Genomic DNA, 72089 nt, shown 5'->3' on the forward strand with positions numbered 1-72089 from the left:
CTGAGCTCAGGGGCCACTTGGTGCTGCTGCAAAACAATTCTGGGATTTTGCTGTGGCAAGATCATCCAGAGGGTGAGTGCAAAGGATTGCTGTTATGTCATGCTCAGGGCACAGCTTGCTTGGTAAGCCAATAGTAAAAAGAGAGGGGTGGTCTTGGCATGGGGACCCTGACACTTGGGAGTGGGGGGAGGGAAAGGTTGGAAGCCCTGGAGGCAGCTGGCATCTGGAGGAGTGGGAGAGCATAGACAGAGGGAGATTTCCAGGCAAATGTAGAAAAAAAGGTCAACAACAGAGGGTATAGATTAGTAGTGGGCTGCATAATCAGGGACCTAGTTGGGAAGGAGCCCTACCATGGGCCAGTGTCTTCTCTGACACCTGCAATAATTGGCATCGTTCTGGGAAGCAAAGCACAGTGGAAAAGGTGAATCCATGGGGCAAGCTTCCTAAAGTAGTGGCAGAAAGTGCCTAAAAGGGAGAGCTTAGAATGGATATATTGAAAGTTTTGACTGTATGAAGAATACAAAGAAAAGAGAGAAACCAGATAATTATATAGGACAAGAATCAGAGAATGGAGATCTAGAATACACAGACAGAAAAAATGGATAATGAAACAAATGAGAAAAATTCTTTTTGGAAAAGGGTACAAAAAATAAAATTAAAAAATTAAATTACAGGACTAGCTGAAGGAGAGGAGAAGAAGGAGGAATATCCAATGGCAAGAAGGGATCAGGAAAGAGGAGAAGAAAGCTGGAGGAACAGGGCCACCTTAAAAAAATATTTAAGTAAACTAACTGAAGGAACATAATATTATGTTTATAGCAGAAGAAGGAATCTAAAACTGAAAAGCTCCTGCCCAGACAACATTAATGCATCTAGGATAAGAAGAGAAGTAGTTGAATGGAGAAAAAAAATCTTTCATATTTCTCTGATAAGGGTTTCGTATTCAAGATATATAAACAATTAATAAATATATATGACTAATAGCCATTTCCCCAATACATAAATGGTCAATGGATATGAACAAACAGTTCTCAAAATAACTGCAAAGTATTCACAGCCACATAAAAAAAATGCTCCACATCATTAATAAGAGAAATGCTAATAAAACAATGATGCACCCTGCAAATTGGCAAAAATGATCAAAAAAATGACAAGTCAATGTTGGAGGGGTTGTGGAAAGACAAACACAATGATACATTGTTTGTGAAGCTATGAATTGGTACAAATACTTTGTAAAACAATTTGGAATTATGGAAATAAAGTGACTAAAATTCCCATATCCTTTGAACCAAAGACTCCATTACTGAGCTTATAACCTATGAAAGTCATCGATAAGAAAAATTCCTCATATATTCCAAAATATTTACAAAAGCACTTTTTGTGATAATTAAGAATTGGAAACAAAGTAGATGCCCATTCACTGGGGGATAGCTAAACAAATTGTGGTACATGAATGTAATGAAATATTACTGTGCAATAAGAAATGATGTGTATTATGAATACATAGAATGCAAAGATCTATATGAGCTGGTGCAGACTAAAGTAAGCAGAGTCAAGAAAACAATGTATACAATAACTACATCAATGTAAATGGAAAGAACTACAAAAAAAGTAAGCATAACAAAATTATAAAGATCAACTTGTACTAAAATTAAGAGATATGAGAAAATATCCTTAATTTACCCCTTCATGGAGGTAGGAAATCCCCGGGAATTACACACTGCACATGTTTTCTGACTCTTTCAATGTATTGATCGCTTGGGCTGACCTAAATTTTTTCCTTTTTCTTCTACAAAAAATACTGTTGGTCATATGGAATGGTTTTCAGGGGTGGGGGGAGGAATGGATAGATAAGATACTATCATGAAGTGGTGTAAGAAACAGAAACTATCAATAAAAACTTATTTAAAAAAAAAGTCAAGCTACAGAAAGGAAAGATACAAGGAGGGAAAGGACTCTGAAGCCTGGCAATACTGGAGGAGTGAATTGCCTTGACCATGTGCTCCCTATAAGTCTTGTTGATAGTGTGCAGTTTATTCCCACTCTTCTCACAAATACTGAATATATTTATGGGAAAGTGCATATCCTCGCTTTATGGGAGAGATGTTTTTATAGATACTGTTTTTAGTATTCCATTTTAGTAAATGTTGTTATTAAGAGCTAACTGTATCTACTGGTTGTCTGTTAAGGGGAAGAACACTTATAAGCTAAAGTAGGAGTACAGCTCCGCAGGGTAGTTTTAAACCCAAGGGAGCAGCCATCAGTGTGAAAATAAGTGGGGGGAAATCGGAAAATGTATTTCTCATTCTTTCCAATCTGCTTTCCCTTACAACGAACTACCTCTCAGTCACTGTCTAACTACTAGCTAGATTACTATGTAAAACTCAACTAGAGATCAGCAGTGATTCAGAAAATAATCCATGACATTTTATGAGAACCTACACATAGTCATTGGAGACTATGTCTCATTCACTTACTATCTCTAGATTCTTTGGGAGGTAAGGAAGGAGACCCGGAGTTCCAGAATTCCACTAGGATCACTAAGCAAGGGTATAGCAGAACTAGGATCATGGCCAGTCCCATAGAAAATAGTGAAATAGAAGAAGCTTATCTTTTTCCAAATTAAATTTTTTTATTATGAAATTAACAAATATATACTTAAACATATCAATAGATTAAGAAAGAAAATAAGATTGTATATCATACCATGAATCTTTACTATATGCAGCTTATTATTTTAAAGGGTAGAGTATCTTAATAGGGTGTCTAGGTTTTGCCGTGGATAGGGCACCAGGCCTGGAGTCAGGAAGACTCATCTTCCTGGGCTCAAATCCGACCTCAGACACTTACTAGCTGTGTGACCCCAGGAAAGTCACTTCACCCTGTTTGCTTCAGTTTCCTCATCTGTAAAATGAGCTGGAAAAGGAAATGGCAAACCATTCTGGTATTTTTGCCAAGAAAACCCCAAATGGGATCACAAAGGGTTGGACATGACTGAAAAATGACTGAATAAACAATATATGCCAGACACTGTACTAAGTGTTGGGGATACAAAGACCAAAAAAAAAAAAGCCCCTGCCCCCAAGAAACTTACATTCTATTGGACACTTTGAAGTGGTTTTGATCATGGTTCAGAGATCAAACTCGCTCTGGATTTAGGTGGGTTGGATGGGCCTTTGACTAGGCCATATCACAACAAGTGCTGAGGAGATGTTACTGCTACTACCATATAAGTTGGCCTCAGGTTCATGCCTAGGATTCCTGACACTTTTGAGATAGTTTCCCTCTCTTTAATATAAAACTAGGGTAGGATGACCAAGGCTATGACCTTCCCAAGTGGTAGATCTAGAAAGGGCACAAATCCTGATCCCTGCCCTTGTGAAACAGTTAAACAGTTGCTCTGTCTTTGATATACAAGTAGGGTAGGGCAACCCAATCTTTGTCTCTCGTATGTGGCCTGGAAAAAGAATATATCCTGATCCCTATAAGACAGCTGTTCTCTCTTTGATATATAACTCGGGGAGGGCAATCAGGGCTTTGTTCCAGGGCATCAGATTTGAAGGATGCTGACAGCACTGGCAATCCTTCCACAACATAGAAACAATATAACTTTAGCAGTTAGAAAAGTTACTTACAATAGTCTGGCACACTGGGGTAAGTTTCTCCCCTAACTTGCACTACCCTGCTCCTCCCTGGCCACTTGGTAGCTCCTCTAGCAGTGGCTTCCTTCACTCCAGATTTTCAGGGTCTCTGTCTCCAGTACAGAAGTATTCCAGCCTCCTCCTCTCCTGAGGATGCCTTACTTTCAGCTTACTCAGTTTGTGGTACCTGCACTAGGCACAAAAATGCCTCCTTATAGTTCTTCCCAGTCTTCTAGGCTCTGACTCCGTTATTTGATCAATAAAGGTCTGCACCAATCTCTTCTTTATTGTCCTTATATCCCTGAATAGTCCTTTGATCCCTGAATTCTGACCTCTATACCCAAGTTCTCAGCTCCTGTTGCTCATTATGCTTTACTTAGTGCTACAATGATTTACATATCTACTGGACACAGAACATGGTGCTAGGCCTGGTAGAAACACAAACTTGAGATGAGGCAAGTGCCTGACTCTGTTAAATCTTATGGAGCAAGTAAAGGGATTTGACACATACCTTAACCCTGTGTTAGAGGCTCCCTTCTGACATTAAGGGCCTAAGTACACTTTTTTTATTAATTTATTTTGATTTATCAATAATCACTTCCTTGTGCTTTTGAGTTTAAAATTTTGAGTTTAAAATTTTTCTCCCCCTTCCTCCCCACTACCTCCCCCAAGACACAATATCACAATCTGATATAGGCTATACATTTATATTCATATTAAACATATTTTCACATTAGTGATGTTGTAAATAAAAATTAAAATCAATAGGAGGAACCGTCAGAAAGAGGAAACAAAACTCAACAGAAGAGAAAAAAAAATTAGCAATTCAACTTCCATAGTTCTTTCTTTGGATGTGGATAGCATGTTCCATCACAAGGCCTCTGGAGATGTCTTAGATCCTTGTACTGCTGAGAAGGGTTAAGTCTATCAATATTAGTCATCACCCAACATGGCTGTTATTGTGTACAATGTTCTCTTGGTTCTGCTCCCTTCACTCAGCATCAGACTATACAAGTCTTTCCAGGTTTTTCTGAAGCCTGTTCATCATTTCTTATAGCACAACAGTATTCCATCACATTCATATACCACAACTTGCTCAGCCATTCCCCAATTGATGGGCATCTTCTCAATTTCCAATTCTTTGCCAAGGAGCCCAAGTATACTTTAAGGGACTTGTTATTTCTCTAGCTTATTGCCACCACCCAGATAATATAGAAATTTTTAGTCTCTCCCATAATTCCTAGGTGGTCACAAAACTCTCCTTTCTTAACCAGGGATCTGTGAATAGATTTTAGGAGACTCATAAACTTGGATGGGGGAAAAACACATCTATTTTAAATTATCTCTAACTGAAATTTGGCATTCCCTTCAATTATAAACATAGGCAACAATACTGTTTATACTCATTACTTCTAAATTACTTTAGTTATTACAAAGCGAACTATGGAAGCTTTAATTCCATTTCTAACACATAACATCTCTCTCATCCATCCCCTTTGCTCTGCTCATAGAACTACCATCTTAGTTTAGGCCCTCATCACTTCTTGCCTAGACTATAGCAACAGTCAAGACCTATTGATCTCCCTGCCTCAAGTCACTCCCCAGTTCAATCTCTCTTCCACACTGCTGCAAAAATGCATTTTCTTGGGTGCAGATCTACACTATGTCACTCACCTACACAATAAACTCTACTGGCTTCCTATTGATTTTAGGGAACTCTTTTATTTAGGTTTTATAAAGCTCTTCTAAACCTGGCGCCAACCTATCTTTGTAGCCTTATTAGATATTACCTCCTCCTCCCACACTCTACCCCCAGCCAAACTGGTCTGGCCCCCTCCTGCCTCAGTGCCTTTGCACTGCCTCCCCCCCCCCCCCCCAAGAATGCATTCCCTTCTCATTTTTCCTTTTTTTTCTTTTTAGGCAATTGGGGTTAAGTGACTTGCCCTGGGTCACACAGCTAGTTAAGTGTCAAGTGTTTGGTCTGAGGTCGGATTTGAACTCAGGTCCTCCTGACTTCAAGGAGTGAGGTGCTCTATCCACCTAGCTCACCCTCCCTTCTCACTTTGGACTAATAGAATCCCTCTCTTCCTTCAGGGTCCTTCTCAATCAATACCTTCTACATGAAGCCTTCTCTAAACTCCTCAGCTGCTTGTGCCCACCCTCTCACATTATCTTGGACTTAACTACTTTGTATTTATTCTCTTTATATTTATTCCATATAAACTTCTATATGTATTTGTATTTTGTCTTAGAAGGTAAGCTCCTTCTAAGTAGGGATTGATTCGTTAATTGTAATAATAATAGCTGGCATTTATATAGTGCTTTAAGGTTTGTAAAATGCTTTACAAATATTACTTCATTTTATCTTCACAATAACCCTGGGAGGTAGGTGCTATTATTGTCTCTATTTTACAGGTGAGGAAACTGAGGCAGACAGAATACAAGAGACTTACTCAGGGTCACATAGCTAAGAAGTGTCTGAGGTAGGATTTGTGCTCAGATCTTCCTGACCCCCAAGTCTGGAGCTTTACCCACTGTACCATCTCATTATCTCACAGACTGTATTTGTTTCTCCAGCACCTAGCCCAACGCTTGGCACATAGGCAGCACTTAAAAAATATTTGTTGACTGACTGACTGACCCTCTTCTTCTACCACCCCTACCTCTAACCCAAAAGAGCAACTGCTAAGAAGACTAAGGCCCAGCACTCCTACCCAAGGTCCCGAAACACTACCGCGTGGAGCCCATGAACAACAATTAATCTCACACTTAAAGGGCAGCTAGGTGGTGCAGTGAATAGAACTCTGGCCTTGGAGTCAGGAAGACCTGAGTTCAAATCCAGCCTCAGACACTCACTAGCTGTGTGACCCTGGGCAAGTCACTTAACCCTGATTGCCTCATCAAAAAAAGAGGAAAAAAAAAAAGAGTTAAGCAGGGCAAAGTAAAAGGTTTTAGAGGAGCCCAAATCCCTCCTATACACCCCATTAAATAGCCAAACACAGGGAAGTAATAGGGAAGGAAACTGAAAAGGATCCTTTTCAGGTAGGCACCTCTACTCCATCTAGAATTGCATAAACACCATGTAGAAATACAATGGATTAAGAGGAATCCAAGAGGTAAACTCCACAATTGGGGTACCATTCTAACATCTAAGAAAAAAATGGCTTGACTTGAATTCAGACAAAAATCCTTCTGGGGAACTTCCTGTACTGTGGCAAGAACCTTTTAAATGGAGTCAGAGTTCTGGGTTCAAATAAAACGTTGCTCTGCCACTCACTACCTCTATCATCTTAGGTAAGTCACTCAACCTTCCTGGGCCTCAGTTTCCTCATCTATGAAATAAGGATGATGGATTAGATGACTTCTGTGGTTCCTTTAAGCTCTTGATTTATGTATGATACTATGATCCTGACCCACAGCCACGAGAACTAGAGCTGGGCTAGTCTATCACTTGGCTCTTTGGTACCCTTGCTGATGAGAAACAGAGGAAACAAAAAGTGTGTAGTTATCTTGGATAACTTTAGAATTCACATTAGGCTGCAGAGTCTGCGTTTTTCAGCACATCTGGCAGGTTTGAGTTAGTAAATGGAGGTACTTTTCCCAGTGTAACTTCTGGTCACAGAATTTCTAATGATGCTGTCATTAGCAGAAGAGCAGGGATCTCTTTTTCACTGACAGTGATGTTTATACCATACAGGTGAAGGTATAAGTGAAATGTGCACTGTCCTTTAGCACGTCTGTCAGTTTAGATGACACCTCTGTCTTTGGAGAGTCTGACAGGGAGGGAGGCTGAGAAGAGCTGTATGGACTAAAGCTAAGTGGGGGGTTGGGGGTGGCGATGCCGTCCAGGCAGTTGGTGTAGGGACACCTCTGACCCATTCAGTTAATGAGGCTGCTAACCAAAGTCAGAGAAAAGTGCTGGTGGAAACAGTCAGCAGAAATGGCCCAAAGAAGGCTCCGAGGAGAAATGTCATTCTGGCAGGGATTAGTCACAGGAAAGAAAACGCTTTGTGTAAGGGAGAAAATATTACTAGACCATAGATGCTAGGGCCTGTAATGGCATACAAGAAACTGGACCATGATGAATTGTGTCTGCAAAGAACTTCATGTCACCTAAGTCACCATGAAAAATGTCAACTTGGCCTTTGTTTCAATGGTTGGCTCTACCTGTAAACAGATTTTCCTTACATCAAAAAAAGCTTACATCAAAGGCCATTTATGTTCCCGACTGACCAAAAGCAAACTAGGAGGAAGTGGGGGTAGCAGGAAAAGTATCAGATTGGAGGTTTCGTCCCTGCTCGACCACTTAGCAGCCCTGTGACCTTAGCATGTCACATGACTTCTGAGGCAATTCCCTTATCTGTAATTCTTAAACTGGGTGGGGTGGGGGAAGAGGGAGAAGGAGAAGGAATGGGGAAAGTAGGATCAAATGATAAGCACAAATAAAGCATTTTGAAAACTTTAACAACATGTAAAATGTATTTTTCATTATTAACATGATGCTGAGTTCAATCAGTAATGAGGTTAATGTCTGAAAAATGAGTAAAAAATATGATGGTAGAAGCTCTGCTAAATATTTATCTTATGGAATAAAGTAGATGAATTGAATGTTCCATTTATATTGCTAATCATTACATTAGTTCCAAAGAGTTACGAGTACCATCAAGTTTTACACTTCTAGCCACATAAGGAGGCATCTGATGCCAGCTCTATGCTGACCATTTGAAATGTTCTTGCCTGACTAGGCATGTCTCTGACCCTTTGCCCAAAAGATGAGGAAAGTTTTAAAAACTATCACCTCAGTGCTTTTACCTATCACTTCCAATGGAATATATTACCATTCTAAAAGTACACAAAGCCAAGCCTCTATCAGTTGATCATAAATCTTAATTAAGAGTTCTCACAATCCTTAAAACAAGAAAAGTAATGAAAAGAAAGTCCCTCCACCCCACTTCTACCACTTAAGTCTTTTCTAGTCCCAGGTTCCATTGGTAGCCATAAAATGAATTGGAGAGAGGCAGGGATAGGACTTCAGTCTCTGAAAAGAGTGGAGGAGGCACATTAATACTGAAGAAAATGGGATACCAGGTAGTCACCCAGGCAGGGGGAGGTGGGGGACTTGGGAGGGTGGGGGAGAGAGCGAAAGCAGGACCCATTTCCTATATAGTTTGATATTAACAGAACACCACAGTAGCTAAGTTATTGAAGTCAAGGTATGGCTAGCAAGGCTAACTTGATGCTTTGCTAGTGAATTACTGGTCTGTGGCTCTTTACAAATTCCCTATAAGATTAAGTCTAGGAAATTATGCTAGATAACCATTTTGGGGCCAAATTCCTATGAGAAAATACTGGGATCCTCACTCCATGCATGACTTCTTCCCATGTCAATATGGAGACTGCCAAAACAGAAAATTCCCTAAGATTAATTTACGCTTAATTTGTAGCCACTGTCCCACTCTGGGGTCTGGGAAGCTTCCTCTGAGAATGAAGGGTAGGAAGAGAACAAGAAAAGTACAATCCTTACTTTGCAGATCAGAAAGCTGGGGCTTAGAAAGGCTAAATGATATGTCTAGGGTCACATAGCTAGTTAAGTGTCTGATCTGGGTTTCAAACCCAGGTCTCTTGACTCTAAGGCCATTAGTTTTTTCCCTACACCATGTTGTCCCTCTCCACAATAAGATAACTAGTAGGTTAAAAGAAGCATGTATAAGTTATCAGGAGGTACCCCAGCTCTAGATGTCAAGGGAATAGTGAATCATTCCCTCAGAAGGTATCATTCAAGATGCAGCTATCTCTGACCTTGTCACAACAGTATCATCATTGCCCTTGGGTCTTTTGCTTACTTTGTAAGAATTCAGACAGTTTTCCACACAGGCCAGTGCACAAGAATTTCCCCAGAGACTCAAATACAAACATATAAGGAAACCAGACTTCCTCTCTGCCTTGCCACAAGACCTCATTTAGATCTCTTGGCCTCTTTCCTATTTTTAAAAATCTGTCTTATTAACTAAAAAAATCATCAACAAACATAAACATTTGCATATACAAAAAGCCAGGAAAATAGTATTTATATGACAATGCCAATCTATTACATATAGCTTGGTTTTTAGAAATGTGTATTAAATTTAACATGGTAGCTGTTACTGTCCTGCTTGTCCTTGACTCCTTCTAAATTTCCTTCTGCTCCCTTTTGTGTATTTTTAAATTATTTCATTGACCCTCTTTTAAAATTTTTCATTTGAATCACTATTATTAACCTTCCATTTCTATCCTAACTCAGATAAAAGCTCTCTCTTACAACAAATAAGAATTGTGGGGCAGCTAGGTGGCGCAGTGGATATAGCTCTGGCCTTGGAGTCAGGAGGACCTGAGTTCAAATTCGACCTTAGGTACTTGACACTAGCTGTGTGACCCTGGGTAAGTCACTTAACCCCAACTGCCTCACCAAAAAACAAAAACAAAAACAAACCCGAGAACAAATAAGAATTGTTAAGTCAAACAAAATTTTAGTTGGGTATAACTGAATATTCTTCAAGTACATTCTGAACCTATAAACCACCATCTCCTCCATCAAGGAGATGAAATTCCAATTATCTAAATTGGAAAAAAAGACATAAAGAATAACACAATAATAGCAGAAGACTAATGTTCCTTTCTCAGAAAAACTCTGACAAAGAAAAACAAAAGGAAAAATTTCCCCAACATTTTGCTGGAGAAATTAGAGCTAAAAAATTTATTGTACCTTCTGAATAGGACCAGTAAAGAATATACATATTTTTTAGCAGCAAAGGGCAATTTTATAAAAATTGACCATATGTGAGGGTGCAGAGAAATTGCAAATAAATATAAAAGTGCAGAAATATTAAATATATCCTTTACAGACCATAAGGCAATAAAATAATAATCAGTTCTGGTGAACGCAAACAAAAGACACAGACCTTAAGTGAAACAATAATGAAATTCTAAATAAGTGGGTCAGAGAACAAATCACAGAAACAATTCATGATTGTAAGACAAAATAGCTAAATTTCTGGTATTCAGTAAAGCAGTTCTCAGAGAAATAATTATATTCCTAGGAATGTACATTAACAAAATATATGAGGATTAATTGAATATGGATTAAAACTTAGCCAACAGACATAAAAGAGGAAATCTTGCAAATTACAGGAGAAATGGTTAAATTGGAAACCAAAAAGACTACAGAACTGACAAGCAGAAGTTAAAACTGGCTGTTTGAAAAGACTAACAAAATTGATAAAACTTAGAAAGACGGCAAAAAAAAATCAAATCAAATAAGTAAAAGAATAAACAAGGAGAATTATCAGCTCATATACTTCGACCATTTATATATTGAGGAATGTCCCTTACTCTTATATGTTTGTATCAATTCCCTTGTATCTTTGAGTATCAGATGTTTATTTCCTGCAAAGATTTTTTTTCCAGTTAACCGTTTCCCTTCTAATTGTAACTACTGATTTTGTTTGTGCAAAACCTTCTCAATTTTGTATAATAAAACTGTCCATTTAATCTCCTGTGCTTCTCTTAATCCCTGCCCCATTTCATTCTATGAAATAGTTCCACCACCAACAGTATATTATCAACCTAAACATCAGCCTAGAAGCCCAGGCTCTCCCTACTTTAATCTACTAAGGCCCACAGGCAACCTCAGAATGAGAAAGAGGCTGATGTCCCATACTTCCAACTATTGACAAAAGCTACTCCAAGGCAGTGATTTCTTTTACACTACTGTTATAAGGAAAGTGCTTAGTAATCCTTAGTACACTATATAATACAGGTAATTTATTTTTGTTGCTAATATTTTGTGGGTTTATCCTCCTAATTTAATACTTAAAGATATATTTGTGCACTGGAATACTGCTGCAATATGGAACACTTGCTGTAGAATACTGATGCTACCAAATTAAAGAAGTTGTAATTGGAAGAGAAATTTCCCACCACACCCCAAGAAACATAGGTAGGAGGTATTAAAAGACAAAGTCCCAATGACAGCTAATTAGTCCTTGAGAAAAAGCCAGTATAGCTTTATTTAACATATTCTTCATGTGTGAGATTTTTAAAGGGTTTATTGATGCCCCCCCCACCTCCATCACTTCCCAATCCCTGCTTCTCTCCCATTCCAATCTTCTCTTAAAACAAAGAAAAGCAGGGAAGTGATATATTAATATGACACAGTAGAATGAATACTGACTCTGGAGTCCACTAACCTTAGTACAAATCTAGCTTCTGATGTTTATTCTGTGTGTGACCTTGAGCAAGTCCCTGAACTTCTCTGGGCCTCAGTTTCCTCATCAGTAAAAATGAGGAAATAGGATTAGATCTAAGGCAGCTCTGAATTCATGATCCTATTGAGTTAAGCAAAATAAACAGACCTCTCCTCAGCAGGATTATTGGGTCAAAGGGTATGAATAACTTTTTCTTGAGTAATTTCAAATCAGTTTCCAGGGCTGTTGGACCAACTTTCAGTATATTCATGATATTGACTTCCCACAACACATTTTTTACCTTTGCTAATTTGATGGGTGTAAGATAAGACTTCAGTTGTCAATTTGTATTTCTTGTTATGATTTGGGGCATTTTTGCAAATTGTTACCAGTACTTCGTATTTTATCTTCCGAAAATTATTCCTGTCTTTCGTTCACATACCTGCTGCAGCATGGTTCTTCATATTATATATTTATATCAATTCTCTACATATCTTGGACATCAATCAAAAATGTTTGCAAAATTTTTTCCTTATCATTGATCATTTTAAGTGTCTTAAAAAGAAGCTTGGCTCTTTATGAGGCTGGATTATAAAATGAAGGACCCATCCACCAGGTGGGATCCACTCTGAGCAGGGGAGTGAGTAGAGCAGGTAGATAACATGTAGAAAACACAGGACAATTATGGTTACCACCATTGTGAGTCAGGCCAGAGGCCTGTGATAAGAGTATGCAGAAGCCGGTTCCTAATAATAGACATGGCAGAGAAACTGAAAGTTAGCAATGCTTTGTAACACGAGGAGGTGTTCAGTGAAAATTGTCACAAAAGCCTTCGACAAACAAGTTTCCTTTGGTGAAGTTGGCTTGGGTTTTTGGTGGGCTGTGTACTCAATATGAGTTAACTAGGCTAGGGCAGCAAGAATGTTCCTGTAATTTTAGGTTACTTTAAGAGAGAAAGAGTTTTCAGGATCATAGAGGTGATAGTCCTCTCATATACTCTGCCCCAGTCAGATCATATCTCAAGTATTGTATTCAATTCCAGATGCCACATTTTAGGAAGGACATTGATAAGCTTGATGGATAACAGGACCATAAAGGGCCACAAGAGGGTGCTCAGATGAAGAAATATTTGCATGGAAAAAATAAGATTAAGGGGAGTACTCTTCAAATAATTGAAGAGTTTTCATGAGGAAAAGGGATTGATCTATTTGACTCTGGGCAATGAGTAGAAGTTGTAGAAGGGTTCTTTTAGTTTGATATAAAAAATACTTCTGAATAATTAGAGATATCCAAGAGTGGAATGGGCACCCTCCCATTAGACACTTTTGAGTAAAGGCTGAATAACTTGTCAGGAAGGTTATAGAAGAGTTAGAGAGGCTTCTCAAGGTCCTTATTATGTTATGATTCTCCCAATTAACTTATCTCTTAAGACATGGAACTAAGAGGCCTGAAAAAGTCCTGTGACAGTTCCAGAACTGGAGCTAGATAAAGGTAGGATTTTTTAAACTACATTTTTATTACTATATTGCTTTTACATCATCTACATTTCCCATTATATTCCCTCCTTCTCCACTGCCCAAAGAAGGGGGAAAAAAAGTTTAGCAAAACTAATGTATACAGCCAGACATTATATAGTCCCCTCCCGGAAGTGAAAAGCTGTAATTTTTAAAGGAACTTGCTGTATATGCCTGGCACATAGTAAGCACTTGATAAATGCTTTTATCTATATACCCCTATGTTTGCATTCTTTCTGCACCTTGCTCTAACTGAAATATATAAAATTCAACCCATCCTGGGGGTACTTGTTGTGTCTTCCACAACAGTGTGGAGAGATGAGCTTTAGACTTAGCAGTCAGGAAACCAGAGTTTAAGTCGTGGTTACTACTCAATAGCTGTGTGACTTTGGGTAAGTCAGTCTTTTTTGAGCCTCAGTTTCCTCAACTATAAAATATGAGTAGCTGTGAAGATCAAGTGAGCAAAAATGTGTGAAATAGCTTTGTAAACTGCAAAACACATTATTGGAGAGAAAGGATCATACAGTCAAAAGGGTCAATTCCAGGTCCTGACACTTAGGACAAGTGTCAAACAAGCAAGTCAAACTCTCTGAGCTTCGGTTTCCGTATCTGAAAAATAAGAATAGTACTGGTACTCCCCGTAACTTGTCAGGGCTATAAGGAAGCACTCTTAACTATATGCTAGTCATAACTGTTCTTGACTATGAAGACGAAATTTTTTTTACATTTTAAAACATGATTTAATCAGAGTTCCCCATGCAACTAGATTGTTGTATTGTATATATTTGTTTGAGATGCCTCCCTCCCTTCTTCCTCACTGAAATAGTTTCTGGCTGCCTAGTATTTTATGGAGACTTGAGCCTTTTGAGCCATCATCTCAGAATCTTATCAAGCCTATCATTTCTCTGAACTTTTTGAAATCTGCTTCCCTAAAGTCTAAGGTAGGCGTTCTTAATCTAGAGTCAATGAAATTTAAAAAAAATTTAACTATTTCAATATCATTGGTTTCCATTGTAATTCTATGTATTTAAAAAGGTTCTGGGAAGGTCTCACCACACAGTGAAAAGGATCCATGACATAAAAAAAAGTTAACTACTGGTGTAACGTATGGGCATGACAATGCTCAGCCTTCCAACAAAACTTTTCTAAGATGACACTAATTTTGAAGTTCTATAATTATACTGTTAATTTTCCCAAAGGTTCCTATATCACCAACCAGTTCTTCTTTTTCAGAATTTAGCCCATTTACTTCCTCAGTCTTCTATAAGTGAGCTATGTATACCAGGAATTTAACACATCCTATTTGTTTTTTCAGCAGACTAAGATTTCCTGCAGGTGTCTAGATAGCTGAAGGCCTCCCAGGGTTCCAATAGCTTGCCCTCTGTAACAGTTTTGTGATTTATACTGGAATAACTCCTCTACTTCTCTTGGCAAAAATGGATAAAATAGAGGGAGACATTTCAGAACTTCACACGCCTTAAAGATGGCTTTATAATATATTGATACACAAGTCATCATGGGGACAGGAGAGGACTAGGGAATCTTATTAAAGTTTATTCTTTAAAGAATAACACTTAATAGAGCTTTCCTCCCACAATATATCTGAGATGTCTTTCCCTTCTCATAGCCAATTAATAAGTACTGTCATTCTTCCTTGGCAATGTCTCACAAATCTTCCAATTCCTTTTGTTTAAGCCTGTATCACCTCACACAGGGACAAATGAAATAGCTTCATAGAGTTTTCCTGCTTATAGTCCTTTCCCCCTGTAATCTACCAGGAATACTATCAGCAGTTTTATTTTCCTGAAAAATTGACTTCATCACTTCACTCCCAGTATCTACCAAATAAAATCCTAACTCCTGAACTTCCATCTCAAGCTATCTTCTAGCTTAAAAAAAAAATCCTCATGTTCCCATAAATCTTTGCTCCAAACTAGTTTCTTACAGCCCTAGGAATATGCCATGCCCTTGTCCTTCCTAAAATACTGTTCCCCATCCCCATCTCAATCCTACTTCCTCTCTGACACTTTTCCGGGAGCGGGCCCTCCTGCCCTTCTTCATCCTTTTAACAACTATAGCCCTTAGTGTCTGTATCACTTTAGCATATCTCTACTTGGCAAGAGAAGCTGCACTAGATTCATCTTATTATTCTTTCCCCAGCATCTAGTATAATTCTTTATCTATTATTGGTGCTCAATAAACATGTTAATTACTTTCTTAGCCATCTTTAGGTTCCCTCCAGAGACTTGATATTCTGGTCCAAAAATGCAAACTCCAAATGCTGTTTTGAGGTCATGTGGGCTTTTCTACACAAGCTTGCTTTTTCAGTCATGTGAGATATTTTATAGTATTATGGCCCTAGTTGGTGACATTTTCAGGCTGTCTTGACACTTAGCATTGGAGTCAGAAGACCAAGGTTCAAAAATTGTGGTTGTTACTATGTAACTTTGGATAAGTCACTTAACCTTTCTGGGTACCAGTTTACTCATCCTTTAAATGAGGTGTTTGGACCAGATCTTTCTCCAAAATCCATGCCAGCTCTAAGTTCTATGAGATCTCGGGATCTTCAGGGTTCAGTACAAGCTCTACCCCTTAAACTGATCTTCCTTGATGAAATATTAAGATGACTAAATTTTAAATTTCCTCGGAGGAAAAAAATAACCTACATTTGGAAAATTAACCATCTCCCACTACTTGCACTGAAAATTATAGTTGAAAATTCTCTAAAGGAGATCCATCTAAATAAGCTAAAGTAGTACAAATACCTCAGGTTAGAACCCAAACAGTCCTAGAAGCTAATGCTGATTATTTCCTTCCTTTTACTTAGTACTTGGCACAAAATGGCATTACTTGTTTGTAATCCAGTTCTTAGCCTTGCTGTATTACACAGCGCCTTAAGATCAAGAAACCTCACTATCAGATTCCTTCAGCTAATACATGCCTCAGAAGTATGCTCACTTCAGTCAGTCCCTCAACTAGCTAGCATTTATTAACTGCCTATTATTTGGAGGCACTTCAGGAAGCGCTGGGATACAAAAGGCAGGCCAAAAAACTAAAAAACAAACCAAAAACCCACTCCAAATCCAACCACTAGTCCCAGCTCTCATGGAATTCATTACACTAACAGCACTATGAAATTCAAGACAACGGTTTCTCCCCAGTCCTTCAACCAAGGGATTTAAACCATTAGTTAGCTGTCAAACTAGTTTGCCCTGGGGGCAGGTAACTCGCATCACTGTTGCTACTCACTCCTCCAGTTGGCTGAAAAAAAGAAAAAAATTCTTCATAGTAAATAAGCCTAGTGAAACAAAATTGGCCCCAGGGTCCCTTTAAACCACGTGGGCTTGGCCATTTCAGAAATCCTCTTTCTTCTCCGCTCCACGTTCACCTCTATGCATCCTTCCTCCTGCCCAGGAACAGCCCTCTCCCCTCCACCACTGTGCAAGGCATGCCCACTTTGTGACACTGAGGCCGCTGTAATGGTCCCCCGCGCCCGCCTCTAGGTGTCAGTTATCTGGCCAGCTGCCCCGAGCCCGAGCGCGGGAAGGACCGTGATCAGCGTATCCTGGAGCAGGGACACGCGTTACTCGGGCATAGGGTACGGCCTCGGGCGGGAAGGCCCCGCGAGGCGGCAGCCCGGCCCCCAGCCCTTCCTCCTAGCCCGGCCAATGGCCACCCGAGGAGTAGCCCAGTCCCGCACGGCCCGGGGCAAGCGGAAGCAACCGCCGTTGCCGCTGTCGTCGCCGTCACCCCACCCCCAGCGCCCCGACTCCCGCTTTGTTCTCTCCCCGAATCCTCCTCGCGGACTCTCGGAGAGAACCGAGTGGCAGCCGCTGATTGGTAGCCACCAGGCAGCCAATCAGAAAGAGGCACCTCAGAACAGACTCGGGGCTTTTAAATGCCCTCGTTCAGCCCCGGGATAGAGACGAGGGGCGGGACTAGTGCAAAACAGGAAAAGGAGGTGGGCCCGAGGGGCGGGGAGAGGAAAGGAGGACAGAAACCCCGAAGGCGTCTCTTTAAAGTGGTGGCGCAAGTGCTGATCAAGCGGATTCGTGGAGTTGCGGGGTTGGCTCCTGCGAGTGGCTGAACTGAAGGGAGGGGAGAAAGGTGGGCGTGGACCTTTTAAAAGAACTCCGCCACGCGCTGTTTCAACGGACGCCTGACTGGGATTGGCTGAGCTGCCCGAGCTTCCTTTCCCTGCTGGCCAATCCCCAAGGAGAACTTCCTGGAGGCTTTTTCTCTTTCTCCTCCACGCTTTTCTCTCTCCAGTAGGGCAGGGGAGAGGCGGGGGCGCGGCTGAGCCCAAGGATCCGGAGCCAGAAGCTGCAGAGCCAGGAAGAGAGCGAGAAGGAGGAGCAGTCGGGAGAAGTGACCGCACCTGGGCTGGTTGGCAGCAGCTTCCCCAATGAGGCTTCGCAAACCCTGCCTGCTGGTCCTCCTCTTGGGACTGGCCCAGCTGCTGGTGCTGGCGAGCGCCCACGAAGCGGGCGAGGGTGAGTTTGCGGAGGGGCCCCGAGGCCTGCCAGCCCTGTTGCGTGGGACGGGGCCTCGTCCAGGGGGGCGGGTTGGAACCCAGGTGAGCGACGGTTCCTCGGAGTCGATTCCGAGCTGCGTCTAGCTTGGTGCTGAGGGGAAGGGAGCAGTTTGTCGGGAGCTGCAGCCTCCTTTCTTTTCCGACCGTGGCCTCTGACCCCACCTTTCCACGTCTGTGGATCCTGGGGCGGACCGGGGAAGGGGAAGGCATCCTAGGGCTTTCAGGCATCTTATTTCTTGAAGACGGAGTAACTAACTGATCCCTTAAGAGGCTAGGAGGGGAAAGATTCGGACATTTTCCTTCCCTCATGAGCTGCTGCCTTCCCCTGCAGCAGGCATAGGGGACATGAAACTTGGAGGAAATTTCCGTCCCTTGTTCTTCTCACCTGCTCTGTACCTGTCAGTGCCCCTCCGGAGCCTCAGAGAAGCTGACTTAAGATTTCTTTTGCAGGGAGAGGGAGGGGATCGCTGTTTAAAAAAAAAAAAAAAGCCAGGGTTTTAAAGAGGATGAGCAAGGGAAAGCGGGACAAATGAAGCAGGAATTACAGGAGAAAGATGAACAGAAAAGAAATGAGAATTATTTGTCTGTTAGAGATGCGAATGATTAAGCCATTAAAGTGAGAATTGGGGACTTTTTTTTTTGAAAGGAAGGAAGGTAACCAGAGATCTGTTAATTGAATAAGACAGACATGTGGAAGTACTTTTTCAAATAAAAGCATTGTATAAATGTAAGAACACAAGTATTGCTTGCAATAATAATTGTTAGGTAAAATCAAAGTCTTTACCAGCACTCTTTCCAAAACCTTTTCCATCTAGACGCTTAGTTTATTCGCAGTGGAGGTTGCTGCAGTACAAATAAAAATCCTAGCATTCTACTCACTGTTAGCTGTATAGTGGAATTGTGTACTTCACTCTCTTTCAAACAGTTACCTTGATCACAAACTCAAGGTAGTCTTTGTCTAAATTGAAAATGATCTTAAAATGGACTTTTTAAGCGTGAAATTACATAGTACTTTTTTAAGCTTAAGAGATGTATCATCTTTGTGAGATTCTAAGTTGCATTTTTGGGGAAAAGTTAACTTAGCCCCAGATGGACCGACCATCTTACAGTCCGATGGGCCTGCTGGCTACTGGGTTATGCAAATAATACAGATGGTTTGAGTATGGCTGACCACCTGCTTGGGTTTAGTGAGAGAATCGAAATAATTTGTCGAATGAAAAAAAAGTAAATTAAAATAAATGTCCAAACACCAGAAACAGTTCTTATCTGGCTTTGCAGAAATCAGGGTCATACAACATACAGTATCTCTGAGAAACAGGTAACCCAGATTACTCTACTTTAACCTAATCCTTGTGATCTAAATTTTAGTAGAGGAAATTAATGGAATTAACATCTTTTGGGTAGCTCTCAAGATGAGTGTTCACTCTAGACTAGAGCAAGGGTTCTTAACTTTTTGTGTTAAAGACTCCTCTGATGTCCAGGTGACAGGTGAAGCCTGTGGACCCCATCTCAGAATAAGGTTTTTAAGTACACAGAATGACAAAGGAAGCCAGTTATGTTGGAAGAGTGATCCAAAAATTTTTTTAAGTTCACAGACCCCAGGGTAAGAATCGCTGTTCAGTGTTAGCTTAGTCTCTTACTACTTATCATGAATTCACTCCATTTCAGAAAGTAATGCTGCTCTTTGTTTTTCAAACTCCAGTCTCAGGGAATTTAAGTTTTTTTCCAAATGCTTTGTTTCCCCTAGACCTCCTTTCCCCCGGCCAGGGTGGAGCAAAGTGTTTATTTTCCCCATTAATCTTTTTTTAATTTTTAAGCCTAATGTATCTTGAGGTCCAGATAATCTAAATGCCTCCAAAGTATAATCACCAAATTTCTGCTTTATGCTCTGCTAACAGTTACATATTAAATGTCTTAGGTTAGAAGATAACTGTCACTTAGTACTTTTTTTCATTCTGCAAGACCAATAGAAAAGGGGGGGAAAAACCCAAGCCCTTGTTAAAGTTGGACAGATACTTTGTTTTATTTGGTATTTAATTTGTTCTTAAAAGTACAGAGATCTTGAAAATGCCAAGAGAACATTAAATGCTTTTTTTCCCTTGAAGTGGTACCTTTAGTAGCCAAAAAAAGTGGATGTCCAAGCATATACAACAAATAAGGTACCTACTATTTATTTGAAAGGAGCTGCTAGGAATGGAGGATACAGAAACAAAAGCATAACATTCTTCCTTGACCTTAAAATAGGTAATATTCTACATGAAACTGAACTTTTAATGGTTATGAGTAATATCTGATTTGCATTTGGCCTAAGAATGAACTAGAGAATATTCAGCTTTACCAAGTCAAAAGTTTTTCCTTTCATGTGTTTGAATTTAAATTTTCAGGCATTGCTGTAAGAAAGGACAACATTGCAATCATCTCACAAATGGATATATAATCTGGGAAATAGATTCAAATTATTTAGATTCATTTTTGAGAACTGACTCTAGAATGATTATCTATTCCAAAAATACCCCTTCCCAGCCCCTGAAGGCTGAGTAGTATAGGTGGAAGAACCCTGCACCTACGATTGTAAAGACCTGGATGCTTAACCTTTTCTGAACCCGAGTCTCTTCACTTGTCTAATGGGGATAATATCACACCACCTATCTCAGGGTTGTTGTGAAGACAGTGCTTTTTAAAGCTGAAAGGGCTTTATATCTAAATATGTAAGTTAATTCTAAACAGGTTTACATTCTAAAAAGAGCTACAATGGTTGGTTGGGTTGATAGATGAGCGATCAAAGGAGAGAGAAAGTACAGTGTTTGGGAAAACAGTGTAGAATTCAACAAGTTGCTTCCTTGGGCCCTGTATGCCCTCCGTTAAAGTATAAGAAACAGTTTTTAACATCAGGGAGTTTACTGTCTCTTTAGTGAATATTGCTTACCTCTTTGTTTTATAAGCTCCCTATTTCCTAGCTATGCCCCCTTCTGTGTGCTACCTCCTTCTTGCTGGAACACCCCATGGAAACTTTTATACTTATAATTTTCTGGAATATAAACTTCTAGTTTTCAATATGATTGGTATTCTTCCTGCCTGTGACCTCAGGGGTTGGAAACCAAAAAGACTTATCTTTGTTTTTTTGTTTTTTTGGTTTTTTTTGCTTAGGCAGTTGGGGTTAAATGACTTGCCCAGGGTCACACAGCTAGTAAGTGTCAAGTGTTTGGTCTGAGGCCAGATTTGAACTCAGGTCCTCCTGACTTCAGAGCCAGTGCCCTATCCACTGTGCCACCTAGTTGCCCCCAAAAAGACTTATCTTACTGCAGGACCTTTCACCATCCTGGAGTTGATCTAACAGTGGAAATGCCAGCTTCCCTGACTCCTCAGGAAATTGCCTGAGTTCCTCTGAAGCATGGACTGTAGCCCATTCTGCTGTGGTCTGAAGACCACTTTGCTGTTGGGTCCTTGACAGTGTCCCTATTGGTCTCCCTTCCCTTTACCTTCCCAGTCCCACTTGGGAGGTCCTCTTTGTTGGGAGGCACCATTGTCAGCCATGGTGAGGGAGTTGATGGACAACCCTTAAATCTGAGTTGTAAGTTCTGGCTCCAGTTCGGCACTTTTTTGGGGATCTTCCTTTAAATACAAAAATAAAAAGCACCTATTCCTTTTTAACTTTTATTGGTTTAACTAATTCTTCTGCAAAGCTCTTTTAGTCCCAGCACTATATTATGATATGGAGTTAAGATATACTTGTCCTGAGTTCAAATGTGACCTCAGACACTTGACACTTACTAGCTGTGTGACCCTGGGCAAGTCACTCAACTCCGATTGCCTCACCAAAAAAAACCAAACAAACAATATGAATTGGAGATTTGCCATTTCATATAAAATCCTCTTGGGGCAGCTAGGTGGCACAGTGGATAGAGCACCGGCTCTGGATTCAGGTGGACCTGACTTCAAATTCAGCCTCAGACACATAACACTCACTAGCTGTGTGACCCTGGGCAAGTCACTTAACCCCATTGCCTAGCCAAAAAAAAAAAAAAAAGACGTACTTGTGTCGTCTTCCAAGCTCTGTGTGTACTGTGGGAAGGGTACACAAACAATATATTCTTGTGTTGTTATTATCAAACTGTGGTTTAGATGGTAGGTGCTGTATTCCAGTGGAAGAACAGAGCCACCAAGAGCTGGAGTAATGAGAGAAGGAAGAAAAGAATTAGGACTTGAACTGTGTCCTAAAGAATTGCTCAAACTTAGAAAAGAAAATAACCTAAGTTTTTTTTTTTTAAGAGGGAATGGACTTTGGTATGTTTGGAAGGAAAAGAATAGATAAATATAGACGTATACATATATATAAATATACACACACATATATATACACAGATATTATATATATATAAAACATTATATTTATGTATGGTTTGTAGTAGTTAACTTAATAATGATAGCTAACATTACTAGAGTACCTACTATGTGCCAGATACTATGCTAGGCACTTTACAAATGTTATCTCATTTGATCCTCACAACAACCTTGTGAGGTAGGTGCTATTATTATTCCCATTTTACAGAAGAGGAAACTGAGGCAAACAAATTAAGTGACTTCCCGACTGTGTGAGGCCACATTTGAACTTGGGTCTTCCTGACTCTAGATTTATCTTTGTCCATTGCTCCACAAAACTGCTCCCAAGAGCGAAGGAATATATTCCTCTAAGACTATAGGAAAGAAAGAGAGAAGGCAGTAATTCACATTTTACAAAGTGCTTTATTCATAAAATGCTTTAATGTTTACAAAGCTTTCTTCTCATAACAACCTAGTGAAGTAAGTATTATAAGTATTATTATCTCTGTTTTACAGTAAGGAAATTAAAGATGAGACTGGTTATATGAGCAGTAGTGTTGGCACCCAGATCTCCTAATTCCAAGCCCAGTGTTCTTTTCACTAGCTTCTTGTGGGCAGGGACTGTCTTTTGGCCCTTTTTGTATCCCCAACACGTAGCATAGTGCCTGGCATATTAGTGGGTGCTTAATAAATGTTATTTATTGCTACCAGACACTCTCTAAAACCCTGCTAGCTTTTATCAGTAGAGTAGGTTGTGAGATTAACTGCCAGGAGTTGGAGTTGGTAACCTGGGCATAGATACAGCTTAGAAAAGTTACTTATTAACAGAGTGTTGTATTTTGTTTTTGAATTAGTTAGTAGCAAGAAGGGATCCATCAAACTGAAAAATACAAGCCCGTTTATGTCATTTTGGATCTTTCTTCAGTGACATTCTGTGGTTTGGAAGCAGGAGGGAAAAAAGTAGAGGGTAAGAGTGAATCTGTGAGCACATTATTCAGGTAGCTGATTGGCAAAGTAGGTACTCATGATGAAAAACCCCCTCGAATTCCGTTCTTTGCCATCACATAAATTGCTGCTATAAATATTTTTGTGCAGGTAGGTCCTTTTCTCTTTTTTATGATCTCTTTAGGATATAGATCTAGTAGTGGTATTGCTAGATCCAAAGGTAGGCACAGTTTGATGGCCCTTTTTGGCGTAGTTCCAAATTGCTCTCCAGAGTGGTTGGATCAGTTGACAACTCCACCAGCAATGCATTAATGTCCCAATTTTCCCACATCTCAAATATTTATCATTTTCCTTTCTGTTATATTAGCCAATTTGATAGGTATGTGGTGGTATCTCAGAGTTGTTTTAATTTGCATTTCTCTAATCAGTAGTGCTTAGAGCATTTCTTTATATGACTATAGATAGCTTTAATTTCTTTATCTGAAAGCTTCCTCTTCATATCCTTTGACCATTTATCAATTGCGGAATGACTTGTAGTCTTATAAATTTGACTCAGTTCTCTATAATTTGAGAAATGAGGCCTTTATGTGAAACATTTGGTGCAAAAATTATTTCCCATCTTTTGGTTTTCCTTCTAATACTGGTTGCATTGATTAGTTTGTGTGTTTAATGTAATCAGAATTAACTGTTTGCATTTCATGATGTTCACTATCTCTTGCTGGGTCATAAATCCTTCCTTTCTCCATAGATGTGATAGGTAAACTATTCCTTCCTGTCCTAATTTGCTTATGGTATCATCCTTTATGTCTAAATCATGTACCCATTTTGACCTTATCTGGGTATACAGTATACAGTATACAGTATACTGCCATACTATTTGCTATTTTCCCAGCACTTTTTGTCAAATAGTGAGTTCTTATCTCAGAAGCTGGAGTCTTTGGATTTATCAAACAGTAGATTACTGTACTCATTTACTACTGTGTCTTGTGTACCTAATGTATTCTACTGATCCACCATTCTATTTCTTAGCCAGTACCAAATAGTTTTGATGATTGCTACTTTGAAATATAGTTTTAGATTTGTTATGGCCAGGCCTATCTTCCTTTGCATTTTTTAAAATTAATTCCCTTGATACTCTTGACTTCTTTTTCTTCCAGATTAATTTTGTTATTTTTTCTAACTTAGTAAAAGAATTTTTGGTAGTTTGATTGGAATATCACTGAATAAGTAAATTAATTTAGGTAGAATTGTCATTTTTGTTATATTAGCTTGGTGCACCCATGATTAATTGATATTTTTCCAGTTATTAGATTTGACTTTATTTGTGTGAAGTGTTTTGTAATTGTGTTCATATGCTTGCTGGGTTTGTCTTGTAAAGTACACTCCCAAATATTTTACATTGTCTACAGTTATTTTAATTGGAATTTTTCTATTTCTTGCTGCTGGGCTTTGTTGGTAATAGGTAGACATGCTGATGATTTATGTGGGTTTATTTTACATGCTATGACTTTGCTGAAGTTAATTACTTCAAGTAGTTTTTTAGTTGATTCTGCATATTGTCTTCAAAGAGTGATTGTTTTGTTTCCTTATTGCCTATTCTGATTTCTTCCATTTCTTTTTCTTCTCTTATTGCTAAAGCTAACATTTCTAGTACAATGTTGAATAATAGAGGCGATAATGGGCTTCCTTGTTTCATCCCTGATCTTCCTGGAAATGCTTCATATACAATCATTACATATAATGGTTGCTGATGGTTTTAGGTAGATGCTACTTATCATTTTAAGGAAAGCTTCATTTATTCCTATGCATTCTAGTGTTTTTAATAGGAATGGGTGCTGTATTTTGTCAAAGGCAAAAAAAATTTTGTTGTTTGCGGTGAATTCACCCTTTTCATTTTTGATACTGGTGATTTGATTTTCTTCTTTCTTTTTTTAAATCAAATTAATCAAAAGTTTATGTATCTTATTGTTTGTTTGGTTTTTTTTCCATAAAACCAGCTCTTAGTTTTATCTATTAGTTCAATAGTTTTCTTACTTTCAATTTTATTAATCTTTCTTTTGATTTTCAAAATTTCTAATTTTGTGTTTAATTGGAGATTTTTAATTTGTTCTTTTTCTATCTTTTTTAATTACATGCCCAATGCATTGATCTGCTTTTTCTCTATTTTATTCATGTAAGCATTTAAAGATATACAGTTTCCCCTAAGTACCGCTTTGACTACATCCCATAAATTTTGGTATGTTGTCTCGTTATTGTCATTCTCTTTGATGAAATTATTGATTGTTTCTATGAGTTGATGTTTGACTCATTAATTTTTTAGGATTCGATTATTTAGTGTCCAATTAATATTAGTCTATCTTTCTATAGCCCTTTATTACATGTAATTTTTATTATATCATATTCTGAAAAGGATGCATTTAATATATTTGCCTTTCTGCATTTGAATGTGAGATTTTTATGCCCTAATACATGGTCAGTTTTTGTAAAGGTGCCATGTACTGCTGAAAAAAAGGTATAGTCCTTTCTATTCCCATTCAGTTTTCTCCAGAGGTCTATTATATCTAACTTCCCTAAAATTGTATTCACCTCCTTAACTTCTTTCTTATTTCTTTTGTGGTTAGATTTATCTAGTTCTGAGAGGAGGAAGTTGAGGTCCCCCACTAGTATAGTTTTGCTATTTCCTCCTGTAACTCACTTAACTTTACCTTTAAAGGAGTTGTTTTCTTCAATTTTTGTGCCTTCTTTTGCAAGCTCTTTTTTCATAATTCTCTTGCATAACTCATTTCTTTTCCCAGTTTTTCTTCTACCTCTCTTACTTGATTTTTGGAGGAGGGGACAATGCAATCAGGGTTAAGTGACTTGCTCAGGGTGACAGGGCTAATAAGTGTCAAGTATCTGAGGCCAGCTTTGAACTCAGGTCCTCCTGACTCCAGGTCTGGTGCTTTGTCCACTGCAGCACCTAGCTGCCTCTCCCTTACTTGGTTTTTTAAATCCTTTTTGAGCTCTTTCAAGAGGAAGTCCAAGAGGACTTTTTGGGCTTGAGACCAATTCATATTACCCTTTGAGGCTTCGCATGTAGACATTTTGACATTGTTGTTCTCTTCTGAGTTTGTGTTTAGATCTTGTCTGTTGCCATAGTAGCTTTCTGTAGTTAGGGCTCTTTTTTGTTTTTTGCTCATTTTTAAAAGTTGAGCTCTGTTCCTGGGGTACCGGGGTACTGTCCCAAGCTTCTTGCAGTAGAGGCCATGGTCCTGGTCACTGGATTTCTGCGCCAGGGCCTCTGTGGCTTGCCCACTGTGCTAGGGTGGCCTGGCCTAGTGGTGCCTGTTGTGTCCAGGGTTCCCGTACTGGCAGTTTGCCTGCTGAGCTGGTTCTGGAAGCCTCAGGAGCTGCTCTTGTGCTGTGGCAAAGAACCTCTTGCTAGGTTGTTGCCCCGACACCACCTGCCCTGGGTTCCACTCCTCTTTTACCCAAGTGAGACCTTTCCTGAAGTCCTTCTCAGTTATCTGGGGCTGGAAAATTATTTCACTCTGTCTTTTTGTGGATTCTGTTGCTCCAGAATTCTTTTAGAGGCTTGATTTAATGTTGTTTCCAAGGGAAACTAGGGAGAGCTCAGGCAACTTCCTGGCTTCTCTCTGCCATCTTTCTTCCCCCCCCCCCCACTTATTAGCTGGACCTCTAATTTAATTTTTCCTCCTGTTAATAAGCCTTTATTTTCTCTCCCTCCCATCCAATTCCCCCTTAAAAAAAAAAAAAAGGACAAAATCCCTGTAACAAATATTTGTAGTCAAGCAAAACAAATTTTCATCTTATTCTTATTCAAAAATTCATGACTCATTATGCCTCTTGTATCCATTGCCTTTCATTCAGGGAGGCAAGCAACATGCTGCATCATTGGTAAAATGGAATCTTGTTTGATCATTGTATTGATCAGAATTCAAAATTTAGTGTCTTTCAAAGTTAAGATTCTTCTCAATTCTTTTCCGGAGTCTTTGAAAATGTTTACAGTGTTGGATATGTTGTTCTGATGCTGCTCACTTCACTCAGTATCCGTCAATGCAGAACTTCCCAGATTTCCCTGAAATCATCCCTTTTATCTTTTCTAACAGCATTAATGATATTCCATTACATTTATGTGCTCTAATTTGTTCAGACATACCCTGCAGTTTATGGGCACTCCTTTAGTTTCCAGTTCTTTGCCACTACAAAAAGAGCTGCTTATAAATATTTTTGTACATAATAAGTCCCTTTTTCTCTTTGACCTCTAAAGACTAGAGATCTAGGAGTGGTATCACTGTATCCAAGGGTACACCTAGTTTAGTGACTTTTTGGACATATTTCTAAATTGCGTTCCAGAATGGGGAATTGTTAGAATCATTCACAGCTCCATCAATGCATTCATGTGCCTGTTTTCCTGAAGTCCCTTCAGCATTTGTCATTTTCTTTTCTTTTTTTTTGGTCAGCTTTGCCAATCTGTTGGTTGTGAAGTAATTTGCATTTCTTTTATCATTAGGGATTTGGGGCATTTTGACATGGTTTTTGATAACTTGGATCTCTTCCTTTTGAAAATTGTCGGTTCATATCCTTTGACCATTTATCAGTTGGAGAATGGCTCTTATTCTTATAAATTTGAATTAATTCTTTGTATATATGAAATTTGACCTTTTATAAGAGAAACTTGCTGCAAAAATCCCCCCCCCTTAATTGTTTCCCTTCTCATTTTAGCAGCATTAGTTTTGGTGTGAATTCATTCTTAAATGAGTAATTGTAGCAAACATTTATGTAGTGTTTTAAGGTTTCCAAGGAGCTTTTTACATATATTATCTCATTTGATCCTCACTACAACCCTGGGGTTAACTACTGTTATTCCTATTTCACAGATAAGGTGGAAAGAAGTAATATAACATTCAAGATCTTATAGCTAATGAGTGTCTGAGGTCATATTTGAACTCAGTTCTTCCTTACTCTAAGTTCAATGCTATATTCATTGTGCCACCTAGCTGCCTAAGTCACAGGATATTAGAGATCATCTAGTTTAATCCTCACAGGTGAGGAAACTAGAATTACGTTAATAGATATGTTCAAAGGGCTCTCTGGTTAAAATAAAACAGCTCATGTTTCTATAGTGTTTTTTCATTTTATTTTTAAAATTTTTATTTTGGGGGCAGGTAGGTCACGCAGTGGATAGAGGACAGGCCCTGGAGTCAGAAGGACCTGAGTTCAAATGCGGCAGACACTTGAGACACTAATTAGCTGTGTGACCCTGGACAAGTCACTTAGCTTCAATTGCCTTGCAAAAAAAAAATAAAATAAAATTTTTATTTTATTTTCCGTTTCAAATTTTCTTTTTCACTTCCCCCATTGAAAAGGCAAAAAACATATTACCTGTTATTATAGCGTGTTTTTTTCAGTATTCTCATTGTTTCTCACTACAAAATAAATTCATAAAAATCAACCGCATTTCTATATTAATTAACAAGTATTAAATGCCTATACTGAACACTCTGCTAGGTGGGGGAGGGAGATACAAGTACACACAGAACCAAACTTCTTACTCTGAAGGGATTTCCATTCTAATGGGGAGACAAGTGCATATATACATATATATAGTATTATAAAGTGCATAAATACAGATTACTAGAAAGTAATTTGGGCAGGAAGGCACTAGTAGTTGGAGGGATCTAGGAAGGGCTTTCTGCATGAGATTGGTGCCTGAGGTGTGTCTTAAAGGAAGAGAACTCTGGGCCTCAAAGAGGTAAGCAGGGGAATATGGTCCAGGAATGTGGGGCAGCCAGTGCAGAGGAGCAGAGGCAGGAGATTGACTGTCCTGTGTAATGAATAGAAATAAATGCGTTTTGACTGGGAGAGCAATGCCCATTTTCGCTAGAGAGACAAGTTGGGGCCAGGTTGTGGTAGGGCTTTAAAAAATAAAGAGGAGTTTTTGTTGTATCCAGAAGCATTTGGAGGCCAGTAGACTGTTTGATTAGATCAGTGCTTAAAGAACATTTCTTTGGCAGCAGCATTTGGGCTGGACTGGAGCAAGAAAAGACTTGAGGCAGGGAGATCCATTAGGAGACTTATAATACTCTAGGTAAGAGGTTAAAAGGGTATGAACTAAGGTCATAGCTGTGTGAGTGATGATTAAGATTCGAGGGATGTTGTGAAGGTTGCAATGTCAATGACTGATTTAGATATGTGGGGTGAGGAAGAGGAGGGAGTCCAGAATAATGCTAAAGTTGCAGTAATAAAATCAAGGACTTGATAATAGTAACGGTAACTGTAAAATGCATGAAATATCTGGAAATCAACCTATCAAAGCACTCATGATACCTGTATAAATGCAATTACGAAACCTTTTTTAAGGAAATAAAGAGCAATTTGAGTAAACGGAGGAATATTTAGCTCTCATGGCTGGGCTCTGCCATTTAAATAAAAATGACAATACTAATGAAATTCACAGATTAGTGCTATGCCAATCAGACTACAAGGTGATACTTTATAAAGCTGTACAAAATCATAACAAAATTCATTTGCAGGAAAAAAAATCTAGGATATTGAGGGAAAAAATAAAGAAAGGTAGAAATGAAGGGAGGAAATAGCCATCCAGATTTCAAATGATATCATAAAACAGTCATCAAAATTATTTGGTACTGATTAAACAGACAAACAAGGAACAATCCAAAATAATTTAATTTTAAAACTTAGGGTTCAATAAACATGAAAATATAGATTTCACAGGAAAGTACTTCATGTCCATAGATAAGAATTTCTAGGAACACTGGAAAGCAATCTGGCAGAAGTTAGGTTTAGACCAATAACTTATGCTAGATACCAAAATTCAAAAATGTATACGTGACTAGAATGCTAAAGTTCTTATTGTTTATTCAAAAACAAATTCAAAACTTGAAAAGAACAAAATCATTCAACAACCTTTCACAACAGCTTGAGGGCGAATTTTTAACCCATCTATAAAAGATAAAATAAATAATTTTGATTACACAAAACTGAAAAGCTTCTTGCATGAACAAGATTAATGCAACTAAGGTAAGAAGGTATCTAGTCTGCTGGGAATCTTTATCTTTAATATGGATCTGATCTCCAAGATATACAGGGTGTCCCAAAAATCATAGTGCAGTTTCAGGCTTTCCTGTGTAGAGAGTTGACAGAAATATAAAACCCAAATCCATTCCCCTACAGGTAAAGTAGTCACGTGTTTTACTAAACAAGAAGGTGAAGGATATTAAGTGTCTTGCTAAGATTTACTAAGTGAATATGTGAATATTTTACATGTGAATAAAATCACCTGTAAAACTCATAATTTGCTTAAAAAAAAGATTAAGTAAACTTTAACAATGTTTATGGTGTTCTATTGGTTTGTAGTTTTTTTCCTCTGTGTACTTAACCGATTTTGTTGCTGCTATTTTCATTTTATTTTGTTTGTGAATTCATTGACGCTTAATAAGAACGCTCCCTCCACCAATGCAGATTGTCAGCACATTGAGAGGTTGAGTGATTAGCCCAGGATCATAAAAGGAATGTATGTCAGAGGTGAGACTTCAAGCCAGGTCTTCCTGATCAGTGGAGTCCAGTTCTAAAGGCACAGTATGCTATGGTATCTCTGTTAAGTCAGTTTCCCCCAGTATGCTCCAAAGGTATATCAGGTAGAGTTTGTTTTGGACTCCAGAATACAGCAATAAGACACTTGATTTGAAAACATGTTGTTCTTTGGTTATGCATCTGGTATTCTCTGCTCTTCAGAGCATCCCTGTTAAAAACAAGAAACAAAACAACCAAAAAACTAAACATAGTCAAGTTTAATTTATAACAGTGTAAATTCAACCTGGTTTCATTTGTCTATGGAGCCCAAGGTATGTTTGGAAGTTTGGGTCCATTTAAGAATAATGCCTCGTCTTTGCTATGTATTTTTGTGTTTTGTCACTCTAAGCGCAAATAGTCAATGAATTTATTTTAGATAACACTTCATAGGTTGACAGTTACGGCACATTCTGGCACAGGGGTTCTGTGAAGTCCACTGATATTTGGGAAGGCATATGTGGCTCCTAAAAGGGTGAAACTCGCAGAAACTAAATCTTACCTTCCCAAACACTCTTGTAGCAAATATTAGCAGGGATATTGCCTTTGGAGTGAATAATAGGGACAAAGACTTTCCTATCTCCCTTTTAATTCTTCTAATACCTCTGGCTTCTTTATGTGACTTATAACTAACCTGGCAACACTCTTACTTTTTCGGGTTCATCATGCTTATGTAGCCCAGTTAACAGTTTAAAAGAAATCAGAATTTTTGTCTGTGGCATCCCCTTTTGTTGTAGCTAAAAGAGAAGGCACTTTAATTGATATTCTCGAAGTGGAGGGGATAGGTGGTATGGTGAAGTGGGTAGAAAGCGGACCTCGAAGACAAGAAGATGTGGGTTCAAGTTGAGCCTCCCAACTGTGCTAGACAGGGCAGAGGGTGTTATCCCTATTTAACACTGAGGAACCTGAGCCTAAGGTTAAGTGGCTTTCCCAAGGGCATGGCTGGATGTGCTAAGTCCAGGGTTAGGTAAAAACCAGGTCTTTCAGATGCCTGCTCCTATGTACCTTCCACTCCTTCATACTGTTCTCTCAGAAGAAAGCATTATTTGCTGATGGAGCATCGAGTGAAGGCATGCAGACATTGTAACGTCCACTGAGATTAATTGGCCTTGCAGATTAATGATCAAGACCATGAAGATCACCAAGGTACCAAATTTAGGCGTTCCTCTTTGAGTTAAAAAGAGTCTGCATCTGAGCTCAAAGTTTTTCCCTAAAGATTTGTAAACCTCTTTTGGCTACTTTTAATGAGAAACAAAATCCATTTTTTTAAATTAAAAAAAAATGCCCATATTAAAAAACATTAGATGCCCAGTGTTGCCTTCTGTTTTCAGATTCTTCTGAAATTGAAACATAGTAGACACTTAATAAAAATGAACCCTCTTGGTTCTCTTGTTGTTTCTCCTTAGAATCTATTAAACTAGTGACTAGTGGCTAGTGACTCTTTTCAGTTGCTAATCTTTAAATTTATAAACCATTAGATTATTTTTGTAACTAATATGAATGGGGTTTTGTTTTCTAGATTCTTTTATTAAAGATGATGCCATTGATGAAGAAGAGGAGGAGGAGGAGGAAGATTATGATGAAGATGAAGAAGATGATTCTGAAGTAAAAGAAGATAATGGGGTCCTAGTCCTGAATGATGACAACTTTGACACCTTTGTGGCTGACAAAGACACTGTGTTGCTGGAATTCTATGCCCCATGGTTAGTATACTTTGGTAGCATGTGACTGGTGATATACTGTACACCTGTTGTCCAAGGATCCACCTACCTAGTTTTGGAGGGTAACCAGATTGGCTAAAAAGCCATGAATTTTTCAGCCATAACAACTCATGAATATCATTTCTTAAGTGTCTTAGGTTGCAGTCTATGTCTCTGGAAGACTATAGACCATTTCATTATAGTCAATGTTTATTTTTAATTCTGCTGGCTATAACACGTTTCTTCTGTCCATTGTCCATACTTATTGGCTTGAGACCTTATGTTTCTTATCAGACTACCCAAGGCCTTTTGAGCCCTTTGGGGGAGAGTGAGAACATTTCTTTTTAACCAGCATTTAAAAATATTTTAATTTTGTGCCGTGCTTTTCATAGAGCTAGGTGCTGTGAATACAGAGGTGAAAACTGACATCATCCCTGCCCTCAAGGAGTTTAAAGTCTATTAGGAGTAGATTCATAGACTAATAACTCTAATATAAATTAAGAGATAGCAGCAGTGCCTAACAGGGGCATGACTGATATGTCAAAAGGAAGTAAAATCCCCTCTAATTTGGAAAAGCAGGAATCAGAGAAGGCTTTGTGGAAGAAGGGTCACGTAAGTTAGAACTTGGAATGGATTTTAGTAGGAAAAGATGTTGGGAAGCCCATTCTGGGATGCCTGAGGTAGGATGAGATCAGGAATCAGACCGGTTTGGCTGGAGCATTGCACATATAAATGAGAAAGACATGTAAAAGAAGCCTGGAAAAGAGGACTGATGATGAACCATGTATTAATGGCCTCCTGACAGCGAAGTAATAGATTTAAGATGCAGAATAAAGTAAGAAAGCTGTGAACCAGAGCACTGGAAATTGAAAAGATGAGTAAAAGGACTGAAAAAGAGATAGGCATATGAGAGTCTTTAAGCATTGTATCTGTATTTTTCACATTTTTCATCTTCTAACACAACAGCGGGATTTTCACACTGTAATTTACTCTGCCACTTCCCAGTTCCTAGTCATGAATGTAGTTTTTTCATACATGTAGATCCTTTTTCCCTTTTAATAGCCTTAAAATAGATAACTTTTCTTAGGTTTTTTGGGTTTTTTTGGGGAAATGTTTTCATGGCATTTCTACATTGGGGAATAAGTATTGCTCTTGGATTCCTTTCTGTCAGTTCCATATAAATACTGAATGTCAAGTTTTTAATTTTTCATAATTTCCATCTAAATCCCCTATTTTGGAAACATTGCTTTTTGTCTTTCATAATCCTTTTATTTTGTCTAATCTGATTCATAAATTCTCTAGTAATTTCCCCTACAGATAAAAATATTTATCCTCTAAATAGAAATCAAGGCATGTCAAAACCGGAAGGGACTTTAGAGGCCATCTAGTCCAGCCCATGACTGAACTGGAAGACCTTGACTGAGGGGGCAGCTTCTGAGAGTACCTCAGACCTAAATTTACGCCTCTGCAGCTTTCACTCATGGATCCTACTTTTGCCTTCTGACCAGGCAATAAAAGTGTAACCTCTTTTCCACATGACAGTCCTTCAGATACTTGGAAGACACTTACCATATCCTCCAACTCCATTTCAGATTTTTCTTTTCCAGGCTAAATCCCCACAGTTCCTTCATGTGACCTTCATAGGTCATGATCCTGTCTAGTTACCCTCCTCTGGATACTCTTCAGCTTATTGCCATCCCTAAAATGTGACATTCAGAACAGAATACCATCCTCTAGGTCAGTGGAATCAAACCCAAAGAGAAATGGGAGCCACCAAATGAGGGCCACATATTGACTTAGAAAACCACATATTACCATTATCTGTATTCTGTTGTATTTTTATTTATTAGGTTAAATACTTCCCAATTCCATTTTAATCTGGTTCAGCCTGCAGTATTTGATCCCTGCTCTAGAGGTCTAACCAGGATGGCATACGGTACAGTGGTTCTTCCCTAGTCATGGATGTGATCCTTTGCTTAATGCAGCCCAAGATTGTATTAGCTTTCTTAGCTGTTATTTCACTGTAGCTAATTGGTCTCATAAGGCACTAAAACATCTTTTTCCAAGGAACTACTTCCAATTCAAAACATCTTACTTTAAAATTGTCCCATATAAAACACCCATGTGCACACATCTCCCTTTTTTTATATTTATGAAATTGATTTCTTTTAAAAATCTGAGTACGACTTTACATATGTCCCTATTGCATTTCATCTTAGTAGTTTTGGCTCAAGGTTCTAACTTGTCCAGATCTTTTTGGATCTCAGCTGTCCCTTTCCCAACTTTGTGCCATCTGGATATTTGATAAACTTGCCAACTTTTCCTTTTATCCAAGATAAAAATGTTAACAGCACAGGGTCAAAAGCATAGACCTTTAAGGTATATTTCACTGGAGGTCAACTTTGTGGTTGACATCAAAAAAATTAATGTTTACCCTTTGCTCTATCTAAAACCAAAAAACAAGCACCATATGCAGTGGGGATGCTCTAGAGTCTTTCCCAGTAAAAATAGAAGTAAAACAAGGATGCCCACTCTCCCCACTGTTATTTGATACAGTTCTAGAAATGCTGGCAATAGTAAATAAGATGAGAAAGAAATTTAAGGCATAATAAAGATAAGCAAAGATGTAATAAAACTCTCATTTGCTGATGCTATAATGGTTTATTTAGAAAATTCTAGGGAATCTGCAAAGATACTAATTTGAGACAATAGATTCAGCAGAATTGCAGGCTGCAACATAAACCCTCAAAAATTAAGAGCATCTCTATATAATAACAAAATCCAAGAGAACCCAGTAACAGAAAGATGAATATCATTCCAAATTCTTGGCATCTGACTGACCTAAACTCATGTTTTCTGTAAGACTTAACATAAGAAACTTTGTCAAATTCTTTACCAAAATCTAGATAAGCTATATAGCCTTCTGACTTGCCAATATAGTGTAACCCTGTCACAAAAGGAAATGAGGTTTATTATTGATGAAGCTGCACCGGCACTTTGTGATCACAACTTCTTTTGCTTACGAAGCCTCCATTTAATGGTATATTTTAGATTAATTCAATTTTGTTATGATACATTCAACATATTTAATTGTTTTTAATGTTCATGGCCCTTTTGGAAGGGGACAGAGTTCTGATAGAACCTGGCAAGCAGTGATATCTTGTGTAGGTTCTGTAGAAGTGAAGTTATATTGAAATACAATTATTAGAATATTTTTCCATTCAAGTTTATTGCTGTCTTCCCCCTTCACAATGCAAAATCTATCCACAGACTTTTGGTTAAAGCTCCTGCCCCAAAGCCTTGTATAACACTTATAGGATATTGTATGTTAGTTAGATGTTGAGATGTTACCCTTTACCAGGTCCTAAGTTCTTTGACAGGTTTTTAACCTGTAGTCCATGAACTTGGTTTTTTTTTTAATATTTTGATAACTATATTTCAGTATAATTGCTTTCCTTTTTAATCTGGTGTACTTGTTTTTATGCATATAAAAACTTTACTCTGAGATGACTTCCATAGGTTTCACCAGACAGCTGCAGGGGCCCACAACCTTAAAAATGGTTAAGAACCCCTGCTGCTCTATGAGAAAAGAGGCTTTGTTTTCTCTAAATTTTCTATCTCAAAATCCCTAGCACAGTGGTATCTCCACAGCAAGGGCTTGGTAAATATTCTTGACTGTTCAGTCAATAAACTGTGAAAATTGTTGGCTAGCTTAGGAACCATCTAATCCGTTTTCTTCCTTATGTCTTCTTGCCTCCTCCTTGGGAAGCAGGCTACCATGAGTCACAAACTGTGTTCCTCCCCCTTTTTTCCTGTGTTTTTAAAAAAAAAAATTTATTTTTAGTTCTCAATGTTCACTTCCATAAGATTTTGAGTTTTAAATTCTCTCTCCCTTCTCTTTCCCCTTCCCCAAGAAGGCATGCAGTCTGGTATAGGCTCTACTTATACATTCATATTAAGCATGTTTTCTCATTAGTCATGATGTAAAGAAGAGTTAGAACTGATGGGAGAAACCATGAGAAAGAAGAAAAAAAAACAAATAGTAGCTTCCATATGCAATCAAACTCCATAGTTCTTTTTCTGGATGTGTACAGCATTTTCCATCTTGAGTCTTCTGGAGTTGTCTTAGATCTTTGCATTGCTGAGAAGAGCCAAGCCTATCAAAGTCAGTCATTGCACAATGTGGCTGTTACTGTGTACAACATTCGCCTGGTTCTGCTCACTTCACTCAGCATCAGTCCATACAAGTCTTTCCAGGTTTTTCCTGAAATCCACCCGCTTATCATTTCTTATAGCATAATAATATTCCAATGATGGGCATCCCCTCAATTTCCAATTCTTGTCCACCACAAAAAGAGCTCTATAAATATTTTTGAACATGTGGGTCCTTTTCCCATTTTTATAATCTCTTTGGGATACAGACCTTGAAGTGGTATTGCTGGGTCAAAAGGTAGGCACAATTTGATAGCCCTTTGGGCATAGTTCCAAATTGTTCTCCAGAATGGTTGGATCAATTCACAACTCCACCAACAATGCATTAGTGTTCCGATTTTCCCACATCTCCCATGTGTATCATTTTCCTATTTTGTCATGTTAGCCAATCTGATAGGTGTGATGTGGTACCTCAGAGTCATTTTGATTTCATTTCTCTAATCATTAGTGATTTAGAGTGTTTTTTCATATGACTATAGATAGCTTTAATTTCTTTGAAAACTGCCTGTTCATATCCTTTGACCTTTTGTCAATTACACGTATTCTTATAAATTTGACTCAGTTCTCTATGTATTTTAGAAATGAGGCCTTTTATTAGAGACACTGGTTGTAAAAATTCTTTCCCAGTTTTCTGCTTCCCTCCTAATCTTGGTTACATTGGCTTTCTGCAACAACTTTTCAATTTAATGTAATCAAAAGTATCCATTTTGCATTTCATAATGTTCTCTATCTCTTATTTGGTCATAAATTATTCCCTTCTCCATAGATATGATAGTAAACTATTCCTTGCTCTCCTAGTTTGCTTGTAGTATCAGTCTTTATATCTAAATCATGTACCCATTTTTACTTTATCTTGGTATAGAGTGTGAGATGTTGGTCTATTCCCAGTTTCTGTCATACTATTTTCCAGTTTTCCCACCAGTTCTTGTTAAATAGTAATTTCTTATCCTAGAAGCTGGAGTTTTTGGATTTATCAAAAAGTAGATTATTGTAGTCATTAACTGTTGTGTCTTGCATACCTAACTTATTCCACTGATCCATCACTCTTTTTCTTAGTACCAAGTAGTTTTGGTGATTGCTGCTTTATAATACAATTTAAGATCTGGTACAGCTAAGCCGCCTTCCCTTGCATTTCTTTTCATTAGCTCCCTTGATATTTTGGATCTTTTGTTCTTCCAGATGTATTTTGTTATTGCTTTTTCTAGCTCTATAAAGTAATTTTTTGGTAGTTTGATTGGTATGGTACTGAATAGGTAAATTGATTTAGATAGAATTGTCATTTTTATTATTCTTGTAATTTTTTTAAATTGCTTTTAATTCTCTCTCAGGCTCACATAGAAAGATATCTGATACAACCTTGAAAATCCTTCTTGAATCAAAAAATGAGTTGGGATTCCCGACAAGTGTAATTATAGTACTAAAAATCTTTATTTTTGCATTTTTTTTTATTTGTTCAAATCTTTAAACTTAACTATTTTTTCTTTTCTCCCCAAATCTTATCTCCCAGGTGTGGTCACTGTAAGCAGTTTGCTCCAATATATGAAAAAATAGCTAAGACTCTTCAAGAAAATGATCCTCCTATCCCTGTTGCCAAAATTGATGCAACAGCAGCATCTACCTTAGCAAGCCGGTATGATGTGGGAGGCTATCCCACCATCAAAATCCTGAAGAAGGGGCAGGCAGTGGATTATGATGGCCCAAGAACAGAAGATGGTAAGCTACACCTTTGGTTTGCTTAGAGCCTAAGTCTGTGACCTTGCTCATAGCTGGGTGCTGAAATATTTGGTTGAGTGCTTGAGAGAAGCAGTTTCTGGGATCTAGAGCTGCAGCCTACCCCTTCCCTTTTAAGGGTCATTTAGTTGACCTAGAAATATATGTTATCTTAGGAATCTTTGTTTCTTTTTATTAATAACTCAAGTTTGTATAGTGCTTTAAATCAGTGTAGTCAAACCCAAATGGATCCCTACTGGCTGCATATTGACTTAGAAAACCACAAATTAATTTGTTTTTTTATCGTATAAAGTTGTATAAAAACATTATAATACAAATAAAAATATTGTAAAAGTTGTGTAAAACACAACTTTTATCATATTTTTGTTTATTTTGTTAAACATTTCCCACTTATATTTTAATCTGGGAATTTTTCTGGGAAGAGTTTGATGCTTGTGCTATAAAGTATACAAAACGTTTTCCTCATAACGCTCGGTAGTAGGTAGTACAGATGTAGTGTTGTCCTTGTCCTCATTTGATGGCTGAGGCCACTGACCTAATGAGCACGTATCCATTTGGGACTGGAATTCAGGTCCATGGGTTCATACTTACTCTTTTTTCATCTTTTGGATTTGTGAAAATTGAAGCCTAGAAGATGAATAGTGAATGGGACCCCTCAGCCTAAGAACTGGTGGGGGCCAAAATTATGGCATCTTCTCCCCTCATGCAAGGGAGTGTCAGACATGAGGTTGTGTCCACTAGTACTTGTAATAATAATAGCTAGTATTTATCGTGCTTTAAGGTTTACAAAGTGCTTTACATACATTAATTCATTTGGTCCCCATAACAACTCTGAAAAGTTAAGTGCTGCTATTCCCTTTTTACAAGTTGAGCAAACTGAGTCTAATAGAGAGGTTAAGTAAGTGTCCAAAGCAGGATTTGGATTTATCTTCCGCTACCCATCTGCTCCTATTCACATCTTAAAGAATAAGAAAATTTATTCCTTGAAACAGCTGTTTGGAAGTCCAGATGATAGTATTCCTTAATGCCACATGGCATCAAACTTGGAAGGGAGCATATCAGAGGCAGGACTAGATTTCGTGGTTCTTTGGTCTGTAATGATCCATTTCAAAGACCCATATGAGAAATGTGAATAAAAAGGATTTAAGAAAGATGGCTGTATAATATATCTGAGCCTAAGGGAATATGGTTAAGTTCCTCTTGGGGCCATGTAAGCAGGTGATTTAAGCGTCATTTAGGGACAATTAACAGAACCCAAGGGACATAACTCTCTTGGCTACAGAAAGCTGTGATTGACTAAAGTAAATTAGATGTAGAAGTTAGTAATCAAATCCAAGACAGAGTAGGAAAAGGTAGTCAGTAGTGGCAGCAGTCCAAAGGCAGGGAATTAAAGACCACACACAGAGAAGAGAGATTTGTCTCCCATCCTTTGGCCCCCTCACATAGCAGTTTTCTAAGGCAGGTATTTCTGTTATGTCTGGCCCTATGCTTGTCATCTCCTACTCCCATTCTTTGGTCCTTTTCAGATGGTTCTAGACACCCATGACATAGAACCTGCTTGTTCTCCTTGAAGGGATTCTTCGCTGGTGTCAAAGAAAGTAACTGAGAAATTTGATCTTCTCATCTGGTTTTCTTTCAGACATTGTTGCTAAAGTCAAAGAGGTTTCTCAGCCCAGCTGGACCCCTCCACCTGAAGTGACCCTGGTGCTTACTAAAGATAACTTCGATGAAGTAGTAAATGATGCAGATATCATTTTGGTGGAGTTCTATGCTCCTTGGTAAGAGGAACATCACCTTGGTAAATTAATACTGGTTTACTGTTAAATAATTATTAAGCACCTTCACCTTGCCTAGCCCTGAGTTAGATACAGTGGTGATAAGACTTTGAAAGAAAGTGTAGCTTACAGATTCATTGGGAAAAGAAGATGCACAGTAACGAGGAGGAAAAAAAATAACTGAACAAAGCAGTATAAATATTGGCCGAAATCGGGGGGGGGGGTGTTATTGTAAAGTTGGTCTAGGAAGGTGGGCATCAGCTAAGTCTTAGAATAAATTTGCGGTTTGGAGTTTAATCTTTTTTTAAATATAGTAGACTCTCTACTTTGAAAATTCTTATTGATAGTACTGTAGTATTATACAGTAGTATTGATAGTACAAATTAATATTATAAACCAGATAACCAGAGAATGTTTTAAATACCTCAGAGAATTAATACCTATTTGCATGCAAACATTTGTTACCTGACTGATTTGAGTAATAGGTCTTTTAATGACCTCATCTAGGCAACAAGTATTACTTATTGTATGCAATAGAAACTAATAAAACTATCTTTCTTTTAAAAAATATTTTGTAAGTTTTTCTGCTGATACAGGATGTCTTCAACTAATCAATTGGTGATATTTTTATCATACATTAGTTCTTATACACAAAGCAACATGATAACATATAGCAACCTTAAATATAGGCATGTCAGGCATCTTCCTCTGATGAACAGTAAATTTTTTTTTTAACCAGATCCATGATTTTATTGGAATAGATAGATCCTGATGAGGAAGTTTCCTTTGATGCAGCTAGGCAGCTGTAAAAAATAATGAATAGTCTCTAGAAACTCAGTTACCTGAGGCACAGACTAAATTCAGAGACTTCCAGGATCACTCAGCCAATATGTGTCAGAGCAGAAAATTGCCTATTCTTAATTGTGGTTGATTAAGATAAACTCAGTATCCATTATTTCCTTGGTGCATTAATTTGAATTGCCAGGTAAAGGAGTCAGGTCTTCTCTTTGGGAAAACTGCCAGAATTTCACGTGTTAAAGAAATACAAATCCTTTTCCCACCTATCTTAATTGTGCAACACTGAATGTTTAAATAGAGACCTCATCTTGACTTTAAGGGTTGCAGTCAGGATAAATCCTAGACATTGTAGGTACTATTCATCTCTGACTTTGTCTTCTTTTTTGTTCTGTGAATGGAGGATTAGTTTCCCCATGCACTGAATTGGCTTGACTTTAAGGTTTTGGTGAGGATTCGTTTCCTGATATAGGGTGCCTCTGAGGTCCCTTCTGAAATTCTGTGATTCTGTACATCCTTGTTGGAGTTGTTCACCTGAAAAATATGCTTCTCCTTTGACAGGTGTGGACACTGCAAGAAACTTGCTCCAGAATATGAGAAAGCTGCAAAAGAACTCAATAAGCGTTCTCCACCCATTCCCTTGGCTAAAGTAGATGCCATCGAAGAAACCGACCTGGCCAAGAGGTTCGATGTCACTGGATACCCAACTCTAAAGATCTTCCGCAAGGGGAAAGCTTTTGATTACAACGGCCCACGAGAAAAATACGGTATTGGCCTTTTTGCTAAGACTATACTGGGGAGGAATAGCATCATGATTTGGGAGTTGTCAGAAAGAGAAACTTGAGTGAAAACCTGCTTCTAAAATACACGTGAAGCAGGGATCAGCCTGCACAGAGGCTGAATCTGTCAGTCTGGAAAGGAAGAGTTGATCAGTTTGGACTGAGTTACCCTTCTTAGACCTGTTCTTTGGTTCTAGGTATTGTGGACTACATGATTGAACAGTCTGAACCTCCATCCAAAGAAATTCTGGCTGTGAAACAAGTCCAGGAATTCCTAAAGGATGGAAATGATGTCATTATCATTGGCATCTTCAACAGCGCTGATGACCAAGCTTACCAGCTCTATCAGGAAACTGGTAAGTTGCATTTCCACGAGTGAGAAAGTGCTCTGAGGTTTGCTGCCGTAGGGCATTTGCCCAAATTAAACATGTTCCTCCCCCCTGCCCCCCCAAACCCTGGAACTCATTTATATAATCATTTAAGTTTTAACAAAATGCTTTCCCCACAAAAACCCTGTGAGGTAAGAGGTACAGATAGCTCTCTTAGAAAATGATCTATTCTGTCCCGTTTCTTTTATGATGAAGTGATCCCCAGAGATAAAGTGACTTGTCTTAAGTTCAAGCAAGTATATAATCATAGAGTAGGAATTTGAACCCAGATCATCTCACTCCAAATTCATTGTTATTTCCATTATGTCAGGCCCATTCAAATCAAATCACTATCACTGTTATTGTTGATTTAAAATACTCCAACATAAGAAGCTGATGCGAACCCTAAGCACAATTTTGCCTCCATCTTGATGCTACCTCTTCTTTAACCCCTGTGTGCCCAGAATCATCCTTGCTCTGGGACTATACTCTGAGTGCAATGCCTTCTTTGGGCTGCTTTCCCTGTTCCCGTGAATAGAACTTCTTCCGTGCTCCTCCTAAATTCCTGCTCCTCCAGTACATTTCAGGTGATTAAAAAACAGTCTGAAGTAATTCACAAAGGTATGACTAGTGTTTCTCCTCTCCTCTATCTAAATATCCGCTCCTCTTTTTGTAGTAATGACACACAATTCTGTTCATGTATGCTTAGTCCTCAGGTTGGTTGTTGTCACTGCGTGGTTATCCACTCACAACCTGGAAAAAAAAATTAGATCTTGATCTTGACCCTGAAGGAACCAGTAATTAAAAATCTAAAGAGAGAAACACAATACTTTTATTTTGGCAGGGGGGAAGGAACTATACAGACATGAGATTTTGTCAGCTTCTCTTTTGCAACTTAGATTCTTAGTTGCTTGGGGGTCACTGAGGGATTAAGTCACTCGCTCATGGTGATAATATGGCTAGTAGAGTGCGTAGGTGAGATTCAAACCCAAGAGGTCCTGACTTTAAGTCTAGCACTGTCTTCTATCCCAAACTGTCTTTCAGAAGACTCAGACTCATGGTGCCAATGAACAGATAGGTTGGCAGGGGAATTTATAGACATATATAATTAAACATGTGGATAACTTGGCTTACACATGAGTTATTTGTGTTCCAAGTAGTGCTGGGAGTGGCAGCTGATATGTACCACTTACTCCCAGGAAGTTATTCTTTGTGCTTAAAGGGGAGAAGAGCAGGGGACAGGTTTTGGCAGAAGGGAACACAAAAGTGCCAAAAATATGAATCTATTTAAAGACTGGAAGGTCAAGAGGAGAGCAATATCAACATGTGTGGGTGAAAGAGATCTGTGTTAAGAAGCAACAAGGGATGAGGTTTTTGAGGTAGCTCTGTACCTCATCATAGCAAGTAGTATTAAAATAATTGGAGGTATCTGGAAATCTAGTACATTTAATTTCCCACTAACTCAGGTGTCCATTTTAATTTTTTCCAAAAATGTTAATAGAAATGTTTGACGACAAGTTTATAGAGATCTGGTAGAGTCCTGTTGAAGTGAATTTCTCTGATTACTCTTCCCTGGGGTGGTCTCTGTCAGATTATGACAGGGTTTCATTTCTGGGAAGTCCTCTTTAGAATCAAAAAATAAATAAAAGAATGGAATAGGAGTCTAAACTCTGCTTCCTACCTTCACAAGATAGATGACTCAAAGCCAGAATTGTAGGCTTAACAACAGATATCAGATACAGATGTTTATTTCATTTTACATAACAGAGGTACAAGTTGTTTGTAAATTATATCCCATTTTTTCACCCACTTGTTTTCTCATTTAATTTGCTTCATCTCCATTTACCATTGATTGTTGGTAACAGCTAATACTTTCAAGTTTCTCTTATGTGGGAAAGATTCTCTTGTGTTTTACAAGTTCCAGTACTTAGGATCTAAATATTTTGACTGACTTGAGATTTCAGAAATTCTTACTTGCCCCCTCCTTCCTTCATTTCCCAGCGAACAACATGAGGGAGGATTACAAATTTCACCATACTTTCAACAATGAAGTTGCAAAATTCCTGAAAGTCTCTTCTGGAAAGTTGGTTGTGATGCAGCCAGAAAAATTTCATTCTAAGTATGAACAAAAAATCAAAGTTTTAGACATTAAGGTGAGTGATATTTCCCAGGCATATGAATGAGATTGAAAATTCATTCATTGTTAAGTAAAACACTTATTGTTGGGCAGTTCACTTTAATGGTCTGGCTTTTTTCTGTTTAAAAAGTGAGACTTCCTTCCCTGGCATGTCATCAGAGCCACATTTACTAGTCTGTGTTCCAGGAGTAAAGGCCAAAACTCCAAAAATGTCCTTGGTTTCAGATTTCATTGAGCTTATAAAGCACAAACGTTGCCTATCAATTTGTTTTTATTGTTTACTGGAAGACTTGGCATTAGGTTATTGATCCTGAATTGTGTGCATGTCAGTGGCTGGCTCTGGTGAAATGACAGAATCCCAGAGGGCATCTCAGCCACCCTAGGGCAGCTGGCAAGACTACAGCTAAGCCAGCCAAAATTAATAATTATTTTTTCCTGCCCTTGACACTAGTCGGGGAAAGCGTTGCCTTTCGTCACCCATTCTACTGTGACATTTCATTTTTAATCCTAAACTAAAACTGAGGTACCAGCCTGGACTTTGATAATGATAACTCATATTTTTGTGGTGCTGTACTTTCCAAAGTACTTCCCTCATGTAGGTAGTTCTCTGTACACATAAGTGTGGATAATCCCTCCGCTTGTGTCACTCATAATCCTACCATCTCCTAATAGATAAAGTCTGGGGGCCTCCTTCACTGTGCCAGTCTTGGGATGAATGTCTTCACTTTGAGAGAAACCGGTCTTCACCCAGCAGATTCACAGGTCACTGAAGGACCTGCCAGAACTTATACTCTGCTGGAATAGCCTTTAAAAACCCAAGGTCATCTCCTTGCTGTAGCTGGGCATCAGAGTGGGACTTGAGTGGAGGTGGAATGGCACAATGCCAGACATAGTCATTGTATTTTGTGTGCTGGAAGGCCTTTCTATTTATCATCTAATAAGTTAAGTGAATTATCTTCTAATTAAACTTTTTCTCACTATTGACGTATTTGTTTTTGAATGAAACAGAAGTTATGAACCTCTTATAAATCTAGAGTAGCATTGTGACCTTGAGAATGGAGAACTGGACTTGGTATGAATCCTCCTTTGTGTACTTATTATCTGTGTAATCATGATTCCTTCTGGGAGGACATGGGTAAGGGTTTTAGTAGGATGGCGAGGTTATGATCTGCTTTGTTGAAGGGCACTTCTGAATAAGATCTTGGATTCATCTGAGTATCTACCTCACAGGTTCAAATGAGATAATGTATTTATAAAAAACTCTTGTCGTTCAGTCATTTTTAGTTGTGTCCAATTCTTCGTGACCCTGTTTGGGATTTTCTTGGCAAAGATACTGGAGTGGTTTACCATTTCCTTCTCCAGCTCCTTTTACAAATGAGGAAACTGAGGCAAACAAGGTGAAGTGACTTGTCCAGGGTCACACAGCTAGTAAGTGTCTGAGGCCAGATTTGAACTCGGATCTTCCTGACTTTGGGCCTATTGCTCTATCCACCTACCTGCCCACATAAAAAACCCTTAGCAAACCTTAAGCTCTGTGTTAAATGTCAGTTCTTATTATCTTATTTATCCCACAGTTTTGGATGGGGCTCAAATAGAAACTGTCCTGGGACAAGTCACTCTCCTGTTATTCTCTAGATTCAGTATTCTACAGATATTGCATAGGTGGATTAAATTGTTGCTTTTGATAATTGAATAAGCATATTAAGATATAAACTCATTCTTAAAGGCTTATTTAAAAGCATCTGTATTAAAACTCTAATGTCAGATATGACAACAAGGTTGGTAGGTTCCCGGTCCTGTTCCCGTGTTATTTTCCTATCTTTGACCAAGTCTCTCTACTTAAATCTTAGAGGCTGAGCATTTGGGGTCATGACATCTATTAACACTGTTCTTAAGTTTTTCTGATTCATTGGGTCATTGTGGACTATATTTCTGCCATAATGGTCCAGTTCCAATATGATTTATTGATTAAGTTCTCCAGGATATTTTGAGATCTGTATTTGTCATCTTTCAGTGATGAAAGATAGCTTCTCATAAATATATATAATTTTAGCTACCAGGTAATGCCTTACTAAGTATTTGGTAGGTACTAAATTTTTATAGCCTGAATTAGTAGATAATCTTCATTGAGCTTTAATACCAGACTTTTTCAGGATAAGCATTCTATAGTATTTGGCAGCAGTGACCTGGTGCTGAATTCCAATGAAAAATTTCCCCCTTTCCACAAACATCTCCTTTGACTTGGCCATTTTTTCTACACTTCTTTAAAAATATACTGGTGACCAGTTTCTTTAGTAGTGTCACCATCCATACCATTCTTGATCTTACTGTTACTTTTGACAAGTCCATTAGCACATACCTCTTAGCAGCCTTAACAGTTGCTCCATGAAGCGATGTCTGCTTATTCCAGAAGTATTTCTGTAGGTTTTTTTTTACCTGCTTATCATCTTCTCTAAGAATGTCTATCTTCTTCCTCATTTTTGGCATGGAAGTGTTAATATTTCTTTAGCTGCCTTAAGGTGATAGAGTGACATGCTATGTGTTTTATTAATGTTATACAAGATTTTGCCAAGATGTCATCTAAGTATTTAATTTTACAGTTTTTATATTTTACAGTTCCTAAGATGTGGTAGGAGCAAAATAATACTTTAACCCTTCTCCCTCAAGCAAGTTAGGCTGTTTTTCCTTAAAAGGTATTTAGACCATCCTTTGGTTTTGATTGGCTCATTAAGTTCAGGCTATTGACATCACTTTCTGGTTGCTGAATACAAAGCAGCCATGAGGAGCTCCAGGGGCTCTTGGGTGCTTGCCTGATGGATAGATCGTGATGGACAACTCAAGCAAAGGCAGCTTTGCTCAACTAAATTAAGTCACATTATCTTCAATACCTGTTCTTGTTGAAGATCCTTTTCCTGCTATGGTTTAGTAAATCTGTTTCTGCTTACTGTTCCAATAGCAAACCTAAATTAACAGGGACTGGACTGAGTTTAGTCCAGCCCCCACCAAAGATGATGTGCACATTAAAATTGGTATTGTGTAGGTGCTAATTGCTTTAAGCTTATTCAACTTGGATTTCAAAATGCTACTAAGGTAGTGGTGTTTTTGTTGTTGTTGTTGTTTTTTAATGTATCCAGTCACTGCCTTCTTGATTTTTTTGCCCAGAGAAGAACAAGCTGTCTGTAGATATCACCTTAAGTCTCTTATCTTTCTTTAGTGTGAGTTAAGAATTTTACACTTGTTAAGTCAAAATGATGTTTTGATATCATTGGGAAAAAATTCCACAGATTGAAGAAGCTATTTTTTTTTAAGTGGGACCAGATAACTTGATATCATCCATATACAGTTGTTAGGAAGGTATTTTGGTTCATTTCCTTTAATTCAGGAGTCATACTTGGCTCCATTTAAGAGAGAGAGAATATATTTAAGGGTATGCAGATCTATAATGGACTTAAATGGTCTCCCTGAAAAAAATGCCACTTTAAAAAATGAATTATTTTTTAACATTGTGTGGGCATGTTTTAAATAGATAACATTTTTTTTCATGTGGGCATCAAATCCTTTATCATTCCCCATTACACTTGGGTCTTTTTTATATATTTATAGTATATGAAAAGAATCATGAGCAAGAAACTGAGCTAAAGACTTTGCCTTATTAAAGGCAGCATGCATGTTATGGCACTTTCTGGGCAGCTGGTTCAGTAATTACAGAATTAGAAAGCTCTTTAAACCCTTCGGACTTCTTGGTACACTCAGGGGTCTGCTGGAGCCAACTTGAAACTGCTCGGGACAGCCCATTGTTAAATTTTCAATGTGAACAATTTATACCTAAGAAATCGACTACAAATCCCAGCTTGATTTATTGTTTTCTTAGTTGTCTAGGCTTAAGAAAGTGTTAGTGTAGATTAAACTTTTTTTTCCCCCAAGAGGATCTGGTTCTTGAATATTTGCTAGGACATCCCCGTATTGCTCTATAAACATTGCTTGAGTCCAGGAGTGCAGTACAAGGCCCGGGGAATGAAGTCATCAGCAGATAGGAGGCCTGCTGAATGGAGGCTAAATAGCAGTGATAATAACTGGCATTTCTGTAGCGCTTTAAGGTTTGCAAAGTGCTTCATATACATTATCTCATTTGAGCCCTACAACACTGCTGTGCACACTCCTATTGCTCCTTAGCCAGTATGTCTTTTTGTATCTGTAGAATTTTTTTTCATGATACAAGTTGTGAATACTTTGTATAAAATGCAAAAACACATAATTGGCTTACCTATAAGAGGTTGTAAGTTTTCTAGTCCTTTGGTAACAGATGTAGTACCTTTCTTAAGAAAAGTGGAATTGAGGGGCAGCTAGGTGGCACAGTGGATAGAGCATCGGCCCTGGATTCAGGAGGACTTGAGTTCAAATCTGGTCTTAGACACATAACACTTATTGCTGTGTGACCCTGGGCAAGTCAGTTAACCCTATTGCCTAGGGAAAAAAAAAGTGGAATTGGGCCTAGTATAATACCTTGCTCATAATTCATGTATCACTATGAAGCATTTAAGCTAATACTTATGGATCTCATGGATCTTATCTGGCCACTTTGTAGTTCTTTAGAGAAGCTAGCAAGGCTTTTGATCACCTCCCAGATGGTAACTTTTTTCATTGATTATGTTAACAGCTTTCAAGGTTTCCATTTCTTGTTTGAACCAACTGCATAGATAACCAGAAATATTCCACACCCTACTTCAGGGATTCCCTCTTGCCCCTGATTTCTTTACTTCTCACGCTTCTCTAGTAAGGTTTTTGATTAATGTTAAATAGCTGATTTTGCTCTTTGTGCTGCTTTGACTTTTTGTATTGACTTGACTTTTATTTTCAGTTTTGCTGATTAAAAGAATCAAAGATTTCTTATTACACTTTTGTTTTCTGGATTTTCTTCTGCATGTTTATTTTTTGATGCCTTTTATTGGACAATATGGCATTCAAATTTTCTGCTACAAGTGCTAGCTAGATAATTGATTTGATGAATTATAACTTTCGTAATATTGCTATAATCATCCAGTGTGCCTTTCCTCAGATCTTCTGTAGCTTTCTTTAAGTTGCTTCTGTCATCATGGTTTGGTTGCCTGTCTTTGAGAGTATTTGTTGATAGTTCCACATTTCCTCCTATGATTTTTACTCTGGCAGGAGCTGACCCGTATAGTGCTGTGTGCAGGATCGAAAGGTTTTTGTACTGTATGTCACATAATTGTGGGAGAATATATCTGTTCATGGTGGTTATAGGTTTTGTTTGTTTGTTTTTAGGCAATTGGGGTTAAGTGACTTGCCCAGGGTCACACAGCTAGTAAGTGTCAAGTGTTTGGTCTGAGGCTGAATTTGAACTCAGGTCCTCCTGACTTCAGGGCTGATGCTCTATCCACTGTGCCACCTAGCTGCCCCAGGTTATAGGTTTTTTGACATATTCTCTTGGTATAATTGATCTACTCAAGTATGCCCAGCTACTTTTCAAAATAATTGAAAACTTCATGCCATTTTTGTCAACTGTTTTTCTTCTTTGGTATAATTCCTGGAATTTGTATTAAGTGAAGACTTTCAATGAACTTGGGGTCTTCAGCTTTTTCCTATTTAAAATTTAGTAGTTCCTCTATTTGATCTCTTATTTTGGATGCAAATGAATGATTATGATAAAATAAATGTCTAGTGTTATTACTAATAAAAGTAATGACTTGTATCTACCCATCTGAGGAATTTTAGCTCATTCCCATAGAGTAACATCAAAATTTTAGAGCTGAAAGAGACTTTCTTTAGCCATCATGTTTTAAAAGATCACTTTCCTTTGTGCAATCCCTTTCGTGGCTTTTCCTCTTTCAGTAAGGGCAGATGGGATCCAACTTGTTGAATCTTATTTTCACCTAGTAATAGTGCTATTGTGAGCATGGTAACTGTGCTCGCTACATTGGGTAATTTTTCTGGCAGTAAAGTCTTTTAGAGTAAGCAACTTTCTATCACATCACCCCTCTCTGTCCTTTGTTGGCTGAGAACTCTGCTAGAATGATGAAATGTGAGTCTTCCTTTCAGACATAGATCCCCTTTTCTGTTGTATTGTACTTCATGTTAGTCATCTGTGTTTGAAACAGGAATCCACTGAAGGAGCTGCCATCAGGGATCATGTGGTAAAGCATGCTGTGCCATTAGTTGGTCATCGAACAACTTCCAATGATGCCAAGAGATATGCTAAACGTCCTCTGGTGGTTGTCTATTACACTGTGGACTTCAGTTTTGACTATAGAGTTGGTAAGTGAGGATATTTGTCCAGCAGCAGGTCACCTGCTTAATTACTTTAAATCTTTCTTCAGAGGTCTTTGAAGGTTAATGACTTTTGTGGGAGTGGGAGTGACTGAAGCCGTGGCTCATAACTTTTGTGTCAGGTATGTTTTCTGTTGTGACATTCCACACCTTCAGAATCCCTCCTTATTATGCCATTTCGGTTCTACATAATTGTTTGTTTTATTCTCCGTAGCAGTCATCCAGCGTAGACTAGGATCTGAATCATATTGCTAGAAAATACCATAGGAATTTTTTGCAAATGAGGAAACTTCCCCTCTTTGAAGTGACTTGTCCAAGTGCAGGGGTATTGAGATAGAGCAGGGGTATTGAGGTAGAAAGCCTGGACTGGAAGCCAGGTCCCCTGGCATCTAGCTCAGTCCCCCAGTATGTTCTAATACAGACATGGCTCTCACCAGACTTACTCAGCATGTGAATTTACTTACCTCTGTTGAAAAGTTTGGGTTTTTAAAATTATGAACTTAAAATCACCTACAAATCAAAAATATTCTAATACACAAAGAATCAGAGGATTATATATGAAACGAGTTTTGTTAGGCACAATTTGTTTTTTAAAGGCATATATTAAGTTTAACAATTGCCTTTTATGTCCCCTTCTGATTTTTTTCTTCTATGTATTTTTAATGCTTTTTTGGGGTCTCTTTTACTTTCAAAAGTATGGTTAAGCTTTTTTTGTCTTGACATTGTATAGAAAACTCAGAATTTTTGCCTCATTGGTATATATTCTGAGCAGAAGCTTAAACATCTTGTAAAGCTTGAACTAGAAACATTCAGTGCAGGGTTTTTCATTAATTGCCATGTATTCTGATTGGTTTCAGCTACTCAGTATTGGAGGAACAAGGTCTTGGAAGTTGCTAAGGACTTCCCTGAATATACCTTTGCCATTGCTGATGAGGATGACTACTCTTCTGAAGTGAAGGACTTGGGACTTAGCGACAGTGGTGAAGAGATCAACGTAGCTATCCTAGCTGAGGGTGGCAAGAAGTATGCCATGGAACCGGAGGAATTTGATTCTGGTACTCTCAGAGACTTTGTGTTGGCCTTCAAAAAAGGTGAATTAACAGGGATGACAAAATTATATGTCAGGAGGGCCTTCATAGATGAAATCTTGGAGGCCATTGAAGCCTTTAAAGGCCAGATCACCATTAATTCTTGATCTGTTCTGCATGAAGTAGAATCACAGAGGTCTTTGGTGCTTATTATTTTCAGGATACTGTTAGTCCTACTCTCTTTTTTTTGAGAAAGCTCTAACATAAACTTAAACCTCCTCCCACCTACACCTTACTCCCTTTTTTCCTTCTATGTTCAGAGAACTGAGGTAGCACCTGCATTTACTTGCAAAGGAAAGGAGGTGAGCATGATCCCAGGTTCCCCTGAGTATAAAAGAACAGAACTAAAGCCGAAAAAAGCAGCAACAATTAGAACAAAACCATCTGTATAGCCTCCAGCAAGAACCTGGCACATAATACAGCAGGGCTTAATAAATGTTTATTGAATTATGTGGTAGGTTCCTAAGCTTTCCCTGAAGGAATACCATAATCAAGAACTGATTATAGTCTCCATTATATTCTTCCCTTTGGTAATGCATATGCATTAGTTTCTTCTTAATCTTGCTTTAAAATGTAAGATTCATTATCCATTTTACAGTTATAATTACTCATGCATAGAATGACTGTTCAGGCAATCTCAGCTATCCAATAAATATCCAAAAGGAAATAAGCAAAAAAGGCCCCAGAGCACACCAAGAATGTGTCATAAAGACCAACACTAAGAGCAGAATAAAACAAACAAAAAAAAAACCTGTGTGCTTAATTTTTTAAAATAATTTTTATTTTTTGTTACTCTGAACCTAACAAACATGAATATACAAAGAACAGATACAAAAAGGATTATATATGAAACCATGAAGTTCTGTTATATACAACTTATTTTCATGCACTTTACTTATTGGAAAGCCCCTTAACCCCTCACTTAGTCTTTTTACTCTTATTTAAGCTTGTTTAGAATGGTATATGAATGCTGATGTCTGTGGGGGCCAGATTGTGTATAACAGAGGCAGGAATATCTTTTCTACTGTCAGCTGGTACTTGTCAGTGACAAATTAAAAGCAGCAGAAAATAGCAGTAATTCTCTAAGAAGACTAGGTGTGATATTTTTTAAAAGACTTGAGTTCCTTGGATCTGTCCAAAAATTTTTAAAATCACATTTTGTTGTTTATACATGCCTTGAAAACTCACTTAAGGTGGCACATCCCCACACTCCACTGCCTCAGTCCCTAATAGAACTGGATAAATGAAGTGTCACATAGTATTTTATCTCTTTGATATCAGGTCAAGAAGCACTCTTCCTGCCAAATAGGTCTATCTCCAAATAGCTCTGTTGAATCAGACAGTTTCCAAATTGTCTTCAATGCTTTCATGTTAGCCATGGATGCCCCTTTCAAATAACCAAGTTACCAGACCTGGTCCATATGTGGACCTGCTGTCTTCTAATTAGGATGTTAGAGTAAATCTAATAATTTACCTTTAAGAGAGTTAATGAGATACCTTTCTAAGGGATATTTGCATTTTAAAGAGGAAGGGCTGGCTGGTTAAGGCCTGGTCCCTTAACTTACAGAATCAATTATCAAGGATAGAAACCCAGCAGTCCTGGCACAGGAGTTTAGGGTGGGCTTATGGGAGCTCAGAGTTGGCTGGAACATCAGAAGCAGACATACTGCATAGTTTTGGCTGGCCTCTAAATAAGCCTAGTCATGCTTGCCAGGTTGAGAAGCTCCTCCATTTGGGGCCATCGCAGTGGGACCTGTAGAATACTGATCACTTCTCTCTTTTTCCCTATAGGAAAACTAACGGCAATCATCAAATCCCAGCCTGTGCCCAAAAACAACAAAGGGCCAGTCACGATTGTGGTGGGTAAGACATTTGACTCTATAGTGATGGACCCCAAGTCAGATGTCCTCATTGAGTTCTATGCCCCATGGTGTGGACACTGTAAGCAGCTAGAACCTGTGTACACCGATTTGGGAAAGAAGTACAAGCATCGGAAAAACCTGGTCATAGCAAAGATGGATGCCACCGCCAACGATGTGACCAACGACCACTACAAGGTGGAAGGATTTCCTACTATCTACTTTGCTTCTCGCACTGACAAAAATAACCCTGTTAAATTTGAAAATGAGAAGAGAGATTTGGAGCACTTGAGTGCATTTATAGAAGAGCATAGCACAAAACTGAGCAGGACCAAAGAAGAGCTTTGAAGGCGAAGAAGAGGAGGGGGAGGCCATGGATATACACTGTAGTTTTCCAATGAAAGGTTGTTGAATGGGGAGCCAAATGAGCCTTGTGGGCAGAAGGGGTTTGGGTGTTAAAGCAGTTGCAGTATCTGATTTTTTTTTATTTCACATTGTGTTACAGACATGGAACTGACATAATGTCTCATAATAGTTGGTTCAGATATTTAAGGAAAATACATCTATTTTTGTCATTATTTGGGCTTGATTATTTTCATTTTTTACCCTTCTACTCTTTTTAATACTTCACCAACCCTCAAGCAGATAAGTCTCTATATGTGGATGTTGTTTTGTTTTGTTTTTTTAATTTAAATTTTAAAAAAGAAAAAAAAACCTTTGCCAAATCACTTCGCTATTTTGACTTTTTATTTTTAATCATCGTCTGAAGTGTTGTAGTTTATAGTGAACTTAATTGTTGTATTTTTTATTTTTATTGCTTTATTTCAAAGAAGCTTGACCACATAAAAATTTGTTAGGAGCAAAGGCTGCAGGTCAGAACCATCACAACTGATACCCAGTCACCCAAGGATGACAGTATTTGCCAGTTCCTTTTCTGCCTAAGACATCTTAAGGATGGGTGTACAGTGAGGACCACGAGTAGATGTGACTTCTATGGTATCTGGGTGTTTATAACTGTTGGCTGTGGTTGGAGGAACAATAATTGTAGCATCTGTGATCCCAGAGATGCCTTTGAAAGACTGCCTGAGAGGCATCTTGGAGACAGTCTAGTCCAGTGCTTTCATTTTATGACTGAGGAAACTAATGCCCCAAAGCAAAGCTAAATGACCTGTCCAAAGTCACACCAAATAGTAAATAGCAGTAGAGCCAAGATTTAAAACCTGGGTTCAAATCCAATATTCATTGTACCACAGTGTTTTTTCTTCCAGGTCTCTCCTCTCCTTAATGTTTCCCTTCTACCCCTTCAAAAAAAAAAAAAAAGAGAGCACTTTATATGATACATCATCTATCAACACCAGGTTGAATTAAAAAAAAAGACATGTATTTGGAAATTTTATTAATAGAGGTAAAAAATATATATATAGTCTATAGTGATAGAGATGTGTGCTAAGACATATCATATGCAACAGGAGTTGGGGCTGTGCCATGAAAGTAACAGTTGTGCTGGAAAACATCCTTCTGCATCTGAGAGGCTTGACAAAGTTGTTGGGGGGAACACTTCTGGGTGCAGTGGAAAAACACTAAATTAGGAGACCTGGGACATGCCATTATCTGGGAGACTTTTGATAAGACACTTAACCTAAATAAGGGAGTTTACCTAAGGTCCCTTCCTGTCTAAAATTCAGTGAAGGAAGGTGGAGGTAGCATCATAACCCTCATGGTGTAGATTTCTGCTAAGAAAACTCCCAAGTATTGAGGGAAAGCTCCTTCCGACTCTGAGTCTATGAGATAAAGATGCTCTTTTCTTTCGGAAAAGAAACACAGGTTCCTCACTCCCCCTGCAGCTGAAGTTCTGAGTCCTTCTCTAGGGAGCAGAGGGCCTTTTGAGCATTGTAGTTTCAAATCCATTCCCCCATATCGCCTTCCTCAAGAGTATAAATGACTTATTTTCTTGTTTTGGAAGGAAGGAGAGGGTGAGGTACTTGACATCTAATATGCACATCTGAATCAACCATCTGAGGGCCTGCTCTGTGTAAGCAAAGGGCACAAAAAGGGGATATTGAAACAAATTTGTCTGTGGCTGACTTTATTTACCTTCCAAGCCAGAAGTAGAATGTAAGGTCCTTGAGGACCTAGAATGTATCATTTTGGAGCCTGGCATCAAAAGTGGTCTGCTTATTGGTTGATTGTTAGAAATTTTGCCTTGGAAGCCTTTCTGACCTGCTAATCCAAACACATTAATTATATGATTTTTGAAAGTTTTTTCCTTTTTTAAAAACATAATGTCCTTATGACACCTTTCCAGAGTCATCATTAATTCAACAATGAATATTAAGTGTATGTGGGGGGTGGGTGTCATATGCTTTGCCGGGCACTGGGTATCATTCACTGGACTTTGTAGAAGTCAGTCAAAGGGCACCCCAGCTCTAACTGAACTTGGAAGGTGAGGGGGAGCCCAAATTTTTTCTTCAGGCAGTAACAGTTGTTGTAGAAGGGACTGCTGCCACTCCATGGCCCCAGCAAGGAAAGCAAGTGGATGATCCTGAGTCTGAAATGAGCCGTTTGGGGTTAGGGAAGGGAGGAGATAGTACCCCACCAACCTCTCAGGGTGGCTTTGTTAAGGCCTTAAGGTAGTCCTTAAAACTTTCAATAAGTCAAAGATTCATGATTTTACTCTTATGGATACTTCCTCCCTGGATAGAGGGCCACTCTTAGCAGGTGTTCTTTATGAATTCCTGTGGCCCTGTAGGTGATTTCTAGTTATGAGCTAGACCTAGGATGGGAAGATTCTCTCGATCCCACCCTCGCTCTGATAGGGGATGTTGTCTTCCAACACAACCACATCTCTACTGTTCCATCTCCGTAGCTGTTCAGCCTCCTACTTACTCCCTTACTGAGGTTTTTCAGGATATACTTAACCAGAGTACCCCCAGCAGTACCTGTGCAGGTGCCATTGGGAAAAATCCTTTCCTGCCTCCCACAGAAACGAGAAAAAAATATTACCGATGGGAGTATGGTCAAAAAAATTTAGAAACCATTGGTGCTGAGAACTCCCTATGAGGAATCCCTTGACCAGTGTAGTTCTTGTGACTTGTCTCAGGCCCTGAGGTTAGGGTCACAGCTGGTGTAAGACAAGACTTGATCCCAGGTCTTGCTGACTCCAAGGCCAGGACTCCATCCACTGGAACAGGCTGCTCCTTTTTATTGTAATGAGAGCATATACAATCTCATTTCCTAGACTAGTGGAAAGGGTATCCAAGGCCAAGTTTAAACTCGGGTCTTTCTGACTCCAGGCCCAGTACTCTCTACTGTGGTGTCATGTAGAATGTGTGCAAGAGTGGTTGGAAGAGGGCGGAGGGAGTGAACCTTGCATCGCCTTTACTCTCAACTTGGTTTTGCTTAGGAAGGCTCGACATTTGTAACTTCATAACATTTTCCCTGGGCCTTTTGTCTCTTGATAGTTACTATAAAATGCGGCCCTGTTGGGGAAAAAAATGCAAATCTTTATTTTTGAATATTTTGTCTTCATAAAGTAGAGTGGTAAACTATGATCATTAATCCCCATTGAAGAGAAGAAGAAACTGGCACAGTTTCAAACTCAGTTTGGTTGCAGCCATTTTTTCAGTCCCATCACTTGTGTGATTTCAGTTAGTACATTCTGGTGATTCAGTTGCCCAGATACCCAGAGCCAGCTGAAGCACATTTGGTGAGTACATGTATCCCCAGGAGTTGGGAGTGCTACAAAATCCATTCTGTAAACCATCAACAAATCTCCAGGCCACCTCACCACGTACATACATACATACATACCATGTTTCCACCCTGTTCAAGTTTTCAGAGTTTGTGATTTTGATTTAGGGAATGCATTTTATGATCTCGGGGGTTCTATTCTTTGGGCTCTAGTACCCACCTTACAGCAATACCTACTGGCCCCCTTTCTTTGGCATGAATCAGTTTTCCAAGCCCACTAAAGTGGGATTGACCAGGCACAGATCACTTATTCTGGTATCACTCCAGATTTTAGTAGGTAACAGAACCTAGCCCACTTATCTACCTAGGTTGGGTCAGTACTGGACTTTGAGGATGGGTGAAGAAGCTGCTACACCTCCCGGCAAAACTGTTTGTTCAGTGTAGACTATTTTGTTTGAAGTGTATCTTAAAATAGGATCCCCTGTTTCAGGGTGGCACCTATTGCTTTGTGCATAACAACCTCAACCTGACTTCCTCTCGAAGACCTTATCTACTTCTGGAGCCAGACTGCCTTCCCCTTGGCCCCTTTCAAGGCATCTGTAACGTAAATTCTCAGAGCATTGCCTAGATCACTAACATATTCTAAGACAAGTGTGTGGAGGGATGTAATGTATATTCTCAGAGCTGCCTAGAGGTTAAGTGATATAGGAGTGTATACACTTAGATTATAATCTAAGATGGTGGGGGGAGAGAACACCATGTGCATACAAGATACATACAGTGTTAATGGAAGATAATCTCAGAAGGAAGGGGGTGGGGTGGGGACAATGGGCCTCCTGCAGATGGTGGGATTTGAGCTGGGCCTCAAAGGAAGCCATGGAAGCTGAGGCTGAGGTGAGGAGAGAGAGGACATTCTGGGTATTCTAGGGGGCTGGCCAAGCACAAAGCTGCAGTCTGAAAATGAGTATCTTGTATAAGGAACACCATGGTAGCTGAGTTGTAGAGAGTTGGGAGGGCAGTAGAGTGGAAGCCCGGGAAGATAAGCACCAGGCAGTAAAAGGAGGTCCAACAGTCTTCCCAGTCTAGTTACTTGGTCATTCATTTGCTGCATCATCATCATCATCATCATCTTCATCAAGTTAATAGACCAAACAGAGGGCTTACAGAGTCAGAAATGGGATATGGGGGCAGCCCAGGAGAGTTCTTAGAGTGAAGGAAGGGGAGAGAGAAGATGGGGCCCCATGTAGTAGCATTTTGTTTCGCACCCCCTCCTAATCACTTAGCCCATAATATGTTTATAGTCGACTGGGTTTGTCTCATTTCTGTGGTGTCCCCCTCTCCTAGACTAGAAGCTTCTTGAGGGCAGGGATTTTGTTTTCTAAAAACTTTGTGCCTCCCCCCAGCAACCAGCACAACACACTTCATGCTGATATAGTAAACGTTTGTTTTTTAAAATGGGAGAGGAGACAAGGCACCCCTGTTTTGTTGGAGGGTGGGAAGTCAGCTATTGTACCCTCCACTCTCCAAATGAGGCAAGACCAGGTGGTGGAGATCATTCAGCATCCTTCCATAGCTTGTCACTCCAAACAGCTGCTTTTCTTGCACTTTCTTTTTCTGGCTATCATTTTATGTTGGTGCTACACTCCCAATGTAAAAATAAACCTGGTTCCCTCATGTACACGTCTAACTTTGTAACTTTGTAAGCTTAGGTTACACAGGCACCATTAGAAGGGAGAGGAGGGCCACTTGTTAAGTACCCACAGAAGCCCCTCACACAAGGGCAACAGTGGGATAAGAGAGGAGGCAGCAAATAGTCCTTCTTGTATATGGGCAGAGAAAGTGATGGCTGAGTCAGCTGGTCAGCCAAAATCAGGACCAAAGACAGCAGGATCCATGATGAGAACTCACTTTCTCCCCTCTGACATAAAGTATACTTGTGTATTTTTCTAACTCAAAAACACCTGTTGAATAGGTTCTATCTCATATCCCCAAAATCCTTCTTTCTCCATTGACCACAGTAGTTGCTAGGCAGTGGATTGCAGCTTAGTGTAAGGAAAAACTTCCTTTACAAAAACAAACAACTGTCTAAAAATGGAGTAAGTTATCTTGGGAAATCCTAAATTTCCCATCACTGGAGGTCTTTGGGTAGAGGTGAGATGACTACTAGTCAGGCACATTATAGAATAGTGGTGTCAAACTCAAAAAAGAAACAGCGGCCATTATACTGTATCTAAAGATCCCTGTGGGCTGCATATTGATTTAGTTTTAAAATTAATATTATCTATAATTTATTGCATTTTACTTAATCTGTTAAATATTTCCCAATGAGTATCACTGAGGGATGTTATGGGCAATGCAGGCTATGTGTTTGATGCCTCTGTTGTAGAAGACATTCCAATTCAAGTAGGGGTCAGGCTGAATGGCCTCTGACGTCCCTTGGGCCTTGGAGATTCTGTGAGTCTGTTAATAAAACCTCTCTACTGTTTTCAGAGATAATGGGTCTAAGTACAAAGAACCTTGAACTGGGAATCAGGAGATTCCCAAGGGTTCTGGGACTCTCCTATCATGTTCTGTGACCCTTAGCAAATCACTGCCTCTCTGGACCTCAATTTCCTCAGCTGTTAAAAATAAGAATTGGACCAGATGATATCCAAGACCTGTAAGATTGCATGATATTCTCACTTTCTCTCTCTGTCCCTGCTCTGTTGCTGTGTCTCTCTCTGTCTCTGTCTTTCTGTCTCTGTCTCTCTCTCAGCACTGTGGTGCGATATCACTGTTTTTGTTAATCTATTGTTGTTTTTCTCTTGTATGTCTTTGGCAGAGATTTGTAGATGGAGGTTCTACCCAGAGTAGTTTTCCATCCTATGATATTAGAGCTAGGAGCACGTCCCTGAGAAGAGATTTTCTTTGTCCTTTGCCTATTTGCTAATTCCAACATGATGCTTTGCCTGCTGGAAGTTCTTTGTTCTGAGGATGGTGGCTCTTGAGCCTTCTAATTTCTCATATTTAAACCTGATCATCACTACAAAGTACCAAGACATACTAGAGGGAGCCATGTGGAGTCAACAATGTCTCCCTCTGTTCTACCTGGCCCCAGATGTTCACTATTAAAGTCTTGATTGTGGGGTGGAAAACAAGCAGTGATAGGAAGGGTGATATTATCTTTAGGAACCTACAATTAAAAAAAAAAAACAAAACCAATTACAGAAAGAGTTCAGGTTACCTCCTGGGGGTTATTATACCTTTCAAGACTCTCCATTTTTAATATGTCCCCAGGGACAGCCCTAATGAGCTATGTATCTGCAAGTGCCCACAGCTCAAGTGTTTAATCAACAATACTACAATTACTAGTCTTGTTTTCAGCCCTTAGGATACTAGATCATAAATGTAAAATTGGAAGCAAACTTAGAGGTCATTTGGTCCAATCAGCATATTTAAAAGATGAGGAAACTGAGGCCAGAAGAGTAAAGTGATTTACCTAAGGCCATAAAAATAATAAGCACAGGTGAATTTGAACCCAGTTCTGACAGGCTTTCTTGCCTTCTCAATGAATGGGGGAGCAGGTGAAGGGAGGGAGAAAATTTGTAACTGAAAATAATTTTTTTAAAAAATTTCCTCAAAAAGACCAATCAAGGGGAATGGGGTAGGGGAAAATGAGGGAGAAACAATGAATTCAGGTACATATATCTTGGCCAATTAACACTATTAAAATCATCAAGAACACTTGAAAAGCAGGACCTTTCTGATAAGGAATGATTCCGGAATCAGAGCTTTTCTCTCTATAAGCAAGAGAAATTCATCTTCAAAAAGCGTTACTGCTAAAGACTTATCTGACAATGGATACTGGTGTTTATATTGGCATGGAGAAGACTGGTAGAAGACCAGGAACTTTGCAGTCTCAGAAGAGCATGCCCCCCATGGGGGCCTTGGTAGCTTTCAAGCTTGTTGTATTGGCTGTTCATCCAAGATTTGGCTGTTAACACATCCTTTGATAAACTCTATGGAATACATACACACACATATATGTGTGTGCATGTATATATATATATATATATGTATACACACACACACACACACACACACACACATATATAGTGCCCCCTCCCCAAGGTTCAGACTGAGATACTTAATGGAGGTCCTTCACAACAACACTCCTTCTCCACAGGTACCTTCCCTTTTTTGGGGGGGGTGTCCTCTGCCTCATTGAAAACACCTGGATGGTTGGGGGGTGGAGTTATTCACATAGTGTGGGTGAAGGTGAGAAAGCCCAAGGTTTGGAGAATTACATGGCAATGAGACAAGGCATAGTTGGTGACTTTGGAAGTGTCTGGGAGTTAAGGGGACAAAACCAGCTTTCTCTTCCCCTCCCACTCCTTCTCTTGATACCCCTCTTCATACCTTCCTTTCCCCCTCAGATTTCTCAACCAGGGAATGAAAAGTAGTTAAAGATAGCCACAACAATGGGCTCTCTAGTGAACTCTAAAAAGAGTGGTTTTAAAAGTCATATGAAAAGCCCCCCAATGAGGTGAATACAAGGTGTATAGAAACAACTTCCACCTATGTGAACCCACATACACACACCATTTCCCCCCTACCTGTCTTAGAAGAGAGAAAAAAGAAGGCAATATCTTTCTATCCTCCATTTCATGCGATTGATAAGAAGAGGGGTAAAAGGCAGCAAGATAGAGAAAGGGGCAAAGAGAGAAGGGAGAAAAGGAAAAAGGGAGGAGAGGGAAAGAGAAATATGAATGAGGACAGGTATTTTCAGTGCTATATCATAAGCACCTAGGAATTTAAGATGCTGAAAATACGACAACACAAAGCCTTTTTGAGGGATTCCCACCCCCACCCCCCACTTTGAAATAGAGATGATAAGGAAGGGAAGTCAGCGGTGCAAAAAAAAATGGCAGAATTCGATTTAATCTTTGGAGGGCAGGGAGGTAAGAGGCCTTGCTTTGGTTGGAAAGGGATGAGGATGGAAGGAACAAGGAAGAGATGGCTAAAGACAGTTGGTTTTTTTTTTTTTTTTTTGCCAATTGACCATTTTATTTCAAACTCTTCTAACCAAAAGGTTGTATAGGCTGATGGGTGGTCACATCTCTTCCTGGCCACTGACAGATCTCGCCCAATACCCAAGCTATGAAAATCAGGCAGGAAGCGTCCCCTGCTGGTAAAATGAGGTGGGACAAGATGATAGGATTCTCTGGTTTCTATGGTGACCAGGTCCAGAGCCTGCCAGGCTGCTGGGAGGAGGTTTCTATTAAGAATATGGGGAGAGAGGGAGAGATGGAGAGAGGGAGAGAGGGAGAGAGGGAGAGAGGGAGAGAGGGAGGGAGGAGGAACGGAGGTTCAGTTTTCCAGGCATGAATGATGATATGCTTGAGCCGAGGGGAGGGTGAAAAGTTAATTACTGTTGCTTCTCATCACTGCTGCCATACAACAAATAATAAAAACAGGAGCCACCTTAGATACATAAAATTTCCAGGCATTTTAGAGTCATTGTAAAAGGGTTGGGTTATTTTTTTTTAAGGCATATCCGTATTGTTGTTGCCATTCTCCCCTCCCCCATAAGGAAAAAAAAATTTTGAAAGTGTAGACATGGAATATTTGGGGGAAGTGTGAAAATAAAATGCAGTTTTGGAGCAGAAGGGACCTTAGAAATAAAAATAACCTAGTCGGTAAGGTATATAATGTTTGTAAAGTACTTAGCATGGTGCCTGGCACACAGGAGACCCCAACAGAAGCTTTGTTCCCTTCCTCCCCTCCCCCAGTCCAGTGCCACAATTTTAATAGTGCCTTGCAGTTATAGCCCACTTTTCATTTTCAGTACCTTGGCTAGTAGATCCCCTGGTCATGCTTCCCCAGTGACATAGCCAGAGACAAGTGTCCTGACTCGCCCCACTCCACCACAAGCTGCCTCAGTATGCAATGCTTTTTGTGATTTTTTTTTTTAATGCTCCCTGTAAATCTGAAGGCCAGTTTATGTTTAACTTGGTTTGCTCATAAGCACTGTCATAGACCCTTAGACTTGGAAGGGGCCTCAGACACCCTAAAAAAAAGTGTACTTACTCATTTAGTTCATTTTTCATCCTCCTATCTCCATCCAAGTTGTTAATAAAACTATTAAGCAGGGCAAGGCCAGCATAGAACCTTGTGGAAGACCACTGAAGACCTCCCTCCAGGTTGAAACCAGTGTGTTTATCAACATTCTTTAGGTACAATGTTCAACCAACTTCAAATGTACCTAAATACTGCATTTTAATCCAACCCCTGTTTCCATCTTGTCCAGAGAAATATTAGAAGTCTCTTCTTGTTTACTATTTTGGTAAAATCAAGACACAATAGTAAACCTCTCAAAAAGGGACATGAAGTTTGGCATGACTTGTTCTTAGGGAATTTGGCTCCCAGGGACTGCTGCTGTCCCCTCAAAATACCGCAAACCATTTTATCTAATCTGTTCTGGAACTTGACTGAGAACTAACACCTAGGGTTTCCGAAATCCATAATTCTGCTCCCCTTCCCCCTCCACATTTAAAATTAGAGCAACATTTTTCAGTGTTCAGATTTCTTACACCTTACCCCTTCTCCATGATTTCATGAAAATTATTGCACTCACATCTGTGAATTCATTTCGTTTTCTTGGGTACAGTTTGGACTCAGAGACCTAAACTCATCCAGATCAGCTAGGACCTAGCTGCTATGTGCTTTCACCTTTTTTTTTTTTAAACTTTGATTCCCTTAAAAAAAAAACCCAACAATAACAATTAAACAATATTTATTCTACAGTTGGAAGGTCGTTGTCCTTGATATAAAATGGAAGCTTAGTTCAATTTTTTTTGTCAATTGTTCTTCCTTATTTTTCTTAATCTTAACATAATTTATAATAGTATTTAATAATTTTAAAAGGTTTTTTTCTTTCCTTAGAATTTTCCCTAGATGTCATCTTAACCTGTTATTAGCCATTCTGATATTACTCTTCCAAGTCTTTTATAATCATTTACATGACATTCTTTTATATTCATCCTTGGTCGTGCTCTTCTTTGCTTTTTTTTGTAGCTATCTTTTAAAGATCTCAGCAGGCCAGCCATTTTCCTGTGATTCCACACTGGTTTTTGGTTGTTGCTGGGTTTTTTGTTTGTTTGTTTTTTGGTGGTATCCCCCTTTTCTTCCAAAATAGTTATTTGTAATTGCGAAGCAATAAGGGCTGGCTAGGAATATGGTCTCACACAAAGGGAAGGCTTGGGCTCCCTTGCATAACTGATTCCAGGGGCTACTGTGTCAGCTGTGGGTTAGACATAGGAGCAAGATTTAATCTGATGAGATGGACAAATAGCAACATGCAGTAGATTCTTCTTTCAACAGTTTTTATATCCCCAGAGGATATAAAAAGATAAAAGAGAACAACAGCAGTGACCACACGGCCTTTGCAGAGCCGATTCTGGCTGAGTGCCTTCCCCACAATGCACCCCAGGTCTACGTGACCAGCTACTAGTTTTGCATGTTAATTTCCCAGCATGCTCTGCTATAATTTTGACTCCAATTCTAAAGAAATCTATTGAATTTCTAGCTATGTGAATTTTTATATGAGCTTAAAATGTATATATGTTTTTTATGAACAGTTTTTCTAACCAATTTGTTCACAATGAAAATAATACTATAAGGTAAAAATGATTCTATCTACTGAGCTTTAAATATTGCCAGTAGCACACAAGTTCTTTGGCTGGTCCGAAGGTAGTGAGTTATCTCAATTGATTGTTCACAGTCAGTTACAGATCGATCTCCTTGTTCTCTCTTTCCCTCCCTTCTCACTACTGCACTCGACTAGTCTTTTGCTGTTATGCATCACATCACGTCTTTGCTTTTTTTCCCTCTTGATCAGCTTTCTAAGATTAATTCAAAACAAGAGGCCTTTGACTTTGTTTTTAAAAATATTTTGATAACTATCTCAGTGCAACTGGTTTCCTTTGTGATTGTGATGGGTGTGTGTGTGTGTGTGTGTGTGTGTGTGTGTGTGCATTTTAAGACTTGATTCTGAGAAGGGGGTCCATAGACTGTCAAAAGGGGCCACAACAGTCACAGTCACACACATACACACACACACACAAAAGGTTGAGAATTCCTGATTTAGAAGTTTGTAAATTCATAACTACTACCAATCATTTACTGAACATGTGATATGTGTTGACTTCCTGGCACTTTGAATGAAAAGTATAAAGAGACCCTGTTCTGGTTTTCAAGTTAATGAGAATACACAGGTATTAAAAGAGAACTAACAGGCAATATGGCATGCTACGCGCTAAATGAGAGTACAGGCAGTAATTATGTAGAGAAGAGAGATACACAAGGAGGCTGGGAGATGGGACTAACAATGGAATTGGGGGGGGAACTAAACAATGGAGTTTTCAATTCAACTTTTTCAGCAACAATTTTTTTTAAAATATTTACAAAAGGATATGAAGGTAGCAAAAAAGCATTTTGGAAACCTTGGACTCGGGTCCAGACAATTTGGATTAGGCAGAATCCGAGGGAAGGAAGATTTGAAAGTTTAGGGTCCAGATAAGATGACTGTGAAAAAGGAGCTTGTAGATATTCAGAAGTGGGGTGATTTGTAGAGAGAGGGAAACATGGGATATGGGACAGAGAGAAGCCTAAGAGCTAGGAAGTGTAATTGATCAGCCCCTAGAACTTAATACTGAAAGATAGGTTAGGAATCATCCAGTTCAGCCTCTCCTATTTGGATTTGAGGCAGAGGACTAGCTATGTGACCATGGCAAGTCACTCTCTGTTTCATTATCTGTAAAATAATTTTAGTTTTTTGTCTTGTGTCTCCAGTGCCTAGCATAGTGCCTGCTTGGGACATGGAAGATCCTAAATAAATGTTTATTAAATAAATGAATAAATTCCAATCCAACTGTAATGTTCTTGATATGCATGATTAAATTTATTTAGCATTTAATATTTCAAAAGCATCATTTCATAGTCTCTAATTTCTCTTAGAACATTCTCGGGCCACATCTTACAAGTGGCCCCACTGAGGCACAGAGACCAGACTGGTCACTCTGGAATAGCCCTTTGAAAGAGCATAGAACTGTCTCCAGACTGTACCACTAAAAAAGAAGAGGGAGAAAGTACAAAGATGGCCAATGTGTAGGGAGGCTAAAAGATGAGATTTCTTTAGTGGTTTAAGGTTTGCAAAGCAGTTTACATTCATGATCTTATCTGAGCCCCACAATGACCTATATGTCCTATTATCCCCACTTCACAGATCGGGGATCCTGGTACCCCAGAGAGTCAAGTGATTCACTCATGTTTACATGGCTAGTAATGTCAGGAAGAATTTGAACTCAAGGGTATAGTTTTATGTTCAAGACTCTATCCACTGCCAGCTCAATGAGAGAAGGCAAAACTTTGGTAAAGAAAGAACATATACTGGAGGGTCATTTCTTTCCTTCCAGGAACCACTGACTGGTGGTCTCATCTTCACAGTGATCTGGACTCACACATCTCGTAGCAGGAAAATGTCCTTGGAGGGAACAGCCTTTAGGTAGATGAATAGACAACCTCCCTTAAGAAAGAGACAGTTGATACAGAAGATCTGGTATTGTCTTTAGAACCAGAAAAATTGTTGTTGTTCAGTTGTGTCTGACTCTTTGGGACTCCATTTGGGGTTTTCTTGGCAGAGATACTGAAGTGGTTTGCCATTTCCTTCTTCAGCTCTTTTTACAGACGAGAAAATTGAGGCAAACAGGGTTAAATGACTTGCCCAGAGTCACACAGCTAGTAAGTATCTGAGGCCGAATTTGAACTCAGGTCTTCCTGACTTCAGGACGGGCACTCTATCCACTGTACCATCTAGCTGCCCCTAGACTTATGTTCAAATCCAGCCTCAGACACTTGTTAACTATATGACCCTGGGCAAGTTGCTTGCTATCCATTTGTCTCAGTTTCTTAACCTACAAAAAATGAAGATGATAATAATAGCATTATATCTCTCAGGGTAATTATAAGGTGGTATTTACATAAGTCATCATCATCATTATTATTATCGTTATTATTTGGAGGAATATCTCCCTCCATCTTGCCTAAAATCCTACCAGTCCGAACTGTTTTATCAGTTCTCTTTTAAACTGAAATAGCCCAAGGTACTGTTAGGCCTAGGATGGGAGGTGATTAGTCACCTCTATTTAATTGTTAATTAGGTCAGTTATAGAATCTTGGAATTTGGAGGAAACTGAGAAGTCATCCAGCCCAACCTCAGGAATACAGGGCAGTAACCCCCTCTGCACTATTCCTAGTTGTTGTTTATTTCCAAGAGGCAGAAAGCCCACTCAATTCCTTTGTTGGACAGCTCCAATCCTTAAGAGAGTCCTTTGAGATAATATATATCAGTGTATGTATATTTGTTTTACAAATATTAAAGCACCATATAAATGCTAGCTAGTATTATTATTATTGATGCTAAGCCTAAATCTTTCTTTCCATAATTTCACCCACTGATTCTAATACTATCTCCTGGGGCTGCATAGATTACGCTGGCTTCCTCTTCCATATCACAGCTCTTCAAATATTTGAAGAAAGCCAGACTGGTTTTATGAGTATTTGTCCTTTGTTTTCCCACACAGGTTACTACCATTGGATTTAGTTCCACTTTTTTTTCCCCTGGGGATGAACATTTAAACAACCTTATCCTCCATGAACAATTTGAGCACATTTGTGGTCTGCCTTTAGAGAAAATGGATAAAATTATGTGGGAAAATTGAGGGTTAAAAGAAGAGGAAAAAATCTACACAAAGGGGTATTTAAGGGTATTAAGATGTAAGAAAGAGAGGGTGCAGAAGGGATGGTTGTGGGCAAATTCCAAGGCACCGCTGCAGGCTCTGGAGACTATGCATTTGATAGAGGTTTGTTGGCTCTAAAGGATCCTAAGAAAACATGCTCCAAGTCATTAATAATAAGAGAATTGCAAACTAAAACAACTCTGAGACTTTACTCTGCCCTGCAAATTGGCACAAATGATGAATGATGGAAACAGTCAAGGTTGGAGAGGTTGAGGCAAGGCAGGTACAATAATATGCTGTTTCTAGAGTTGTTTATTTGGTTGAACCAAATTGAAAACGATTTAAAACTTTGCAAGGAAAAGCGTCTAAATTGTCCATACCTTTTGAGGGAGAGATCTCACAGCTGGGACAGATAAATCCAAGGTGGGAAAAATGGAAACAAAGACACAATGGGGGGGGTGAGAGAGGGAGGGGAATAAGCATTTATTAAGCACTTACTGTGTGCCAGGCACTGTGCTGAGGACTTTATAAACATTATCTTGTGATCCTCACAACAACCTTGGGAGGGAGGTGTTATTATTATCCCGGTTTTACCATAATAGCACCTCCCTCCCAGGGTTGTTTTGAGGATCAAATAAGATCATTATAAAACTCTTAGCAAAGTGCCTAAGACACAGTAAGTGCTGTAATATTGGCTATTATTATTATTCTTTCCTATTAAACATATTTTCACATTAGTGATGTTGTAAGTAAGAATTAGAACCAATAGGAGGAACCACCAGAAAGAGGAAACAAAACACAGCAAAAGAAAGAAAATAGCAAATAGTATGCTTTGATCTGCATTCAAACTCCATAGTTCTTTCTTCTTTGTGGATAACATTTTCCATCATGTGGCCTTTGGAGATGTCTTAGATCCTTGTATTCCTGAGAAGGGTTAAGTCTATTAATATTAGTCACTGCACAACATGACTGTTACTGTGTACAACGTTCTCCTGGTTCTGCTCACTTCACTCAGCATCAGACCATACAAGTCTTTCCAGATTTTTCTGAAGTCTGCCTGTTCATCATTTCTTATAGCACAATAGTATTCCATTACATTCATATACCACAATTTGTTTAGCCATTCCCCATTTGATGGGCATCCTCTCAATTTCCAATTCTTTGCCACCACAAAAAGAGCTGCTATGAAGACTTTTGTACAAGTGGGTCCTTTTCCCTTTTGTATGATCTCTCTGGGATATTAGCTATTATTGTTATTGGGCAACTAGGTGGTGAAGAGGATATAATACTAGGAAGACCTATCTTCCTGAGTTTAAATCTGGCCTCAGACACTTACTAACTGTATGAACCTGGGCAAGTCGCTTACCTCTGCTTCAGTTTCCTCATTTGTAAAATGAGCTGGAGAAGGAAATGGTAAAACACTCCAGTGTCTTTGCCAAGAAAACCCCCAATGGAGTCACGAAGAGTTGGGCATGACTGAACAACAACACAATGGAAATGAAAAGATCACTCAAAGGAAGTTGTACTGGGTATAAGATATCTCCATTGTAGTGAGTAACTGAAAAAAACAATTTGCCCTCAAAAAATAATTTGCCCCAAAAGAGTAATATATTTTAGTATTTTAGGGTTTTTTTTTGTTTACCGTTTCAAATATGAAATCTTAACATAAGTAATTTGACCACATTCCTCTGAGAACTGACTTCTGCTGTTTTCCATCTCATCTAATCACTGTGGTGAGTTAGGGGGTTTAGAATCTTCCTGTAGCATGTCTGACAAGTTCATAAAATGAACAGTTGCACAGACCCACTTTACTATTAGATAAAATAGGTAACTGTCTTTGTAGTATGATTTCGGGGTTCCTGAGAAAGCCCCTTATTTTTAAAAGAAAAAAACAACAAATCACTATTTGCCACCCTCCTCCATACCCAATTTTCACTATTAGTAATGAATTCATTTAGCTTAAGACTTTATAAATCCTTGGAGAGGTGATTAATTCATCCTTATCATTATATTATACCTCAATATGAATTAGTTTGTCAGATCCTTTCTGGCACAGGTTTTGGTAGTGAGGACTGTGAAAGAGAGAAAGGGAAAGGCAGCATGTGGACCCTTAAATGGAAAAGCAGAAACAGGGGAAGGAATTATTAAAAGTGGAAACTTAAAGGTCACTGATGACAAAATTTCCCTTCTCCACGATTTGACCTCAGTCCAGCCCTGGTGGGGAGGAAATGTTTTGTAGGATGCAGCTGTTCTGAGAGCATCAGAAAGTAGCAACAGGAGCGGCACCAAGAAATCAGCCCATTTCATGGGACCTCACTGATCGTACACCTGCCTTTTCTCTTCTTGCTGTCCAGTCCCGCCCCTAAGGAGGCACCCTTCTGTTCTTTGTTTCTTGGTCTCCCAGTGCTCCCTATTCGTTGTCCACAAAATTACCTTCTCCATAGGGTCACTCTACTCCCTTCTTTGCAACTTTCCTTTGCCTGATGGCTCACTTCCCATGTCCTACAAACTTTCTCTAAAGTGGGGGGGGGACCCTTAAGAAATAGCAAAACCTATATAAAGATCTCTTTTAAAATCAGTGGAGGCAATGTGGTTGTAGTGGAAGACCTAGGTTCAAATTCTAGCTCTGGGGGGAGGTGGCAGAGAAAGGAGGGGTAGGGATAGGGTTAAAAAAATGAGAAAAAAAAATAGAAGAAAGGCCAGAAGGAATCACAGACAAGCAGGACAGCATTGAAAGTCACATATTGAATTCGATTTTTTTTGTTAGATATTTAAAAAGAAAAGCAAGCTCTACATATTGATAATAAGCCACCATTTCATGTACAATCCCTCCCACGGTGTGTTCTACAACATAAATGGAAATGCTTATTTTATTGGGTTTTGGTTAAGTTCAGAATAAAGAAAATGAAAAACAAAAACGAATCCTAGTGTTACTACTTATCATCTCTGTTACCTTGGGCAACTCACCCTCTGTGGGCTTCAGTTTTCTCATCTATAAAATAGCCTCTATGACCCTTAAAGTCCCTTCCAGCTCTAAATAGATGGTCCTACAAATGTTAGTTGGGAACCTTTAGCCCAAAACCACAGTGATTTATAAACTATAAAGCACTTTAGCTATTTATATCGGTTTTCTAGCCCTCAGCACTTGATCACCACTCAGTAAAGGAAAAAAAAATATGTATAATAAATGCTCAATTGCCACAAAATGTGCCTGAAGACAGGAGTTAGTTAGAACCAGCTCCTGTGGAGTGAAAATAAAGGAGTCCTCCACGCCAGCACTTACAACATGCAGGACACTGTATTAAATGACAGCTGGGTACAGATGTGGCTGTTAGCCAATGGAAGTTTTCAGGCTAGTTTTAACTATAAAATGCAGGGATAAAATACTGGGATGAGTAGAAATTTGTCCTCAATACTAGAATTTACTTCCACTTTTCTACCCTCCAAAAGATTTTGGATTATGGCTTTGAAAGATTGAATGATCTATTGATTTAGCCCTTAATGAACAGCCAGGGACATGCTGTTTTCATTATTGATTTACAAGACACATTGCTTTTCACGTGGCCTGTGGCTTTGTATTCAACAACAGATGTACAGTCCATTGGCTTCTTTCCAGGCCATTCATTACTTTCTATTTTCCCTGTTATTGCTTCTTTCTCAGTAAGTCTTGGATCTGAAGGAACAAGGGGAGAGTGAGTCCTGTAGCCTTTGGCAACAATTGGCAAATTTTCCCCTGCTGAGCTAACACTAACGAAGCCTTTGTCATAGAAGGGGCTTAATATCTCATTATCTCCCAAGCAGATTTAGAATAAAATGTCCATCAATGATCACAGACTTCCATTATGCTATAACCTGGGTCATTGGTCGAGCATGGTGACCCAGGAGGACTTTAGGGTAGAACATAAGGTACCTGACTCCAAAAACATCTCAATAAATTTACAGGCCTGGTATGAGTAGGGATCCTGGAGTTAGGAATGACTGGCAGAGAAAAGCTACCTCATGGGGAGCTGCCATAGGGTTTTTTGCCTGAACCTAGATGCACCGAGGCCTGCTCACCAAAGATCTCTATAATCACTTGATTCATTTGTGTCTTCCTTCCCTGCTCAACCTTCAGGTTTTCCCC

General features: G+C 38.9%; 1 protein-coding gene across 1 annotated transcript; it reads left to right on the forward strand.

Moving 5' to 3' along the window:
• The first annotated feature begins 17435 nt into the window (after positions 1-17435).
• On the forward strand, positions 17436-54076 carry PDIA4 (protein disulfide isomerase family A member 4). The gene is made up of 10 exons (XM_027856844.1): positions 17436-17870; positions 32289-32472; positions 38189-38394; positions 40052-40190; positions 41544-41749; positions 41959-42117; positions 44131-44282; positions 50383-50539; positions 51409-51642; positions 53431-54076. Exons 1-10 carry the CDS (start codon positions 17783-17785, stop codon positions 53844-53846), a joined length of 1941 nt encoding a protein of 646 aa, XP_027712645.1. The 5' UTR covers positions 17436-17782; the 3' UTR covers positions 53847-54076.
• Positions 54077-72089: the final 18013 nt, after the last annotated feature.

The sequence above is a fragment of the Vombatus ursinus genome, unplaced genomic scaffold (assembly GCF_900497805.2).
Source record: "Vombatus ursinus unplaced genomic scaffold, bare-nosed wombat genome assembly UNPS02011649.1, whole genome shotgun sequence".
Classification (NCBI taxonomy): Eukaryota; Metazoa; Chordata; class Mammalia; order Diprotodontia; family Vombatidae; genus Vombatus; species Vombatus ursinus.

Excerpts from the sequence above, each read along its gene's own strand:
- PDIA4 (XM_027856844.1), top strand. The coding sequence starts at position 17,783 with ATGAGGCTTCGCAAACCCTGCCTGCTGGTCCTCCTCTTGGGACTGGCC. Across the intron at positions 50,540-51,408 it reads CAGTTTTGACTATAGAGTTG|CTACTCAGTATTGGAGGAAC; the intron begins GTAAGTGAGGAT and ends GATTGGTTTCAG. Across the intron at positions 51,643-53,430 it reads TGTGTTGGCCTTCAAAAAAG|GAAAACTAACGGCAATCATC; the intron begins GTGAATTAACAG and ends TTTTCCCTATAG.